At 41.1% G+C, this 69,655-nt stretch overlaps 3 protein-coding genes across 7 annotated transcripts; 1 reads left to right on the top strand and 2 right to left on the bottom strand.

The window, feature by feature from the left end:
• Positions 1 to 26,435: 26,435 nt before the first annotated feature.
• On the bottom strand, positions 26,436 to 30,443 carry LOC128531713 (cytochrome P450 2F2-like). Its single transcript, XM_053505814.1, has 9 exons — positions 30,247 to 30,443; positions 29,988 to 30,150; positions 29,670 to 29,822; positions 29,411 to 29,571; positions 29,105 to 29,278; positions 28,136 to 28,271; positions 27,838 to 28,025; positions 27,281 to 27,422; positions 26,436 to 27,181 (listed from the first exon to the last, which is right to left on the bottom strand). Exons 1-9 carry the CDS (start codon positions 30,406 to 30,408, stop codon positions 26,979 to 26,981), a joined length of 1,482 nt encoding a protein of 493 aa, XP_053361789.1. The 5' UTR covers positions 30,409 to 30,443; the 3' UTR covers positions 26,436 to 26,978.
• A 2,370-nt stretch (positions 30,444 to 32,813) lies between these two features.
• Positions 32,814 to 38,103, top strand: setd6 (SET domain containing 6, protein lysine methyltransferase). Its single transcript, XM_053506140.1, has 9 exons — positions 32,814 to 32,979; positions 33,084 to 33,176; positions 33,775 to 33,919; positions 34,000 to 34,141; positions 34,359 to 34,553; positions 34,666 to 34,780; positions 34,873 to 35,053; positions 37,185 to 37,327; positions 37,417 to 38,103. The coding sequence occupies exons 1-9, from the start codon at positions 32,953 to 32,955 to the stop codon at positions 37,750 to 37,752; spliced, it is 1,377 nt and encodes a 458-aa protein (XP_053362115.1). The 5' UTR covers positions 32,814 to 32,952; the 3' UTR covers positions 37,753 to 38,103.
• Positions 38,104 to 39,437: 1,334 nt separating this feature from the next.
• On the bottom strand, positions 39,438 to 68,609 carry cnot1 (CCR4-NOT transcription complex, subunit 1). Of its 5 annotated transcripts, none has more exons than XM_053505401.1 (49): positions 68,407 to 68,609; positions 63,743 to 64,040; positions 62,264 to 62,371; positions 60,924 to 61,022; positions 60,740 to 60,808; positions 60,590 to 60,644; positions 60,278 to 60,481; positions 60,006 to 60,174; positions 59,776 to 59,902; positions 59,551 to 59,661; positions 59,267 to 59,440; positions 58,064 to 58,191; positions 57,633 to 57,873; positions 57,186 to 57,305; positions 56,973 to 57,095; positions 56,724 to 56,875; positions 56,338 to 56,482; positions 56,041 to 56,242; positions 54,214 to 54,339; positions 53,713 to 53,837; positions 53,292 to 53,578; positions 51,877 to 51,955; positions 51,443 to 51,673; positions 50,618 to 50,758; positions 50,322 to 50,501; positions 50,113 to 50,229; positions 49,895 to 50,005; positions 48,960 to 49,037; positions 48,684 to 48,861; positions 47,916 to 48,046; positions 47,416 to 47,712; positions 47,131 to 47,271; positions 46,928 to 47,032; positions 46,710 to 46,829; positions 46,416 to 46,613; positions 46,159 to 46,301; positions 45,709 to 45,817; positions 45,435 to 45,604; positions 44,381 to 44,612; positions 44,039 to 44,287; positions 43,541 to 43,704; positions 42,982 to 43,099; positions 42,779 to 42,880; positions 42,499 to 42,672; positions 41,888 to 42,037; positions 41,077 to 41,257; positions 40,801 to 40,933; positions 40,524 to 40,658; positions 39,438 to 40,440 (listed from the first exon to the last, which is right to left on the bottom strand). In XM_053505401.1, the coding sequence occupies exons 2-49, from the start codon at positions 63,842 to 63,844 to the stop codon at positions 40,362 to 40,364; spliced, it is 7,113 nt and encodes a 2,370-aa protein (XP_053361376.1). In that variant the 5' UTR covers positions 63,845 to 64,040; positions 68,407 to 68,609; the 3' UTR covers positions 39,438 to 40,361. The 5 variants fall into 5 exon arrangements, with proteins under 5 accessions (XP_053361376.1, XP_053361378.1, XP_053361374.1 ...); XM_053505403.1 differs by having other exon boundaries at positions 46,416 to 46,610; XM_053505399.1 differs by having other exon boundaries at positions 51,443 to 51,683; positions 51,878 to 51,955.
• Positions 68,610 to 69,655: the final 1,046 nt, after the last annotated feature.

The following is a 69,655-nucleotide window of genomic DNA, read 5'->3' as shown; positions in this document are numbered from 1 at the left end:
CTCCGGATCTCACTCGGCCAGCTCGGAGTTAAAAACGTCGAATTGTAAGTACATTGTACACCAATAGAAACAAGGGTGTCTCTATCATAACTAATGTACTCAATGGTGGTAATTTTGCTGATTTTAATACACTGAAAACTAACTTAAAAAACAAAAACAAAGAAAAGGTGGTTGGAGCAGTCGTGACAGCAGCCGACCTCACCAGTGCCATCTTGATCTAATTTTTAACTGTTTATTCTCCACCATTCACCAAAACTGAACTTAAAACTCGCGAAGTGGCAAAAAATCTTCAAAAGAAAATGATCCACAACTATCTCTGGGTCTCCAGAGTAGTAATGGTGGAACAGTGCTGCCGTTATTTGTTTGGACGAGAGAAGGAGAAATTGTTGTGGATCATTTTCTTTCGAAGATTTTTCAACCGGATTATCTTTGACTGGACATATTCACCGCCATCAGCCTCTCGGACTTCATTAACCCTGGAAAGACCGAACTATACTCCTCTAACACACATACAATAAACACGGACTTTGGACATTCTCCACTTACTCGCACACATGCACATACTGTTTATTATATATAGTTTGTAAATATTTTTTACAAACTATATATAATACTCACAAACATCACAGCCTTTATTTTTACTGGGGCACCAGACTGGGTTTTTGCTTATGGATCTTTAATCTTGCACTTGATCCCCTTGCCATTGTTTTTGTAATAAATATGAATTCATAATATAGACGGTGTCATTGTTTTTTGCACATAATTAAAGTTATCTTTATATGTTGTTGTTAGTGTTTCGTCTGTGCCCGTCGAGAGGTCGCCACAGCGGACCATTGGGTTTGCACAACAACTTGGCATGGGTATTACAGCGAATGAACTTGTCGCAACCCTCCCATTTTATCCGGACTTTGGATTGGCAACAATATGTAGATGATTTATTACTGCATCTTTCAGACTACCCATCTACCCATTTTTTCTGGTTATACAATTAACTATGATAATTGCGCATTTTTCCCCTGTGAACAATTTTACTAAGCATGACCTATCTCACTCCCATTTAAAATAACTGATGAACATTTTACTTATCTTGGGATAGTTATTCCTAAAGATCCCATTTTTATACTCGTGCTAAATTTTACTGAAGTTTTGAATAATTTTGAGACCTCTATTGAAAAATGGAGAAACTTGCACTTTTTTTTAATACCCTTTTTTTAATTGTAGGTCACGTAAATAGACCATTAACCATTAAGGTTCATTGACAATCTCAATTTCAGAAAACAATGACAAAAATTTTTTAAGGGTTTCATCACCAAATTCTGATGAAAGTCTGAGGACTTAAGATGCTTTCTGCAAATTCAGAAAATCAGTGTTCATTAACATATTTCTTTGTAAAGTCAAAGAAAAAAAAATCCCTTAATTTACGCTATCAAAAACTAAAACCTGCTATCATAACATACTATTACCTGCATGCTTCTCCAGTTTTGAAATACGTACAGAGCTTGATACTGTATGTAAAATAGACCTCTGAATATAATTTTCATTAAAATCGCAAAAGAAATTATTTATGGTGATTGTGGGGTATTTTTTTTCTATTCATATGTCTAAGTAGCAAATTTTGTGTGCATCCTGAGAAATCTGCAGAGCTTCTTTCACTGGCTTCAAACCATTAAGTGCAACTTAATTTAATTTTAAGATGGATTTCTTCCAAAATAGGAGCTGAAAACATTCCCATAATGCTAAGCCAACTACAAATAGACAAGTGTTTATTTTTTATATTTAAAGGGTCATTTGATTTCTGTTCAACTATTTTAAAACAGTATTTAGATCCAGCTTGGGAGGTGTGATGATGATGATGATGATGCTTGGAGCCCAAGCACTATGACATCAACACGATGACGACATGACAATGATTGCAACATTAGAAAAGCGCGTGGTCAGTAAGCAGAAATGGGGAGAACCAATCAGCGAATTATCTCAGCAAAATCGAAAAAAAAAAGACATGGTCAAAAGTGGAAGCATTAGATTGGTAACCGGGAAACCAAAGAGCAAAGCAGCAGTCCAATAGACAGTGAACCCATCTTAATGGACATGTGGCGCGACAGCGTAACTGGGACACGTGGAACGTTTCACGTGGAACACTGCGAGTAAGCAGGTTGGGGGGATGATGGTCTCGTTGGCAGTGAAGTCATGAGTGGGCAAGAATTGTCTGGAGAGAGCGTATGGCTTGGAGTTTTTTGACCCTGGGCGATAGGAGGGGGTGAAGTTGAACCTGGCAAGAAAAGTGACCACCGAGCCTCGTGAGAGTATAGCCTCTTGGCGCTCTGTAGGTATTCCTGGTTCTTGTGGTCGGTCCAGACCAGGAATGGGATCTCTGTTTCCTCTAACCAGTGTCTCCATTACTTCAGCTTGATGGGCAGAAGCTCTTAATCGCCGATGCCATAGTCCGCCTTAGCAGGGGTTAAGCAGTGTGAAAAGAAAGAGCAGAGGTGCAGCTTGTTGTCGTGCACAGTTCTCTGGGAAACTACACCTCCTACCCCTGTGCTGGAGGCAGCGACTTCAACAACAAACTAATGTGACGGATTCAGAATGGTGATGATTGGGGCAGTTTCAATTAGTTTCAGTTATTTTGTGTCCTCTTTCTAAGGAATTAATACAATCGCAACCAAATCAGGCCTATGGGATCTAAAGACATGAGGATGCAAAATTGCAGAAAGATTTTTGATATCTTAAACCAGATGCCTTAATCTTGTGCTGAAAAGTGGTTAATAACTTTCTGTGGGACATCATATTGACTGACATCACATTCAAAGACCACATTAAGTGACATCATAGCGTGATGCTATTTTTCCAGCATCTTGGGCTTTTTGGAGGTCTAAACATAAAATTTTAGAAAATGGAGAATTTTGTCATAATGGTATTGGGATATCCCCTTTAAATTCATGTGCCCACAAGTGCACACTGTATTTATGGTGCGCCTGGGTGGCGATGGTTCAGGGTGCTTGGGCCCACTCATTGTTGCTTGCACTACTGTGTGTATATATATATCACCATTTGGGGCTTTTGGTCCATCTTAACATGCTTAAAAGGCACACAGGTTGTTTGTTGCGCATAGCTATCATCACCTGGATGCGCTGGAGAGACACGTCCAGCCGTGATGATGCCTTAAACTTAAACTGATGTCACTGAATATGGCATAAGTGTCCAGGGAGGCCTTAGCGTGCTCAAAAGGCACACAGGTTGTGTGGTGCATCTGGGCGGGTGTTGTCTTTTTGGAGGTCTTAACATGGTCAATGTTGTGGTTGTGAAACATTAAATATTGAAGAACTAAGTTTAAAGTACAATAAACCTCACTAATGACCTGTACAAAGGTCTACACTGCTTGCAGTCACATTAAAAGATCACTGACGTACTATTGCTAAGTGTTTTATATTGTAGAAGCTCTGGTCAGATTTCTTTGGAAATTATTGTACAATTACAATACATTTTTGTACAAACCGTTTTGCACAAATTAAACCTATTCTTTATCTGCATAATGCACCAATGAACCAAATAGACATTTTTATTAGAACATTTTCTATTCTTATCTTTATTAATTTTTTTAATTAAAGGCATTGTCAGTTATTAAATATATTATTTTGCATTATATTAATATAATTACATACCATTTTAACATATTTTAAATAATTTTTGATGTTCAAATTAAGAAGGTTGCCAAATATGGGTAATGTCTGTGGCCCTGGGGTCGGGCGGGGGGTGAAGGGGGGATTGGCGGTGGTTCTTTGGTCTCTGGATCCTGATTAAAAAGAAAAAGAGTCAAATGCAAAACTTAACAAAAATGAAGGAGCCCAGCAGAATGCAGTTAGTACTGCTGCTTTACACACTACATTAATTTGGTTGCTACACCAAGATCTTTGGTGCACAGTCAAATGTGTAGGTTAATGGTGCATACCAATGTTTATTATTATTATTATTATTATTATTATTATTATTATTAAGTTATTTAATAAATTACACTTTACTGGAAAGTAGGCTTTGTGTTGGATAATTTTTCCCAACTGTGGGCTAATAAAAGTATTCTAAATCTATTTAAAGTTGTCACGGATGTGTTGGGGTTGCAGGCGAGGCATAAGCGCGGAGGTTAAGACTTACAGTACAAACAAAGGAAGGAAACACAAACAAACACAAGCACTAAACTAAAACAACAAAAAACATGAAGCATAACAAAAGGCAAAAAGGCACAATGCAGTAACATAGTTTAAACACAACAGAAAAGAACCAGCACAGGAGAAAAGAACAGATGCAAGACCAAGTCAACTCAAAATCCTGGCTTCTTATAGCCATACTAATTAGTCACCTCGGTTCAGGTGAGTGTTCCCATGACCTGACTGAGGTAAGGCGCCCTCTTGGGGTTAACCTGACATAACCCCCTCTTAAAAGGCGCTACTTTGGAGCGCCACCGGAGGTCCCGGGCACCCTCTCCAAGGTCCTGTGTCTGGCCTTCTGACATGGAGGCTGCAGATTCTGTCCTTTGGGCAGTGTGGCAGGGCGAGCAGGACAGGAGAGATTCCTCCCCATTTAGGAGGCGTGACAGAGACGAGGTTCTTGTCGAAGCCGGGCGACGGAGCAAGCCTTGGGTCGTCAAGATCTGGTGGCAGCAGAGCGGGCACTGGGTCAAAGAAGTCGGCGGGCGGTGGAGCAACCACTGGGTCCTTAAAGCTGGGCGGAGGAGCGAGCACTGGGTCCTCAAAGCCGGGCGGAGGAGCGGGCACTGGGTCCTCAAAGCTGGGCGGAGGAGCGAGCACTGGGTCCTCAAAGCCGGGCGGAGGAGCTAGCTTTGGTTCCACCATTGCAGAGCTCTCTGTGTAAACTGGGCCCTCAGCAGGGTCCTCTAGCCGATCTGGGTCTCCACCGAGGCTGACCAGCAGGTCTGGGCCTCCACTGAGGCTGACTGGAGGATCAGGGCCTCCACCGAGACTGACCGGCGGATCAGGGCCTCCACTAAAGCTGACCGGTGGATCAGGGCCTCCACCGAGACTGACCGGCGGATCAGGGCCTCCACTAAAGCTGACCGGTGGATCAGGGCCTCCACCAAGGCTGACGAGTCGGGTTCCCCGCTCACCGCTCACCACACCGTCACTGTCACAGCCCGCCCAAAAATATCTAGGAGAGGCCCAACTGCTATGCCATGTTAACAGTCTTGCATTCTGTCAATGATGTGTTGAGGTTGCAGTCGAGGCATAAACGTGAAGGTTAAGACTTACAATACTTTAATAAAGGAAACATAAACAAACACAAGCACTAAACCAAAATAACAAAAAACATGAAGCATGGCAAAAGGCAAAAAGGCATAATGCCGTAACACAGTTTAAACACAATAAAAAAAAAAACAGCACAGTTGAAAACAAAACAGAATAGATGCAAGACTAAGTCAACTTAAAATCCTGGCTTCTTAGAGCCACACTATTTAGTCACCTCGGTTCAGGTGAGTGTTCCCATCACCTAACCGAGGTGCACTCTGGGACATGGAAGTCAAAACAAAAAGACTCTTAGGGCGTAAGGCGCCCTCTAGGGGTTAACCCTGGCAAAAATAGGCTACGCAAACTTATAATTTATTATGTCCAGCATTATAGTATGTGATGGTTTGTCAGTTACTGAGCAGAAGTACTGTATAGAAGTACTGTCTCTCTCTGTGTCTCTCTCTCTCTGTCTCTTTCTAACATTATGTGTGTGTGTGTTTGTGTGTGTGTCAACATATATACATATAAGGCAAGTATCGCAAAAAAACACTTACAGCTGAAAATATAACCAGAATACAGGAGCACAGGCTTTAATTCTCTACTCCAAATTAATGTACATACCTGACAGTAATTAATAAAATTAAAGTATATATCTAATGTATTATAAGTACATTACAGTAACATTTTACTGTGTTACAAATACACAAGTAATATACTATGAATATATTCGTATTGCAGCAGTAGGATGCTGTTATACTTCTGACTAATTCCAAATACTAAAAAAGTACACTTTGAGGTTAATATTTTATTATATTTTATTATATCATACAGTACACACAGTCTTACTACAGTATTGCAAATGTATACCGGTACACCAAAGGTGTTTAGGATAATTTATAAATGCTAATGTAAGGGTTAACCCCTAGAGGGCGCCAAAGCGCCCAAAGACGGTTTCGTTTGAGTTGGACTTCATGTCCCAGACTGCACCTCGGTCAGGTGAGGGGAGCACTCACCTGAGCCGAGAATGAGTAATTAAGTTAATCATTATAAATAGCCTGACTGAACTTCAGTCAGGCGTCTAGCATTGGTTGTTGTTATGTTTATTTTGTGAGGGTTGTTTTTGTAAGTGTTATATTAAAAGATTTCCAAGTGCTCTAAGAAAAGAGCTTTCGGTTCTTGCTTTAATATAACAATAAAATGACGAATCTGACACCCGTGTCTCAGCCTCTGCGATTATGCCACGCACCCACAGACAGCCGAAACATGACAGAATGCTAGACCTCTACAGTGGCATAGCAGACGTATCCCCCCTAGATGTTTTTTGGGGGGGAGCAATAACCAGAGCGAGCGGACTGACTGGGCGACATCGAGGAGCACAGAAAAGACAGAGAGCTAAGTAATCGAAGGGCGCTGCAGAGCTGGGAAGGCTGCAGGCTCGCCATTCGGCGAACACTGTTTAAGAGCGACGCAGCTAGGGGTGACAGACTTTACCGCACCGACCAGGAAGTACGGACCAAGAAGGTCAGGTAGGGCGGTGGCAAGAGGGAAGAAGAACCTCAAACGGTGCAGCAATGGAAAGAGGAAGGAACAAGGGACCTCTTCATGTTTTGTGCCAAGCAGAATCAGGAGCGTATACAAAGCCTGCGGGAGCAGGTGGAACAACTCCGAAATCTGCTCGTCCAAATTCACGAGAGCCACGCTGCGGGCAGTAATCTTGTTCCTCTGATCGGCGATAAGCTTCCTCCGCCGCCTCCGCTCGTCAACACAGAGGAAACAGCGCTTCCTCCGCTGGACAGCAAGGATGACGTGTATCTCTCTCCTCCGCCGCCTCTCCTCGACAGTGAGGAAATCGCGCATCCTCTGCTGGACAGCGAGGACTTTGCGTTTCTTCCCCCTCCGCCGCTCTCCTTGACAGTGAGGCCGTCGCGCAGCCTCCGCTGGGTAGCGAGGACTTCGCGCTTCTGCCTCCTCCTCCCAGCTCAGCGCACGTCACTCCAGCTCCGCCGCCGCCCAGCTCAGCGCACGTCGCTCCAGCTCCGTCGCCGCCTAGCTCAGCGGACGCTGCTCTAGCTTCGCCGCCGCCCAGCTAAGCGCACGTCGCTCCAGCTCCACCGCCGCCCAGCTCAGCGAGCATCGCTTCAGCTCCGCCGCCGCCTAGCTCAGCGGACGCCGCTCTAGCTCCGCCACCGCCCAGCTCAGCGCACGTCGCTCCAGCTCCATCGTCGCCTAGCTCAGCGGACGCCGCTCTAGCTCCGCCGCCGCCCAGCTCAGCGGACATCGCTCTAGCTCTGCCGCCGCCCAGCTCATCGGAAGTTGCTCCCGCTTCGCCGCCGCCCAGCGTCGCTTCAGCTCTCCAGCTGCGAGCGTCGCTTCAGCTCCTCAGCCGCCGCCCAGCTCAGCGGACATCGCTCCAGCTCCGCCGCCGCCCAGCTCAGCGGACGTCGCTCCAGCTCCGCTGCCGCCCAGCGTCGCTTCAGCTCCTCAGCCATCGAGCGTTGCTTCAGCTCCTCAGCCGCCGCACAGCTCAGCGGACGTTGCTCCAGCTCCGCCGCCGCCCAGCTCAGCGCACGTCGCTCCAGCTCCGCCGCCGCCCAGCTCAGCGAGCGTCGCTTCAGCTCCTCAGCCGCCAAGCGTCGCTCCAGCTCCGCCGCCGCCCAGCTCAGGGGACGTCGCTCCAGCTCCGCCGCCGCCCAGCTCAGCGGACGTTGGAGATTGGGTTATGCAGGCATTGTGGCCCGGCTCGCGGGAGGGGATCGACCGCCTCAGTGTTGGGGGTCCAGACTGGGACCGCTGGGGGTGGGGAGTACGGGATAAGTGTTTCCGTTTGTGCACGCAGGCGCTGTTTGTGACACAAACGAGAAAGCAAGCGAGAGAAAAACAGTTGGCTCAGTTGTGATCATGTGATTCTTGGTGTCAAAACAAAAAGCGAATGTGTGATACATGATACTCTGTACTCATAAACCAAAAAATGCTCACTTTTTAAGTCAAAATAAAAAAAAAAATTCATTTAATGCTCGTTTTTTGTTACTCGTAATCTTGTGGACCCACCACCCGGTGGTGGAAATCGATGGCCTTGACAGACCAGACCCTAGGTGGCAGAAGCTGGTTCTGGGGACATGTAACGTCACTTCTCTGTGGGTGATGGAGCCGGAGCTTGTGCGGGAGCCGGAGCTTGCCTCTTTAACATTGCATGGAAGTTCGGGACAGTGCCTAAGGAGCGGTAGACTGTGGTGGGTCCCCTTTTCAAAAAGGGGGACCAAAGGGTGTGTGCCAACTATAAGGGCATTACATGACTCAGCCTCCCTGGGAAAGTGTACTCTAAGGTGCAGGAAAGGCTGATTGTCAAACCACAGATTGGAAAGGAACAATGTGAATTCCGTCCTGGTCGTGGAATAGCGGACCAGCTTTTTACTCTTGCAGGAATCCTGAAGGGGGCTTGGGAATATGCTCACCCAGTCTACATTTATTCTGTAGATTTGGAGAAGGCATATGATTGAGTCCCTTTGGATTTTCTGTGGAAGGTGGTGAAGAGGTCACTTCTCAGGGCCATCCAATCCCTTTACGCCCAAAGTGAGAACTGTGTTTAGATTCTCTGCAGTAAGCCAGACTTGTTTCCAGCAGGTGTTGGCCTCCCTGTGGGCTGTGCCCTGCCACCAGTCCTGTTTGTGATTTTTATGGACCAGATATCAAGGTCCAGTCGTGGAGGAGAAGGTATCCAGTTTGGTGGGCTTAGGATTGCATCGCTGCTTTTTGCAGATGATGTGGTCCTGATGTCATCAGGCTGTAACCTGCAGTGCTTGCTGAAACGGTTTGCAGCTGAGTGAAACGGCAGGGATAAGGATCAGTACCTCAAAATCTGTGGCCATGGTCCTTAGCAGGAAACCGATAGATTGTCTACTCCAGGTATGGAGCGAGTTGTTACCCCAAGTGAAGGAGTTTAATTATCTCGGGGTCTTATAAAGCCTATGTGGTCTTATATAGTTTTTTATATAGGTTTTGCATATTAATCTGGCAAACTTTTTCTAATGCACACCCAGAGTCTGTTTTCGGCCTATATGCTAGTGTTACATATGATATGATCTGAAGGCTAGATATAAAGGTATACATTTACTTTGCTTAAATTTGATGCAAATAAGGAACGCCTATATTTAATTAAAATTCTAAATCTGTACTTTTTTAAATCTGTAAATTTTAGTACTGTGATTGTAAATTTGTTTAATGGTTCACTTGTATTTCATAAGGTTTTGCCAGCAGTGGTACAGTGCAACAGGGGTAATTTTTTATTATTAAAAAAAATGTTAATGATCATAACAGCCTACTTCATTCTTATAATGACACAAAAACACAGGAAGGGCTGAATGACATCGACATCTGCTGACGCAGTAGAACGTCCTGACAATTTTTTTATTTTATGGTCATTTATTTTAGTTAATAAATCTACTACATATTTAAAGGACACAAAGCCCTACACGTGTCGCTTTTTTAATTACACATGATAAAACCTAAAGGCTTACTGATGTTGTTGTTGGTCTTTCTGTGTTTATTTCACTTAAATTAGATCCTAATAAGATTTAAACTACAATGTTTCACTTTTTACATTGTATCCGCTACTACGTGCAGCTCTAAAGGAGCTGAGGCTCATTAATCCTTGAGAAAATGAACTAAGGCCTAAGGCGTGGGTCCTTAGCGCCACTCAGTGGTCAAAGCTATATATATAGGTATATACAATTCTGAAATGAATTATGCTTGCAGTTGTGAGGGCTCACCTCTAGAGGGCACTGTGTGCCCTGAGTCTTGTTTGTGTAGTCTTTTGTTTGTAGACTCAGTTTCCCAGAATGCACCTCGGACACATGATGAGAGCACTCACCTGAACTGAGGTAGCTCATTAAACTTTTATAAATAGCAGTTTGTTCTGGGAAAATGTGTCGGGCAATAATAATAATATTGCCATGTGAACATTTTTTTTTTGTTTGTTTTGTGTTTGGTTAGAGTTCTGTTATGTAACCTATGTTAAGATATAAAGGCTCTAGTTTTGTAATGTTTAAGTTAGTTATGCTTGTATGTTGTGGAGCTGTTTGTGTACCAGTTAGTTTGTCTCGTGGTCTGTGTAAGTACTTTTCTGTGTGTTCCCAGGGTTTGTTCGCCTCATGTTTAGCTCATTGTATGTTTAGCTCATTGCATTTTTAGTAACTTGTATGTTTAGTTATTTGTATGGTTAGCCTCTAGTAGGTTTTAGCCGCTAGTAGGCTTAGCCTCCAGTAGGTTTTAGCCGCGAGCAGGCTTGGTCTCCAGTAGGTTTTAGCCGCGAGCAGGCTTGGCCTCCAGTAGGTTTTAGCCGCGAGCAGGCTTGGCCTCCAGTAGGTTTTAGCCGCGAGCAGGCTTGGCCTCCAGTAGGTTTTAGTCGCTAGCAGGCTTGGCCTCCAGTAGGTTTTAGCCGCGAGCAGGCTTGGCCTCCAGTAGGTTTTAGCCGCGAGCAGGCTTGGCCTCCAGTAGGTTTTAGCCGCGAGCAGGCTTGGCCTCCTGTAGTTTTTAGCCGCGAGCAGGCTTGGCCTCCTGTAGGTTTTAGCCGCGAGCAGGCTTGACCTCCTGTAGGTTTTAGCCGCGAGCAGGCTTGGCCTCCTGTAGGTTTTAGCCGCGAGCAGGCTTGGCCTCCTGTAGGTTTTAGCCGCGAGCAGGCTTGGCCTCCTCTGGTGGCTTGTCTGTGCCAAGCACTCTTTGAATTGAGCAACACACAGTACAGTGGGAAAGTCCAAGAAAGAGGATGGAAGATGTACACAAGTCATGTTTTCTGCTGACAACATAAACAAAGAAAAGGCCTTCTGAAAGAAAGTTTATGTTTGAGTAAGGAAGTGTATGTTTGTATAAGTAAATTCAATTAAATTTTATTTTTATAGCGCTTTTAACAATTGTTATTGTGGCAAAGCAGCTTTACACAATCAAAAGAATTATTTAAGTCTGTATGGAATGTGAATATGCATGAATCTAAATGAGCAGATCGTCCCTGGTGAGCAAGCCGCGGGCGACAGTGGCAAGGAAAAACTCCCTGAGATGGTAATAGGAAGAAACCTTGAGAGGAACCAGACTAAACAGAGAACTCATCCTCATTTGGGTAAAACAGAAAGCAGGAATTGATCTGCATTTATACAGTGTGTTAGGTGGCAGCCAGTTCAGCTATAACAGTTGATGTTAGTTGATGTTAATATGGAGTCCAGGTAGTTATTGGAGACAATTGCAGTCTTGAACTATCGAGCAACCGCAGCCAAGTCAAGTCCTTAGAGTCAACACCAGTCGAGGCCAGAAGCGTCTTTATGGTAGAGTGAAACCATCCCCAGACACGTCCCAAAGAGACACACGGGACATCCATGCCACGAGATCACCAACCAGAAGCGGGGCACCAGGATGGGTCAGACAGGTCCGGAGGGCAGAGGGAGTCTGGATCACTGGCAGCTCAGAAACATGTGTAGCTCAACAGAGAGAAAGAAAAAGAGAGAGAGGGAAGAGAGAGAGGGGAGAGAGAACAGGAGAGGGGAGAGCAGAAGAGGAAAGATAACGGTTAGGTATGGTCGCAGTCACATAATATATAATGTGAATGTATATATATATATATATATATATATATATTTTTTTTTTTTTTTTTTTTTTTTTTTTTTGTTTGTTTGTTTTTTTCTAATTTTCTCCCTAATTTAGTTGTGGCCAATTCCTCCCCGTCACTAGGGGGCTCCCACATTAAGGCTACTACTACCATTCAGCCGGGAGGGCGAAGACTATCACGTGTTTCCTTCGAACCGCGTGACGTCAGCCGACCGCATCTTTTTGAACTGCTCGCTCACGCACCGTTAGTGCTAGCCGCTCCTTCCGCGTGCGCGAGCTCACAGACGCCCCTGATTGGCTGTAGAGCCGTGATTAATGTGGGAGCACAAGTACCTCTCATCCCTTTCCCCTGAGAGAGCTCGGCCAATCAGCTCTCTCTGTGCCTCCGGCTGTAAGAGGAAAACAGCATCACCCGGGGTTCGAACCAGCGATCTCCGGATGATAGGGCGAGCGCTTTACCACTGCGCCACTCGGAGGCCATGTGAATGTATATTAACTGTAGAGTGCAAGCAGAGACTCCGGCAGGACTAACTATGACAGCATAAACAAACCTGACAACAAACTCACCGTCAACAAACCTAAATGATCAATGAGAGTGGGGAAGACAGCATCTAAACATACCAGTTTACCATAATGCTCTACGGCTATGAGTCCCCCAGATCTGCCCATTTACCCAAGACAAATCTATTTATAAAAATGCTTGATTAAATAAATAGGTTTTCAGCCTAGACTTAAACTCTGAAACTGTGTCTGTGTCCCGAACATTATTTGAAGGCTTTGTAAGAAAAAGCTCTGCCCCCAGCTGTAGTTTTTATAATACGCGGTACTGACAAGCAGCCTGCATCCTTTGATCGAAGTAGGCGTGGCGGATCGTAAGACACTAGCAGTTCGCTGAGATACTGCGGTGCGAGACCATTTAATGCTTTATATGTGTCAAGAGTAGTATTTTAAAATCAATGCGAAATTTCACGGGGAGCCAATGAAGTAAAGATAAGGTAGGTGTGATGTGGTCATATCTTCTGGTTCTAATGAGGGCTCTCGCTACTGCATTCTGGACTAGCTGAAGCTTGTTTATGCATCTAGTTGAACAACCAGACAGTAAAGTATTACAATAGTCCAACCTAGAGATGATAAAAGCATGAACTAGTTTTTCTGCATCGTTTAGCGACAGTATTTTTCTTATCTTGGCAATATTTCTGAGGTGAAAGAATGCTATCCTGGTAATATTATCTACATGTACCTTTAAAAACCTTTATAAAAGGATGGAATCTATAATCACGCCAAGGTCTTTTACTGTTGCACTTGATGGAACAGAAAGGCCATCTAAAGTTACGGTGTGATCTAAAATTTTACTTCTAGCTAAATGCAGACCTATGACTAGAACTTCTGTCTTATTAGGATTAAGCAGAAGGAAGTTAATTAGCATCAAATCTCTTATGTCCTGCACACATTGATCAACTTTAGTAAGCTGTTTTTTTCTCATCTGGTTTTGCTTAGACATATAACTGTGTTTCGTCAGCATAACAATGAAAACTAATACCATGTTTATGGGTTATGTTGCCTAGAGGAAGCATGTATATGGAAAAGCAGTGGATCTAAAACTGAACCCTGTGAAACACCAAACTCCACTAGAGAGCATGCAGAATAATCACCATTTAAGTCTACATACTGATAACGATCGGTCAAATAAGATCTGAGCCAGGAGAGGGCTGTACCCATAATCCCTACTCCATTTTTTTAATCTGTGAAGAAGAATACCATGATCAATGGTGTCAAAAGCTGCCATAAGGTCGAGTATTACAAGTTTGATATTGGCCTGTAATTGGACAGCTGACAGGGGTCGAGGTCAGGTTTCTTAATAATCGGTTGGAACATACCCAGTGCTGAGTGAGGAATTAATTATTCTCAACAGGGGTTCTGTTATTGCTGGAACCATCTGTTTAAGAAAATGTGTCCGTATAGAATCTAATATACAGGTTGATGAATTTGCAGAAGAGATGAGTGAAATTAGTCCATTCTCTTCAAGGGGAATAAAGTATTCTACGTTCCGATCTGACATAGTTTAACATCTTTACAATTGCACTGTCCGTTTTTAAAGCCTCAATTTTATGCCTGATATTTACAATTTTATTATTATTAATACAATTATTTAAAAAGTTCATAAAGTCCTCACTATTGCACGATGTTGTTGTGGAGATTTCTGAAGTGGTTTTATTTCTAGTTAATTTGGCTATGGTATTAAATAAAAATCTGGGATTATTTTTGTTATTTTCTATAAATAACAAAGAGTGGAGAGATACGTTAATCTAGCTACACTAAGAGCTTTTCTATAATTCAGGATGCTCTGCCTCCATGCTATTTGAAGTACAATTTAGTTTGAAGCTATTTACGTTCTAATTTCCAAGCTGTCTGTTTTATAGTACGTGTGTGGTCGTTATACCAGGGAGCGAGTTTCTTATCTCTAATAATTTTTTTTTTAACTGGAGCTACAATATCTAAGGTATAACAGAACGTCGACTCTAAATATTCCGTCTCCTGATCGAGTTATGTGGGGTCAGACGGTGATCCAATCGAAGTTGATAACTCTGGGAGATTACTGTTAAAGCTCTGTGTGGTATTTGATGTGAATGGACGTTTAGTACGGTAGCGTAGTGCTGCACATACATTATCACTTTAAAAAATTTTAATTAAGACATAATAGTGATATGATATAAATCAGACAGTGGAATTGTGAATAAATTTCTTATGCTTAATGCGAAAGATATTATAAAAATTTAAAGTGTGACCTGCTTTATGAGTGGGTCCTACTACACACTGATTTACTCCTACTAAGTCCAGTATGGACATAAATGCTCTACCCAGCGGGTCTTCTGTATTCTCAAAATGACTATTAAAATCTCTAGCAATTAACGCTTTGTCTACAGAAATGAGAGGAAATCTGCAAATTCACAAAGAAATTCAGAATACGGCCCTGAAGGTCTGTAAATGACAATTAGTGGAATCGACTGAGCTGACTTAATATTTGTAGCTACGCTTCTTATGTTACTATAGAGAACTTTAAATGCATTAAATTTGTGTCCGTGTTTTTGTACGATAGATATTGTAAATAACTGTGATGCCTCCTCCTCTACCAGTTAACCGAGGCTTGTGTATGTAGCTGTATCCAGAAGGACTAGCTTCATTTAGAGCTACATACTCGTCCTGTTTAATCCAGGTTTCTGTTAAACAGAGTATATCAAATTCCTGATCTGTGATAATTTCATTAATAATAACTGCTTTTGATGCGAGAGATCTAATATTTAACAGTCCTAGCTTCAGATCAGAGGTGCCGGCTGTGCATTCAGTGTGATCCGAGTTTGTGGTATCTATGTTAATTAAATTACTAAAACAGACTTTCTGAGTCTTTCTACATTTTTGTTTACATCGGGGGACAGACACAGTTTCAATATAGTGAACCCTGAGTGGCGACTCTATGCAGCTAGCAGACAGTTGGTTTAGCCTGTCTGCTCCCTGGCCTGGGCTCTGGATTGTCACCAATTAACTAGGCCTCTTCTGAGACTATGAGCTATATTACAAGAAATGAGAGCAGCACCTTCCCGAGTGGGATGGACACCGTCCCGCCCTAACAGGTCAGCTTTGCCCTCAAAGGTCTTCCAATTGTCTATAAAGCCCACGTTGTTTTCGGAGCACCATTTGGACATCCAGCAGTTCAGCGACCATAACCTGCTGTAAGCTATGTCGCTACGTCTCATTGGGATGGGATCAGAGTATATTACTTCGTCCGACATCGCTAAACACCTCTGTAAAGTTACCCTTGCTAATCTCAAGACTGATGAAGGCGTATATCATTAGCTCCAGCATGTACCACTATCTTAGAGAACCTGCGCTCTCCTAGAGCCCTATGATTACCTGCTATATCCATTGCTCTGGCTCCCAGGATACACCTAACCACTGCCGCTGGCGCCCCTAAAGGTCTAGCTAATTTTACATGTTTCAGTATAGAGTCTCCTTTAACCAGAGCTCTTTCTGGTTTCTCAGTGGGTGCATCACTGAGGAGAGCAAACCTGTTGGACACGTAAAGCTCAGAGGAGGTGTGCTCCGGTGGGCTAGCCTTAGCGTTAGCTTTGGCTGATCGAGTATGCCGCAGAGTCGTCACCCTTTCGCCCCGCTGTAAGGGCTCTAATGCCAGTGTCGGGAGCTGGTTATCACCGCCTGCGGCACCCAGACTTTCTGCTACAGAAATAACATTGCTCTCACGCTCTCTAACCCTCTCTAAAGTCTGGATGCGGTCCTCTAACGCTAATAACTTCTCCGCCAGAGTGCTCACTAACACACACCTATTACAAGTAAAATTACCACTAACGACGGAGGAAGAATGTCTAAACATCCTGCACACACTGAACAAGCTGAATGGTGGACATTATATCGTACCTGAGTTGGAGTTTAGTTGTTCTGAGCTGAATTCCGTTTGTTGTTCTTAGATAAAGAAACTCGCACATTCTCCAAAAAGCGTAAAAATGGAAAAAAGGCAAAGTCCAATAGTATGAAAAACGTAAAATTTTTTTGTTGCTATTAATATTATTATTGTAAAAACAGAAAAGCTATGTAATTTAAATGCTGATACAAACGTGAAACTTTCACGGCAACGATACACAAACAGGAAGTGCCTGCTTTACTCCTAAATGTAAGGTAGTCAACCTAAATAACAATATGCCAACTATTAAGCATAGTGGTAATACCATTTATTTATTTACTTATTTGGTAAGGATCCATGTATAATATTAAACATTAAAGTTGTCATTTGATGTTTTACAACCAGAGCAGTGTTGGGTGTAACGCGTCAGAGTACTTGGATTCCTTTTTTGATGTAACGAGTAATCTAAAGCATTAGGTCTGCCATTTAAAATGTAATCCATTATTTAGACAATTTATGTAATCCATGAGCCAGACAGCAGTCATTCCCAATCCCATTCCCATTCAATTGGTGTGTGTCTGTGAAAGTCTGATTACCCCGATTACCTCCCCCCCTCTGTTATTCCTGCTGTTATAACACTGTATCACCTATGCGGTTTGACTGTGCGAGGACCGACACGCGGAAAGTTGGAAACCTTATCAAGGTTTGTTTCAAGGTTTTTCCTATTACCATCTCAGGGAGTTTTTCAACTCAAACTGAAAAAATAAGCTGTAGCAGCATTAGCTCGCGCTAGTAAACAATTTAATCATTTTAATTGTTAGTCAATATTAATTCAACATTAATGTGATAAACATTATTTTGAATTAATATTGACTACCATAATAATTACTAGCACGAGCTAATGAAGCTACTGATTTTATTCTAGCTTACCTGTTAAGTTTGATTGGCATCCTTTTCACTCTGCTCAGTTAGAGAAGGCAACAGGTGTTGGTCATCATCGGCATGCACTGGTACATCATCACTGACCCTGCTGCACTTGCAGCTTACACTGATGAGTGGTATCTTACACTGCTTCAAGATGATCCCCTGACTAGCTAAAATATTGTCTTTGTAAGTTTATATGTTGTTTGTTTTAATCTTCTTTCCCCTTGTTTCTTTGTTTTACTAATATGACCTAATATATGTTCAGTGATATGTTCAATACTTTAAATAATATTTAAATAGCATTTATTTCTGTATTTCATTATTTATTTATTTCTACTAGTAAGTGGTAAAAATGAATCTCCACAATAATGAGCCAATGTATCATGATGTGGGATGTGGTGGGCTGCTGTGGGTCAGGAAGTCCAGGGCTACTTTATAATCTCAGTCCACCCCTGGAGATAATTTTTCGTGAGCAGTCCCTTGGCAGGTCACATTAAAAGACGCAATGACAGAACAATACAAATTTAAAGACATAAACATCATTAAAAGCCAGAGCAGTTAACAGCTTATAATCTATAAAAATAAAAAGCAGTTTAAGGTTACAAAGTTGAGACTTTTAGAAGTTTTTTCAGTTTGTCTTTAAAACTTTTAAAAGTACTGCAACTCTTAGTGTTATTGCGTTCACAGAGAAAGCTGATTTCCCAAGTGCAGTATGACAAAAGTGTACAGTACAATCTCTTACAGAAGATAATCACAGCTAATTTATAAAGCACTCTGAGCAAAGGTTAACAAAGTCAAGTAATAGGGATGAGCCAGAATGTTTAGAATTTTATACACAAAACAAACAAACAAACAAACAGTTTTAGGAGAGATGTGAGAACATTTATAACATTTATTCACTTAAAAAATATATGTATACATGAAAATGTTAACCCTTATGTATACATGAAAATGTTAACCCGGAACGCATCTGCAAGCGGAGCAAGCGAAAGCAGAAAGAGCGAGCCAGCTTCTTCAAGGACCCCTTCAGACATGCCAGGCAATTGCTGAAGAGAAACAAGTCCGGGAAGCTCGAAATCACCAGGGAGCAAATGGAACAGCATGTCAAAAGGCAGTGCAGTGACCGGCTAAGAAACCGGCTAGAGAATGGCTATATTGACACCAGCTGCCAGAAAGCAGGGGTTCCAGGTTTCCCAGGGTGCGTAGAGCACTCTACAATGATCTGGGACCAGATCCAGAAGGCCAAGCGGGAGAAGACCGACCTGCATGTAGTTTGGCTCTATCTCGCTAATGCATATGGTTCAGTCCCACATCAGCTGATCAACTACGAGTTCTTCCACATGCCTCCTTGCATTAAGAATCTGGTAGCGCTATACTTCGATGATCTGCAGATGTGCTTTGCCCTCCAAGACTTCACCACCGGGTGGCAGCAGGAGGTGGGAATTGCAATGGGGTGTGCCATCTCTCTAATCTTGTTTGTGGCAGCCTTCGAGATAATCCTCATCGGAGCAAGACAAGTGGTTGGAGGAATCAAATTACCATCTGGTCAGAGGTTACCCCCAGTGAGGAGCTACAAGGATGAAGTAACCAGCCTCCTTCAGACAGCAGCATGTACATCCCGGCTACTGGGAAGGGTGGATGAGTTGATGTCATGGGCCAGAATGAAGATCAAACCTTCCAAATCTCGTAGCCTGTCACTCAGAGAGGGAATCAGAAACGACAACATCATCTTCACCATCGGGGGAGAGAAAATCCCTCTTCTGGCTGAACAACCCATCAGAAGCCTGGGAAGGCAGTATACCGCAGATCTGTCAGACAAGCACATGGGGAGGTCCGTCATGAAACAGCTCATAGATGGCCTGCGAAAGATCGATCGGAGCTAACTCCCCGGGAAGTACAAGGTTTGGTGCTATTAGTTTACACTCTTCAGGAGGGTGATGTGGCCTCTAAAAACATACTACAGCTCCCACAGCTGTCCATCAGTCTGGGTTACAAGCAAAAAAAGCCCAGGCTGGTGCTTGAGCTAGGGGAATCCACCGACCAGTCAGTGAGGAATGCCAACGCCATGGTTTTCACTGGCCGGAAGTGGAATGCCCAAGTCTGTTGGTTTGACCAAGCTGTCAGCAGGCTGCAACACCAGGAGATCATGAGCAGAGTCCAGGTCAGCTAGGATGGGTAGAAGCGCCACGGTTCTGGTCCAAGGCTAACTGCAAGGAGAGGAAGGAGATGGTGGCGGCAGAGGTGTCGAGGACAGAGGAAGAGCGCTATAAGATCAAGACCGTGTCACAGGGCCGACAAGGAGGCTGGACGACTAGGGAGGGAGTCGTCAGCCGGAACATCATTTGGTCGGATCTGTGGAGGATCCCACAGGCAAGGGTCAGCTTTCTGATTCGTGCAACTTACGACATGCTTCCCTGTCCTCGCCACCTCAACCAGTGGTTTGGGAATGAGGAAAGCTGCGCACTCTGCAATGCGCCCAATGCAAGTCTCCAACACATCTTGTCAGGCTGCAAGATCACACTTTCCCAGGGGCGCTACAGATGGCACGATGACCAGGTCCTGAGAAAACTGGCTGAGGTGCTGGAGGAGCGTCGACAGGGCAGCACAGGACCACCACTATCAGACGACCGCGCCAGCTTCGTCACGGAAGGGAGGGAGGACAAAGTTACACCAGGCCAAGAGAGAGGTCGAGGCCTTTTTCCCCCGACCAAGAGTGGAACATGAGGGTTTCACCTCAACAAACAGCTGCGGTTCCCCAAGGGGATAGCAACTACATCTCTCCACCCTGATATTGGGGTGTGGTCCACCAAAGCAAGATCGGTGCACCTCATTGCGCTGACCGTCCCATCTGAAGGGGAGATTGAGTCCGCCTTCGAGCGCAAGAAGGCCAAGTACTCCGAGCTGGCTGAGGAGTGCAGGGAGGCCGGCTGAAAGACCACCATCTACTCAGTGGAGGTGGGATGCCGAGGGTATGTGGGGCTGTCAACCACACGCCTCCTGAAAAGATCTGGCAGAAGAGGCAGAGAAAGACAGCTTTTGGGTCTGGTTGAGGAGAAAGGACAGGGAAAGAACAAATAACCCCAATAACAGCTGCAGGGGGTGACAGGTAGACGTCCCTGTCACTGCTCCGCCACCAGGAGACGTTCTAGCGATTAAAGGAGCGAAACGTTGGTGAATGCTGGATCCTAGCTGAAGACCCTGCAGCTGACCCATGGGCACCGGAGGAGATGCGACAGGCAACAATGCCAAGCAGGTTATACCACCTACCTGTACATTGACTGAATGAAGAATGGTTGCCTCACTACTGGTCAGTATAATATGAATGATGCATTTAGGAATTTTTGTTCTAGATGGTATACCTCTGAATTCCCAGAGGATCAAAGATTAGTTTAAAATTTTCTAAGACAACAAAATATCCAAATACTGTCCCCTGAGTTTAGATTAAAATCGGAAGAGCCCATATAACAGGAGGAAATAAATTTATCTATCTCATGATTGCCAACTGGTCCTTCAAGGTTCCCTGCTGATTTTCTTAATCATTCTCCTCATTCCTTGCACTACAGGTAGTTTTGGTTTTGTCTCTTATGAATGTTGATGTTAAAATCCATACTAAAGTGTTGGCTCACAGATGAGAGAATGTTCTAACTTCAATTATCTCTGAGGACCAAACTGCTTTTAAAAAAAAACGCCATTTTAATTTTATTCGGCACCTTATGAGTAACTTGTATACACCGTTAGATAGGATTCCCGAGTGTGTCCTCTCTTTGGATGCGGAAAAAGCTTTTGACAGTGTAGAATGGGAGCATTTATTAAGGATCTTAGACAATTTCTATTTTGGACCAAATTTTATCACTTCAGATTATTATTTTCAAGCCCTATTGCTTCAATTTTTTTAGTGAATTCTTATAAATCTCAACCATTCAGCCATTAGCAGGGAACTCATTAAGGGTTTCCTCTGAGCCCATTGATCTTTACCCTTCTCCACCCCACTCCTCCGCTCCCTGCACTGGCTTCCTGTAGCTGCCCGCATCAAATTCAAAACACTGATGCTTGCCTACAAAGCTAAAAATGGCCCAGCACCCACTTACCTCTCTGCGCTAATTACACCACGAACTGCACCACGTTCCCTCCGATCCTCCAGCACTGCTCGCCTCATCCCACCATCTCTCAGGGATCGAGGGCGGCATTCATCCAGGCTCTTTTCTGTTCTGGCACCTAGGTGGTGGAATGAACTTCCTCTAGATGTCCGTACATCAGAGACTTTGACTATCTTTAAACGACGACTCAAGACGCATCTGTTTCTCCAGTATTTGGACTAACCCCCCCCCCCCCCAAAAAAAAAAAAAAAAAAAAAAAAAAAAACTCAGATGTGTTGGACTAATGGTACTTAGTTATTAACCTAGTTAACCCAGTGTAAGTATGTATCCAATGTTGTAAACATTAAAGCACTTTTTGTAAGTCGCTCTGGATAAGAGCGTCTGCCAAATGCCTAAATGTAAATGTAAATGTAAATGTTATAGCAATCGCATTCAGAAGTTGCAAAGATATCAGATCCAATTACCTCCCTGCCACGTTTGCTCTCATTACTTATTTGCACAGAAGTAAATTTCTTCTGCTAAACAATGAAGCACTAACAACAGAAATGTCTAACCTCCTTTTCAAGATAGTAAAAAATCAGTTTACCTATCTTGGTATCTGTAACATCGGTACCACCTCAGTTCGGGGGAAAGAGATCTGGGTCTCCGGATTACTAGAGTAGCTTTGTCACCCCCTAGTGTGTCTACGTGTGTACTTGTCCCCCTGTATCTGTATTAGCACAAGACCAAGTTCACCTGTGTCTACCCCTGTGTGTCTCTATATATACCAGCCGAGCCCGTAGCCCTTTGTCTGTTCACCGTTGTGCACCTGTGTCTTTCATGTTTGTGACTGTATGAATGCTGATGACTCTGTCCCCTTCCCCCAGGAGTAACAGTGTCTGCAGGACGGGGTCCGGAGCAGCCGGAATAGTTAAAGACTGTGGAGAGTCACGGCCCGCCTGCAGACCCAGTGAGGGAAGCTGCGACAGAACGGGCTAAACCTTAGTTTGTTTCTTGCTTTTGTTAAGTTTTTTTTAAAGAGATAAATAAATATATTTCTCTTGGAACCCTGCATCTGCGTCTGTCCTATCTCCGCCATGACAGTATCACAGTAACAAGTAAACATAATTACCTTTTTAAAGAAAATTTTGTTGGGTTGCTGAATCAAACAAAAAGGGACTTGGAACAATGTGCACTATTGGCAATGTCCCTGGTGGTATAAAGTAATTAATTTCATTAAAATGTCATTATTCTAAGTTTTTATATCGCTTCAATCTGCAACTGTTTTTATTTTCAAATCCTTTGATGCATTAGATTCAATCATTTCAAAAATTTAACTTATGGATTTTTAAGCATCCTCGATTGAACAAGTCCCTCCTTCAAAGATCTACAAGAGATGGTGCCCAATTTCTGTTTATATTACAGGGCTAACATTTGTTGTCTGACCTTTTGCCCGCATTTTTTTTATAACCAAACTAATCTGCAGATAAACTCATGAGGCATAATGAGAGTATGGACTCGTAGAATGTTTTTTTAAAGGCTTTTCTCTTGTCACGTTTGGGTTTTTTGTGCATTTGTGGTATAAATGCAGAGGTGGAGATAATGTTTACAGGCTTGATCCTTTTATTGAAAATACAAACAAAATTTAAACAAAACACTTTCTATCATGAGCACAACCAAAATCCTATGAAGTCACAACTGACCACTTTAATTTCACCATAACAAATGCTAGACGCTAGACATAACTTAAGCAGGGTTTTTATACTCTCACTAATCTAACTAATGAGTCACCTCGGTTCAGGTGAGTGCTCTCATCGCCTGCCCAAGTTGCCTTATGGAAAATGGAGTCCCCTTCAAACGAAACAAAAAACATAAACATAGTCATTGGGCGTTTGGCGCCCTCTAGGGGTTAACCCTTACACATCTCTCCAGCCCTATTGTCTCTTACCATCTCTTTTACCTGTCTTTATATTTTAAGAATGTTACAGTAAGGGTTTGCAAAAGTTCTTCTTATTGATCATTAGTTTGCATTAATTAAACAGCTGTCTGAAAGGTTTAACCTAACCTCCAAATCTGACATTTTCAGATATTTGGAAGTTAGACACCTCATTAGCTCTTAAATACCAAATTACCACGAGGCTCTTAATGCAAATATTATAGATACTTTTCTATGGCTGTACCCACTGCGTAAAGGCCTAATATCTGATATTTATGGTGAATCAGTGAGTCTGACTTATACCAAATGAGTCAATAATGAATGAGTAATGTGTAATAAGTAAAATTAAACTTCTTGGGAAAAAGCTCTAAATCTAACATTATCAGGTGATACATGCTTTCTCCATACTCAAGCTGGTCAATTCAACCATCTTATGTACTTGCCATTCTTTATTACAGTTTAGGGCTGTACGTAGGGCGAATTTTTTAACAGTTGAGCTCTCTCACTTCTGCCTAGTTTTAGATTCCTGCTGTGATCAATGTAAAAGTGAAGAGGCTTCCTTCATAAATATGTATTGGAGCATAATGACATTATTAAAAACAAATTGCAGGGTGAGATAAGCATTTAACCCCAGTTTAACCCCAGGTTGATTCTTGTCCTTCGCATCCCTCCTGGCCAGGTGTTCTCTTTTATTTAAGTGGAAGTATGCCATCTCGCCCAACCATGAGGTTTCAGCTGGTAAAGATGCCACCACATATAAAATGCACATGCCTTCTGTTGTGTCTTTTGGTCTGCTGTTGAAAAGCCGATATTTTCGCTCAGCAAACCAGGGGCCTCATGTATAAAACTTTGCGTAGATTTCATCCTTAAAATGTGCGTACGCACATAAGGCAGAATTTGCGTACGCACAAAAGTTTTCAGATTTATAAAACCGTACGTACGCCAGAACCTGCGCAAGGTTCGCTTTATAAATCACAATTATCTGAATATTGTGCGTAGGTGCACGTGCTTATAGCTTACCCCAATCTCCTCCTGAAATAACCATATTTGGAGGTTAAGACCGCCTATTTTGAATATGTATGATCTCCCTGCATATTAATACGACCGATAATTGTCATTGATCTGTTGGCTAAAAATGGAAAAACAGAAACGAAAAGCAAAAAAAAAGAAACTTCACCGACTGTGAGATGGAGGTACTGCTGTCTGAGGTGGAGGGCCGAAAAAAAGTTTTATTTGGTGGGCTCTCAGCGGGCATTTCAAATAAAAAAAAGATGGTAGAATGGGAGCGAGTAACAGAAGCAGTCAATGCTGTTACATCGGTGCCTCGCACAGTCCAAGAGATCAAAAAAAAAAAATGGTCAGACTTAAAAGTAGTCGTTAAAAAAAAGAATATGTGCACACAGGCGCAGTGTTGTAACAACTGGTGGTGGTCAAGGAATCACTGACCTCTCAGCCTTTGATGTAAGGGTGGGCGCGATTATAGGGGAAACAGGATTAAGTGGAGTTCTTCCAGAATTCCAAAGTGATACGGATGTGATTTGCGGTGACGATGGTAAGTAATTGATTTATCTACACATTATATAAGTTTTTGTCTGTTTAAAATTCTGCTTTTTTATTATGGATAATTTAAATCAACCAATTTAAATTCCGCGGAAGTGGAAAGTCCTAAAATATCCAAGTGACAAATCTAGCAATAGATGCAGCTGTATTTAAGATACGTTTATTAAAACAGTCGATTTTCCTGTTTATTCATATGCAAATAAAAAATAACTTAAAAAGACAACACCACTTGTACTTGAACACACAGTGCGGTTTCTCCGCGAGGGTCTTTCCAATACTGGCCGTAATTCAGAACACAATTCCAAGAGAATGGCTCTTGGGAATCGAAATCGGCTCATGAGCCAATCATCATCATGAGCAAGGAAATCTTCACGGTCTCTGAAAACACGCTCCCTCCGTAGAGCGTCATTAGCAAGGTCTTCTAACAGCGCAAGAGCATCTATTATGATGATATGTTATATACGCACATACCTTTTTATAGCCCATTTATTAAAAAAAAGTAAATTCAAAGTATTTGCACTTGGTTAAGAATGCTGATAATGATAATTCAGGTTGATGCAATTTGATTAATTGGGTGATGACTATTTTAAATAGTTATTGCTATTTGGGCCAGTTGGTGTCGCCAAAACACATACTCTTTTAAAAGAGTGCGTACGCACGGTCAAGAGCATCCTTACGGTGCGCACTTATTTACGCCAAGTTTATTTTTTATAAATCCCGATATGTGCGTGGAAAAATGCGTACGCACATTTCTATGCCCATTTTGGGCGTACGCAACGTTTATACATCAGGCCCCAGGACTTTATACTAGCGGGCCAAAACCAGTGTATCACATTTGTAATGTTACAAAGCAATTTCTAAGACTTTATGACTTTGACAAACCATACGGCCATTATCCACAAATAGAGAAAACTTGGAACAGTGGTGAACCTTTCAGAAGTGACCAGCCTACCAAAATTTCACAAAAGAGTGCACAATGACAATACATGTGTGAACACACCATAGGAAGGAAGGTAAATGTTTATATTTATGAATACTAAATGCAAGGTCAAGAAAGAACACTTCACATGCCATGATTGATTGATTGACTGTGTTTCCCATACATATACCAAGTTGAAGTAACAAAATTAAAAACAAAACAATGTAGATTAGGACAATATCTTATTCTGGTTTAAAAAAATTTACAGAGACCATAATTAACCTAAGATTAGCAAATCTGAGGTATACTGTACATGCAAACATAAAAGAATTAAAAGACTTGATTGCTATTGAGTAAGATGATATAAGTAAGTACTTTGTCTTTACAAAAAAATGCACAACAAAGGGTACAATGCATTTCTCACATCTGGCCTTTGACTCATGCTGTGTTGTAACTGGTCAGTTGAGCTGTCAGTCCCGCTAAAGATTTGTTTACATTTGCCTGACTAATTTGTAACTGTTAACCCTTATCTTAGTGTTGCTTGTACTGTAGGTTTTGCTTTTAGATTTTATTTTAAATCTATCATCAGTGCATACAACTTTCCATTTTTGGTTAGTTGTTGTTGCTATTTATTGTCACACAATTACAGGGATAAAAAAAAAGCAATAACTTTACCATCTACAAAGTATTGAAAAGGTTATCTACATAAATGGCCTCAAAAAAACAAGTTACCATTAATGAAGCGATCAGTGTCCACACAAGCATTATATCATACCACTCCTCCCAAGCACAGGTTCTCAAATTTTACTTTATTAAGCAATTTATTTTAGTTCACTGCTCCAAACATTTTTAATTTATAGTGCATACCCATACAACATTTTTGTTTTTAATTTTACATTTTTAAAGAAATTACAGTTTACAATTTGTTCTAAGACTGTTTAAGGTAGACAAGGCTAAACTGTCATGTTTAGTATTACAGTATGATATACATATGGTATGATATTTTTGACATGCAATGGGTTTGTTGGTTATATCTTGTACATACTCTGTAAAATAATTTATTTACATAATTTTGTATTGTGGTTTCATAATGTTTAAACTTGAGGCAAGTATTGCAAAGAGCCACTTACAACCCACAATACAACCAGAATATAGCCTTAATTCTCTACAGGCTTTAATTCTCTACTCCAAATGTTCAAAACAACATTTACCTAAGCTCATCATTCATCAACATTCTTCTTCTTTTTTTTTCAGTTATTGTGATATAATACTATTTAATTTACCATAACTAATTAGTCAGTATATAGTACAGTATATCTGACTATTTCTGGATCTCTCTAGCTGGTTGTCTCAGTCTAATTCCCATCTTGTATGGTTTGGGGGCAATTGTAACTCCATATACAGGAGTTAAATCTGGTTCTCCTGCATCCTCAGGCCAAATGAACCTAAAGCGACGCAGCAGGGAGACTAAGATGAGGAAGAGCTCCATGCGAGCAAGACCTTCACCTAGACACGCACGAGGCCCTGGACACATAGACATACATTAGCTTGACACGTTTACTCTTGTTGAAAGCAAATTTTGGATGTCTTTGTAATATTCTTTACAAAATACTGAACTCTCACCAACTGAAAAAGGTATAAATGCCTCAGGCTTCTCAAACTGTCCTTGTTTATTGAGGAAGTTTGATGGGTTGAACTCATGAGGAAACTTCCACTGGCCTTTTTCCCTCAGCACTGAGGAGAGGTTTGGGATGATAATAGTTCCCTGTGAAAAGTGAATGAAAAACATCAACATGGGTAGCAGAAGGTAAATTAACCAACAGTTTGAAATCAGGCAGCACGGTAGCTTAGTGGATCTGAATTTGAATCCTGGTTCGATTCTCGCCTCTGTGTGCATGGAGTTTGCAAGTTCTCCCCATGAATGGTGGGTTTCCTCTGGGAACGGTTTTCTCCCACAGTCCAAAGACATGCAGATTGGTTTTCCACAAATTCCCTGTATTGTGTGAATGAGTTTGTGAGTGTGTGTGCCCTGCGATGGATTGGCACCCTGTTCGAGGGTGTACCCTCTGTCATGCCCTAAGTTTCCTGGGATTGGCTCCAGGCCCCCACAATGCTGTTAACAGGATAAAGTGTCAAGTATAGATGATGAGTGAGTGAGAGTGAGTGTTTAAAATCATAACCTTTGGGATGCTGTAGCCCATCAGTTCAGTATCTCTCGTGGTCGAGTGGAACACACTTAGAGGGACAATGTTGGCAATGCGCTGAGACTCATGCATTACAGCCTGTGTGTACGGCATATCATGTCTGTCCTCAAAAGACACCTCAGATTTTCCAAGTAGAACCTCATCAATCTCCTGCTGACATCTCTCTAGAAACAATATGCTTGCTATTATAAATCAAATTAAATCTATTAATTAAACATTTTAAGGCCTATGCAACAAGACTTAAAAATAAAATGCAATGAAGGAAAGGGTAAACCCTGAATATCTGGATAAGCCATGAGGTAGAGGAATGTTGTAAGTAGGGTCTTGGATATGGTATCAATCCCAGCTTCATGCAAATTTAGAATGAACATTTCCAATTGTTCTTCATTAAATGATGATCCTTCTTTTACCTGTTAAGAAAATATAGAGTCCAGTTAGTTCTGTGTTCAGTTTTTTACTATAACAAGAACCTTTGGCCATAATAGATTAGATTAGAATAAATTAGATTAGATTAGATTCAGTTTTATTGTCATTGTGCAGTGTACATGTACAGAGCTAATTACTCCATTTTTATCCACATTACATGGACACTAAATGAGATTTTGCATAAACCACTGAATTTACTCAGCCCACAATACATAAATGAAAGTTTGGTCTATTATTATTTAACTGAAATACTTTAATAAAAACGACAGATGCTTTGTGACAATGTCTACTGTTAAAGCTCTCTACAAATGAAATGTAACTACATTTACAGTACGAGGTGGAAGTAAAAAGTTTAAAGTTATTTTTTTAACATGCCAACAGATGGCAGAATAAGTCTGGATGCACAGTCACAGGGAGCACCTTCATAAGTCAGCGTGCCAAAAGACAGTGGTCTGTATACCTCTGAGGCTGTGCAGATGGTGCTATTCTGACCATGTAAGTTACCACGTCTGAGTTTTCATTACAGACAGCAAGTTAGAACAAAGAGCAAACATGAAATTCTGATTTCATGGATTGATACCACCTAATATTTGAGTTATAACCTTATCCAGAGCAATTTACATTTTATCACATTATACAGGTCAGCATTCTGCTCAGGGGCCCAACAGTTGTAGCTTGGTGATGCTCGGGCTTGAACCTGTAACCTGCCAATTAGTAGCCTAATGCCTTAACCACTGGTCTACCATTAAATTGAATATGAAATAATGGACATTTAATAAATTACCGGAATAACCCTTATACCCACACAAACACATACCATATCAAGCTCATCCAGATAGCAGTCGACAAAGTCTCTCGGCTCTCCACGTATTCTTGTCGTCTTGTGGTTTTTGATCATGGTCGCTGTGATTTCTTTAAGTAAATGGTTGTTCTTAAAGATTTTCATAAAGGGAAGAGGCAGGGATCTCACCAAGGGAAAATTATCATAGATCTACAAGATAGATTATAGAATATTTTCCATAATAATTAGTAACTTTTTTTATTATTTCTTCAAGCATGTACTTAGAATAAGCGGCAGTCATAATGCAGTCAGTAATCAGGTAATGATATTATAATGTCTCACCATTAACCAAGGTCCATTAATAATCTTGGCAGCTTCATTAAATAATGTAATAAATTTTTTAAGGCTTTCACCACCATATTCATAGCGAGTGCCAGATAACACCAGGTTGATGATATTTGATGCTGCATCATGGAACAAAGTCTCAGGATCCATGACGCTTCCTACACATTGATAATTAGATTTCACCAATAAGTTTTTACTTTGTAGACTTAAAGAAAAAATTGCAACTACCATCAACAAATATAAAGTAACATGATACCCGCATGGATCTCCAGTTTTGCAACAAGGTGTTCAATTTCTCCCAGAATCCTGTTCTCCATAGACTGTTTCCCCATGCCAAAGTTCCTTAGGGTCATGAGAGCAAAACGCCGATGCTCCTTCCATGCAGGACCATAATCAACCATTATAACTCCTGTTACATTTTAAGTGTATTAAAACCAGTAACCAGAGTCAGAGTCAGTAATCAGAATGATGTAACATTTATGTCAGAGCATTCATGTCTATGTAAAATAGACCTCTAAATCTAATTCTTTTTTAATTCGGTAGTTGTAAAGGTAGTTATTTTCTTCTTTTTTACCTTTTCCTTCATTTATATGGCTGACTAGCAAATTCTGTGGGCGTCCTGAAAAATCTGCAGATTTACTGACCAGAGCTTTTTTTATAGTCTTCAAACCGTTAAGTACAACAGCTGGACTTCTCCCGAGATAGAGGCTATAAACATTCCCATAACGCTCAGCCAACTAAAAAATGACAAATATTTATTTATTAGACATATTTAAAAAATCATTTGAAATTTCTAATCAACAGTTATCGACCATTACAACAGTATCGCTTACCATTTCAAAGTCTTTCAGTGGATTTTTGATATTAAGTTGAAAAAAGTTGCCAAATATGGGTAAGGGTCGTGGCCCGGGGGGGAAGTTCTTTGGTCTCTGGACCCTGATTAAGAAGTAAAAGAGGCAGATGCAAAACCCAAAAAGAACTAAGGAGCCCAACATGATGACTGTTGTCTGCTGCTCTAAACATTACATTCATGTACCTGCTATATCAAGAATTTTTACTGATTGCAAACTCAAACTGCTAATCAGGTCAATTATTTACCCAGTGGATCCACAGTCCACTTAGTTCAGAATTAGGCAGCTAGAGTATTCACAATGGTTTCTTTCTATTCGCATTGAATAGACTACCAGAAATATGTCATATTATTGACTTGTATAAAAGACTATATTGCTTGATTCCCGTTTCATTTTTTCAATAACATGTACATGTCACAAATTATATAATTCTATTTAAAATTGTTATGGTTGGGTAGGTACAGTCATGGTCAGAAGTTGACGTACCCTCATCATGAGCGTGTATATTATCACAACATTGGGCTTTTAATGACCTTGTATCTTTTCTAGGCCATAGACAACTGTTTAAAGTGGATGGTCACAAACTTGGTATAAGGGTGTTAAAGGAAAATATCAATTTCTCCATCATCCTTCAGCAGAATGTGCCAATCCTCTCAACCTAAATGGCACATGCACACCTGGACAAAGTTTGAGCGACCACAGACAGCTTTTGAGTCATCACGTGGTTAAAGAATCCCACAAGGACATTGATAACACTACGCAGGCAAAACAACCACTGCTCATGGACATCTCAGCTCAGTCCTACCCACAGAGCTTACAGACAGCCTGTGACATACTACAACAGGTCCAAGATAACGTTCTGGAAAACAGCCAGGGAATTCAGGACAATTTACTACAAGCCACCGGAAACACCAGAGCCAGAATCCATCTCACCAGACACACTATCCCTCTCTCCAGCATCTCCACTTCTAAGCTTCTCACAGAAAATGGAGGAACTGGTGTATACTAGGACCAAACTCTTTCACTCTTCTGCTGCAAGCCCACAGATGCCAACTAAAAAACAGTGGGCTCCACCACCACCAAGGCCTGTGGCCCCAGCTCGCCCGTCCCCCTCCTGTGAGAGCTCTCCGACCTCTGCCACAGCGCCAGGGCTCAAACTCCATCTGGACCTGGTGAAACAAAACAAACAGATAGCAGCTCTCAGTGATGTGTGTCGGGTCCCCGCTACGATAGCAGTAACATTCACAAATGTTTACAGAACAAGCGGGAACTCAGTGTGCCTGTAGCTTTCTCTATCTCTGTTTTAACACGTGATAGAAAGTCTAAGGCCTTCTCAAGGCATATAGCTAACCCATCTAATCTGCGACCTATTATGCAACAAACTAAGATTACTATACAATAAATAATTTTTAATCAAATACAGTAGAGGGTAAGATCTGCCTTGTTCAACATCCTGAAATCTGTGAAAATCATACAGTGGAACCTCAGCATATAAATGCCCTGCCTTAAGAATTTTTACCTTAAGAACTGAAATTTTGCAGGAAATTTGCCTTGGCATGTAAAGAATTTTCAGCATACGAGCGAGCGAACCGAGCCAAAGTGAATGACGTCTAAGTTGCTTGCACGTCTGGGATCCAAGAATGTTATCAAGGACGGTTGCAGGAAGAAAAGGGAGTCACTTTCAGTTTTATTTTTTTAAGGAAAAGGAATCCAAATTAAGGTTAAGTGAAGTTTCAAGTCTATTTATTTTATATTTTACTTAATTTACATGTCTTTTTCAAATGTTTTGATTGTATATATGAAAAATATGATTATAGTTTTGGAAATCAGTGATATTGGTAATATTTTTGGTTGGCTGTAACAGATTATCTGCCTTAAGAACTCGCTTCCAGAGAACTTTTCTGTCTTTATATTTTAGGCCAAGCTGAAAGTAAAACTCAGCTACTCAGGAAGTACTTCTCTTCATCCGAGTACTGGCCTGGTGACTTCTTCTTTAAGTTTTTTAGCGGTGGACAGACAGCTTTTAGGTGCATTACTGACACTCAGTGGACTGGATCGGTAACGCATCCCTTCCCGGCATGAATCAAGTTTGGCAATACTGCCACCTGTTGAACTAAATTGGTAATGCTGAAGTCCGGTTTTGTGAGATCTCGCAAAATTTACACACATGTCCATTTTTTTTTTCTTTTAGTTTTTTTGTTCTCAGATTTTTTTTCACCCATATCTCTTTTTTCCCCTCAGATTTTTTTTCCTATTCATGTCCCTATAGGGGCTCCGTACCAAAAAAGGAGCCCTGAAGTTATTAGAGGAAACCACATATCAGTGTTAATAATATTTTGGAAGTCATGTAGAAGTGTAATAAGAAAGAATGTATATGTTAAAAGAACACAGGATTGGTGCTAAATAGGATTTAAGGACATTATTATGCTTTATACTCGCCTCTGGGAGGCACGTGGCCATAAATATATACTTGGCCTGAAGATGGCGCTAAAACAACAGTAATCCATATGAACACAAAGCTGTAGAAGAAAACGGCGTGACGTCATTAACACGCGACTGCTCAAACTCACATGGAGTGGATTATTGATTCGAATTAAGCATCAATTTCAATCTTTTCAGTGCAATTAAAATATGTTTTCATGTTAGTAATGTTTTAGATTTATTTGTTCCTAATTTTCCTCTAACAACATGGCGACAGATGCAAAAAGACCAAAGGTAAAACACACACACCAGGTTTGGGTTAAAGTGGCCTGGAATGTTGCTTATGATGTGTTTAATGACAGGAAGCTCTGATCTAAGTGTCACTGTGTGTGTTTTAGAGGGAGGATGGAAGCTCAGACTGCAGTGTGGATGTGTCACTCAACAGCTTCTTACTGTGGTGTGATGAAGTCAGTCTGAACCTCAGCAACAAGGCAAGCTGGACATGTTTTAGGCTTAAACCAAGTGTGAGCTGCATGTAATCTATTGACAAATTAATACAAAATATGTGTAATATCAGATTATTGGATTCCTGTGTGAAGCATCAGTTTCACCTTGTGTTCCAACGAATATCAGAATTTGCTGAGAATGAAGCACGCGTGCCATTACCATCCAAAATTCAAAATTTGGTCAGATTACATTTTACACCCTAATAAATGCGGAAATTAGTAGAGCATACTTGTATCAGAAGGAATATGATGCCGGTCCTAAGCTCTTAGTACAAAGGGGTATCAAAAAGTTTCAAGATTAGCTCTGTTTTTTCTTCCTCGGACGCTTTAAAATCTGTCAGTAGAATTCTCTATTGATAGACTGGGCCTAAGTTTCGTCACAGGTAATGATCCTTAACATGAAGGATGATTTAAATTCATACAAATTCATATGAACATGCCTTGTGCTTCTGTGTTACAAAACTAATCTTGAGGTTTTTTTAATACCCCCACGTATGCTTATAGACATTAGAATATGGTAACAAGAATGCATGTGGGATGTGAATTTTTCTTGATACTAACTACAAATATTATATCTCTGCAGGTGTACCTCAGTAAAGAAGGCACAGTAGCAGCCTATGGCATGCTTGCTAAAGAAGACATAGAGGAAGGCCATGTCCTCTTCTCCATCCCCAGATGTGCACTTTTACATCCTGGCACTTCCAAAACTAAAAAAGTCCTTGAAGAAGGTAAAGCACTTTACTGAGATTCTGCAGATTCGTCTTAATGGTGATGTTTTACCCGAGTTCTTAATTGGTTTTATTTTCAGAAGAGAACCGTTTGGAGAGCCCGTCCGGCTGGGTTCCACTCCTCCTGGCGTTGATGTACGAGTACACCTCGGCCGGGTCGCACTGGAAGCCCTATCTAACCCTCTGGCCCGATTTCAGGAAGCTGGATCACCCCATGTTTTGGTAAAGAGCTTTAAATAGTTTGTGCATATTATCTAAATGTTGTGCAACACTGTGTGAGATAAAGAAGCGACTAATTGTCTTGAAGTGTTTAAGTTAGTTCATCAATTTACAAAGCGTCATGTGACTGCGTCCCTCACTTGAGAAATCTGAGATTAATGTATGAAAATATCAAAGAATTGATATTGGACGCCATTACCATGTTCGTACCGTCTGTAAGGTTGAAGGAGGAGAGGGAGAAGCTGTTGAAGGGGACGGGCATTCCTGAGGCAGTAGACACGGACCTGTCCAACATCCAGCTGGAGTATGAGGACACGGTTTTGCCCTTCATGCTCTCGCACCCGGAGCTATGGGACCCCGAGCGCCACACTCTAAAGCTCTATCAGAGTCTCGTAGCTTTCGTCATGGCCTACAGGTGAGCCTTTGATGATCATGATAATAATAATAATAATAATAATGATTATTAAACCCCCCCTGTGTTGAACGGTTGCGTGTTATGTCTTCCAAACCTCGTCTTTCCGCTTCAGCTTCCAGGAGCCGAATGAAGATGAGGATGAAGATCCCAATCCTCCGATGATGGTGCCAATGGCAGACATGCTCAACCATGTGTCTAATCACAACGCCAACTTAGAGTACACACCAGTAAGCCCGATGTACACTTCATGTGTTCAGAGATCAGTGAAAATAACATTTGATCACAAAAAAAAAAATCACAACTTTCTTCTCCCCTGTAGGAGTGTTTAAAGATGGTGGCGGTGCGGCCCATTAAAAAAGCTGAGGAGATCTTCAACACCTATGGTCAGATGGCCAACTGGCAGCTCCTGCACATGTACGGCTTCACCGAGCCTTTTCCCACCAACACCAACGACACGGCCGACGTCCAGATGACCGCCGTGTATAAAGCGGCTCAGCAAGGTGCCTCTCCACCCCAACACCATCAGATCACTCAATAACTCGATTCAATATATACATACAGTATCTCACCAAAGTAAGTACACCCCTCACCTTTTAACAACCACTTTATTATATGATCCTAAGGGACAGTACTGTAGAAATGGGACTTGGATCTACTTTAGAAACGTCAATAACAATAATTCAACCTTATTGCCTAAATAACTGGCAACGAAAATAAGTACATGCTAAGTGAACAAGTCAAAACGGTGTCCAAAGTATGTTAGACACATGGTGCTCCGCCACCCTCCGCTTGAGGACTATGTCCCACAGGTGCTCAGTAGGGTTCAGGTCTGGAGACATACTCGGCCACTGACGAACACATGAACATGATGAACCGGTCTTGTGACTTTGCATGGTTAAAGATGTACAGCTGTTATCACACTGGGTGTACTCACTTTAGTTGCCAGCTATTATTTTGACAATAATGGCTGTATGTTGAGGTTTTTTCAGAAGACAGTGAATCTATACTGTTATACAAGCTGCACATCGACGACTCTAAAGTATATCTATTTCTATAGTAACGTCCATTGAGAAGATGATGTACTGCTGAAATTAGAGGGGTGTACTTACTTTCGTAAGTGGGCGTGTATGTATGATAGAAGCTCCGAAGCTTGTAGCGAGCACTAGGGGGCGTGTCCAAATAAGCCACACTTCAAAGCGTGTCGGTTCTTTGAGAGTCACATGACCAACAACAAACGAAGCCTCGCGCTTGCAGGAATCACATGACCGAGTCATTATACTGGAGACGTTCGTTCTTAAATTCAGAAGTTAAGATTCAGTAAAACTTGTTTCTGTATTTTACAATCAACTTGACATTTACTTTTTATATAATATATGAAGAAAAAAAATAAATGCACACAAGGTGCGTTCCAAATGGCCTGAAGTACACTCTGCGAAGTGCACTTGAGAGGGTGTTCAGCCATGTTAAGTGTGATTCCAAACCTCGGGGAGCGAAAATGTTCACTTCAAAGGGAACAGCGAACGGTTTGGGGAACGACTTCACCGGAAAAGGGAATGAGAAATGTCCCATCAGTCATTGCGTCTCGCTGGAGCATGAAAAAAAAAAAAAAATAGAGTTTGAAAAAGTGTTTATATATTTATTATCGAGGACGACATATTAAAAGGACACACAAAATTTAATTTAGTATTATGCAGGCTAGTAATCAATAAAATAAAAGTAAATCCCCGTACATCCTTAATCAATTATAATCAATAATTTATCTACGTTTAAATAGTACATGTTTTATAATGTCAGATTTCGTTTCAATAAATATTCAATATGTAATGTCCGTAGAGAAATTTTGCCGGTAACAGTGACGGGTATCCGAGAGGTTTGTTACCATGGTAACGCACTGTTGACTTTGCAGGGTGTTGCGAATCCAAACGGAGCAGGGAGCACCCTGTGAAGTACACTTGGGATTGGAGCGATGTTACAACCTTGTTGCTACATGAAAATTGTTCACTAAATGGGAGTTTAATGAGTCCTTGAATGACGCTTTTGGTGAAACTGTTGGGTGGGGGAGCATCGACACCTAAATGAGGCCTCATAGCAATAAAAACATTTACAGACTCATTTAAAATGTTTGCACCATTTAAATGACGTTCACGTGAACATTCAGCGAATGGAACGCCTGATCCTTAAAAATCGACAGATAACTCCTCACCAACCTGCAGAAGAGACACATCTGTGTGTGTGAACTGTACACTTGCATGTTACAGGAACTCGGCTGGGAGTTATTGCCCCGTCCCCCGTACAGTCCTGACCTCGATTCGAGATATTCCCAAAGTTTGGGCCATTAAAGGAGTTCCTGGGAGGCCGGCGTTTCAGACATAAATGAAGCAGGCAGTCATGACTCTAGTGTACTGAGAAATCTTTCTACCTTGATGGTGTCCAAGCACTAGTGAAACACTGGGATAAGTGCATTAGTGTAGCAGGAGATTATATAGAGAAAGAGTTTTACTCTGTCAACAGTTATCTTGTACAATCAAAAGTCCTGTTTTGACTTGAACATGCCTCGTAGATCATTTCCCTAAGATATTCTAAAGTTGTTTCGACTCCTATTACTTAGACCCTTTTTGATCCTTTTCAAAGCGACACAAAATGAGGCTGAGCAGCGCCTCCTGGTGGACAAATGGAAAATGCTGCACGATATGGACATAGTCGGGGAAAAGGGCGTGTTTGTCTTTGGAAAGAACGATTCGCTAACAGACACAGAGCTCTACATGACGCTGAAGGTAAAGTGCCTAATGTAACTCGATGCACAAGTGATGTAGAGACCACAAGTCTTGAGTCTCGTCATTAATGTCTGCACATCTCTCTCCAGGTGATCTGCATGAGCAGAGAGGAATTTCAAGTCTTCCAGGAGAACGAAGGCTGGGAAGATGACGAGGATGAAGACGAGGATTCCAGAGCGGCCCAGGCTCTGAGTTTTGACGGGATTCCCACGTTGGCTCCCGAATGGAAACGGCTGCTGCACACGGCTGCCGGCTTTACGCTGAACGTGTACGCCGAGGACGTGGAGTCGGATCTCAGGGTGATGGAGGAACCAAAAGCTCTGGCTAAACTCAGCCACAGAGAGAGGAGAGCGCTGGACGTCCGACTCGGCCAGAAGAGCATCCTCAGGAAGCTTCAGCAGCTCACACACACCAGTACAACTTAGTAATATAGTAACAGGTTGTGTAATAATTCTGTTAGGATCTTCTCAGGGCTTAAACATGTACAGCTTAATCAATTACATATTCTGTTAAGTAAGATACCTGTATTTACTATCTAAACATTTTAAAGCAAACTTAAGGATAAAATATATAAAAGCCCAAACTATGATGGTGTCATTGTTGAGTTGTTAAACAAGATGGAACCATTTTACTCCTTGTGGATTTGTAAAATTATAAAGATAAACATGTATGAGATTTGCACGTCTTTACAACTCAAGAAGTGAAGAACATGATTCCTCTGCATCCCTTATCTACCCTTAGCTGGATACACAATAAATTAGTTTTGAAGTTTTCAATATGCTTTTTTTTTCTCCCTCTCTAAAAGGATAAAAGTTTCATTTAAATATACACTTTAATTTTAAAGATTGAAAAAAAAATAAGACCATGAAATAAAGTTTAGATCTATTCATAAAAAGCAATCAGTTCATCTGTTGATTATACAATACTACTACATTACACTCGTGGTCCACTTCATTAGGAGCAACTAATTCAATTATGTCCCGTTAGTATCACGCACATCAGCCTCAGAAATCACCAATTAACAAACAGCACCTCAGACTAGAGCCAATGATTTACAGAGAAGTAGCAGAAACATCAATATCACCTGTTCAGAGATTATTGTATATTTTAGATAAACGCCTTTAGTATTGTTTTACAGTGTGGAAAGAAAGAAAAATCAGGAACGACCATAGAGTTAGAAAGTGATCCCAAACTTAAGAAGTAAAAAAATATATATATATATTCATGCAGATACTACAGCCTGAGAGCTTCAGGTAACGTTCACATCAAACTTCAGAATGAACAAAGTGTGATCTCTAATACTCTGGGAGTATGCTGGTTGAGGGTTTCTCACAAGAGTTTCTATTCTTTACACAGATTGGTGTGGGGGTGAGTGGGAAATGAGATTGGTTCAACCTATCAGGAAGGATACAGTAACTTAAGTCACAGTGAGCAGAGAAGCATCTCAGAGTGCACAAACCATCAAACCTTGAAATGGATGAGCTACAACAGCAGAAGACCAGTCCCATGATTCCCATTCAACCTCAAGGTTTTGATGTATTGCTCATTCTAAGAAGCTTTTCCTGTTAGTTTGAACCACTCAACACTCTGATTTCTTCCTAAAGACATGCAAATAAGGCTAACTGGTGATTACCCAGGGTGTTCCCTGCCTAGTGTTTCAGCCAACCAAGGTGCTGTGGTGCATCCACACCAATTTACCTAAATCTGCATGTCTTTGGGAGGAACCGGGAGTGTCCAGAGGAAACCCACAAAAGCATGGGGCATACATGCCAACCTTACGCACACAGATTCTGGTGGTGAGGCCAGTGTTCTCCACACATTGAACCAGTTCACTGCAATAAAGGACAAGTGAATTAGAGCAACATCATCCTTGTATCTACAGAACTATTCTGGTTGCAAACAGTTTTATAAATGTTTGTGACAATAGCATCCTCTCAAAGGAAATATATAGTATAGATCTGTAGCTTAAATCCCATCAAAGGGCTGGTTTCATCAAAGGGCTGGATAAAAAAAAAAATCATCATATACTGAAAAGTCGAGTAAACACGTTCGCTTCAGCCTTCATTAGCTTGAAAAACCAAAACCAGATCAAGATACACACTCGGCAGTCTGCAGATCAAGTGTTTAATGCAGCCAACTACAGAATGCATACATACAGGAAATAAGTAGCAAGAACTAAAGGCAACTAGAAATAACTACAAAATACAACACGCGGACCAATACATTTACAAAACATTCAAAATCCTTACAAAATGGGCTGTATTGGTCCTCCTTTGTGTTCTGCAATTTGGATCTTTGTACAAACTGTAAAGATTCAAATTACCATCAAATTTCTGAATATTTCCACAATTTTACAAGTGCCAGGGAGAACCTCCTACCCACGGTCTTAACCGGTGCAAAAACCAGTGACTCCAAAAAGTGCGGCTGCACTCTAGGACAGCAACGTGTGCCGAGCCCCATCGGCTCTCCACGCTGATAGATCTCCCTTCAAAACAAAAAAAATATATATATCTGAAAAAAATTAAAAAGACAGCCTTCTGTGTACACTGTTAGAATTAGGCTTCCAAACAAAATCAGTCTTAAACAAGAGGAAAAAAAAAATATGAAAGCAAGGAAGCTTGGGGAGGACAAAGAAATATCTGAGTGCACCAGAAAAAAAAAAAAAAAATTAAAGCATGTGTTCATGCTTGTTGTCAGAGCTCAGCTTTGGATTGCAAGAGGGAAAGGCTACACAAAATCTGCTCGTCCCCTTATCTAAATATTTACAATGAAGTTCGTTTACAGACTGTTTAACAGTCCCCTCCCCCTCCCTCTGTTTGCTAATAATCCCTAAATAGTTTGAGCGTGTGGGCGAGCAGCAGCAGTCCCTGTTTTTTTTTTTGTTGTTGTTTTTAAAAGGTGATCGTAGTCCAGTGCTGGCTGAGATGAAATGAGATGAACGGATTAAGGAGCAGGGAGTCGGTGGAGGGCTGAAGGGAAGACTGGAGAGGGCCGTATCTCTCGCTGGAGTGCAGGAAGGGTGGTTCCCTGCAGCCTAAGTGGCACCGGTACCCTCCATCACCTGCTGGGCCTGTTTCTGTCCCATGCAGCACTGAGCCACAGACTGGAACAGCCTGCACAGAGAGACACAGTTGTGTTAAAACAAATAAATAAATAAAATCACATACATTATTTAAAAAAAAACACATCAACTCACTTCTCGATCTCCGGTGCGCAGTGCACAAAGTCGTGGCTCCAGAATTTAAAGGCAGGATTCTTGATCAGCTCGATGAAGGTAATGAGGAGTCCCCAGGGGTGCGGCCTGTTCACGATCAGTCTCTCCAGTAGTACACTATGCCACAAAACATGCATGAGCAATGGTAACATTTGAGTCAGAGATCATAAAATGGAACAGTCTGATTTTTCTGATGCTGGCAGAAGCCCATGAAACTTAGATTGTGTGTTTAAAATAAATTAAAATAAAAAAGTCCTACCGAGTGATCTGCTCCTGAATGGCCTCTGCGTTGGCTTCGGCGAACAGGTAGAGCATGGTGCAGCTGAAGTAGTGCGTGTGGCTGTTCGGGTAACGCAGCTGATTGGCTATCGCGTTCAGGAACAGGTAGCGGCCTGAATGAAGGACAGGGAAAAAGGAAAAAAATTAATAAAAATGAGACGGACAAAAACAAGCATTAAAATTCATATGTACATGCACAGTTTGGCTTCATCTAATTTAAAATTTGGATCTCGGCTACATTTTTTAAAGGGCTCACCCTCGGTGTCCAGGTCCACGGCGAGGTTTTGGAAGATGTCCATGTGTGCCGAGTGGGTGATGGTGCTCATGGAGGGTGTGCTGCCCTTGTTGTGGATGTGGGCGATGGCCTGCGTGCCTACGTACAGCACCAGAGCGTTGATCAGCTGGATGTTGTAACGGTTTCCCGGCTCGTTGGACACCTGAGGCAAAAACAATATCATATTAAAAACACAAGAGTCGGCGTATGTTATATAAGGAGCTGAGGTGAATCCCTTACACTCCCTCTCCCATGTTACAAAACACATTTGACCACTGCTACACTGATTGTATAACGGCACATTTGAAGTCTCGTTTCAACAAAGGTAAATTTTTCTCAAACCCTTGTGAGGTGACGCTAACTGGAGTTCAATAAAATTTTATTCATATAGCGCTGTTAATGAACATTGTTTTAAAAGAACTTCACAGAAAATAAACAAAAATAGTGCAAAAAGGCCGACATGTTAGACAAAATCATCCATAGTAAGCAAGCCGGAGGTGACTGTGGGAAGGAAACACTCCCTTAGATGTTATGAGGAAGAAGCCAGATTTAAAAGGGATCCATGCTCGTTTGGGTAACACTGGAGTTTGATTATACATTATTCTAATGACCAGGGTGTGTGATGTATATAAACAGTGTCCTTTCTCCAGTTATGTCCTAGAAGTTTCCCTCCACTCACACCACACTTGTTTCCATGTCACCTTATAATTAAACCCAGCTTTAAACAAAGGCAAAACTCGATAAAGTGACCCCTTCATGTGATGCACAAAAGTCAGACATAATTTAGACCTACCTGCAAGTTGCTGCGTAGCTCGGAGAGAAAAGTGACTGGCGAGCGAGTCTTCAGGTACGAGTCCAGATCCTTCTTAAACTGAGAGGGCATCACACCGGTGAAGTTGGTGAGAATGCGTGGAGCGATGTTAATCTCACTCAGCATGTCCACCTGGGTAAAGAAGACCCACACAACATTAACAGCAAGACCTGAACTAAATTAATAAATGAATAAGTGCTGCATCCACATTATCAACATATTTGTATCCTTCATTAGATCGCTTGTACAAGACTGAACCTCTTGTGCATTTACGTCCACAGGGCTGCTGTATATTATAGTACATTAGTTGTGGTGAGCCGTTACATGCTTGGCGATTACTGTGATGTAGGTCACGCACAATCACGTTTGAAATAAAATGCATGTTGGATTGAGAGTCATGCAAGCCTGTGTCAGATTTATTTTTACTTTACAGTAATAACTTTATTAAAATGTTCCATTTTACTCAGCAAAAAAAAAAAAAAAAAAGCAGTTTCTCTACCTAAATTGCATAAAGCTTGGCAGGTGGCCTCAAAGGAAAAAGCATCACTCTGATTCTGATCTCTTTTTTGCATTGAATGACATGGACGTGATACCTTGAGGTTGGGAGTGAAGGGGTCCGGAAGCCTCATGTTTCGGGGGAAGGCACTCAGGATCAGGTTTCTCAGCTGGATGCAGTTGGGTGGAATCACGTCACAGAAGCCGTAGTGATAATCACACAGGAACTCTGGGAAGTCGTGCAGCAGGACCAGAAGTACCCGCAAGGTGCCCTGAAAAGATTTACAACATCCAGATTGTCTCAAAATACAGCAACGACCTTGCATCTGCTAAGGACTGTTTCAAGAATTATTACAACAGTATTAAAAACTTTTATACCTTATAGAGGATTTGCATAGGTTTGTTAAGCTCGACATTCCTCAGGAAGGGGGCCAGGAACTTGAACAAGTCGATCAGCAGTTGAGCGTACATGGGCCATCCCTGCAGCCAGACATGATATAATTCAAACGGATATAATTAAAGACTTGGATACTAATACTATACGACAGACTGCATGTTTTGTACATTCAGCAACTGCCTACCTTCTGCTGTGGTGTGTGTGCCAGCATCCTGGCTATAAAGATTCGATGAGAGATGAGCTCCAGCCAGGCGTAGACAAAGCCAGGGGCTTTAGTTGGCCTCAGGATGTGAAATGTGTTGCTTGAATAAAAACAAAATAAATGTAACAATTAAACTATGAAAAAAAAGTTTATAAATATAGCAGACAGCACAGACAGGTGGAATAGTAATTAGGAATCCGTTTATTTTACAGTGTGTATACAGATCTTTATGCTCTAGTATATTGTAGGTCAGTTTTAATACATGATGGAGCCTATGAATATGGATGAAAATAATTCACAATTTGATCCCAAACAATCGCCATTTCATGAAATTGTCAATTTTCTGCAGGACAGAGACTCCCTTTTGGACATTGAGCAAATATTTTCTAGATATACCCAAGGTACGCATGTAAGCGTATAAACAAGTCAGCAGTTGAAAGCAAGGTACAAAATGAACCAGAAGGTTGCACAGATTCAAAACGGTACTACACCACCACCACCACAACGTGACGATTTTAAGAACATTGCACTAAGAAATTACCAGAAGGCAGTGAGGGTCTGGAAGTTGATGGTCTCCAGCACATGTTCAGGGGCGTTAAGCTCCAGCAGCAGCATGATGAAAATGCGGTGGTATGGCAGCTGCTGGAAATCTGCCTGCCTCACGTCATGGTCCTGAATGAGCACGCCCACGACGATGCCCAACACCTGTGCACGCGCACACAAAAAGAAAGTCAGTCAAAATCAGAAAAACAATCAAATTTATTTGCTTTTAATCATTCTTAAGGTGCATTTCAATAAATTAGAATATCAAAAAGTTAATTTCTTATTTAATTAAATGCATTATATAGATTTATTATACAGACTGATATTTCAAGTGTTTATTTCTTTTATTATTGATGATTTTGGATAACAGCAAAAAATAAATAAAAAATTCAATATTACTAATTTTTAAATAGAATACTGTATTCTAATTCATTGATCTTATTAGAATAAACAGTTGCTGGAGACGAGTCATGTTCTTTAATCTTTCCTCTCGCACCTTGTTTAACAGGTTGATCTTGGTGACCGTATTTGTGGCCTCTCCGGAGTGTTTGACGAGCAGGGCGATGAGGCGGACGAAGGCGTCCAGGTTGTGGTAGCATTTGGCGCGGATGATGGCGGCGTTGGCGGCCGGGTTGTGCTGCTGCTCAGCCTGAGCGCGGTAGCTTATTTCAACGCACATCTCCGTGCACAGCCGGAAGAAACGAGTGATGAGGTCGTCTGTCTTTAGAATGCCCTGCTGATGCATCTGGGAATGGAAACGTAAAAAGAATGAGTTTCAAAAACTCAAATGTTTAAATAACTGCTTGACAAAACATCACAAAAAATAAACGACTTGAACCTGGCCCACAAATGCTGAGAAGGCTTTGGTGCTGTCCCTGCCAGCAGCAGCTGAGTGGTACAAATTAACCCACTCTCTCAGCAGATACTCCGCTTTCTCACGCAGGCCTGGAGGATCATCGTACTCTGACGCTTGAGAGATCCCAGAGTGCATCATGAAGTTGGGTCCTCCGTGGTGACGGTCGATCATGGCCTCATAATTGGAGCGAACAACATCCATCAGCTGGGGCAGTCTAGAAAAGGGAGAGGGGTTAAACCTTCATGAGTTTAACAGTTTAAACAGCAAACGCTGGATCCTATCTGCAAGTGTCCACTTCTGACACCAAACAACCCTTTTCCGAGACAAATACTGCTGGTGGCAAAATTTCAAGCGAATGCAAGCTTTCTCACAGTCTCTAAGGCCATGTCCACACGTAGTCGAGTATTTTTAAAAACGGATATTTCTGTGTTTTTTTTTTGTTTTTTTTTCTGTCTTTCGTCCACACGCAAACTTAGTTCTGGTCGTTGAAAACGGAGCTTTTGAAAAACTTAATCCAAAGTGAAGATTTTCCAAAACTCTGTTTTCAGTGGTGATGTGTGTACACGGGGAAACGGAGATTTTGGCTTATTGTAACATCACCTTGTGCCGATGATGTAATATTTTATTACTATTACTGTGTTAACAGTGCATACTGAACTTTTTACATGTGTGTACATACACGTGCAGTTACTTACACATGTTAATAAACAGAGGGGCCTGAATGTACAACTAAGCTCACTGCTGCTACATACTGTACAAAACTCTGCGGGGTCTGTGTATCGTCAGACAGCCATGGCGTTTTCGGACGAGACCCGTCAAACTTCTACAAAGCGCAACAGGTCATTTTTGTCTAGGCTTCTGATTGACCCCCTGTTAATTTGGGACGCTCCTAACAGCACGTTTTGCATTTTCATGTAAATAAAGATATTTTTAAAACGTATGTAGTGTGGACTGAATCATTTTTAAAAACAAAAGAAAATCTCAGATTTTATATGATCCCTTAATTATAATTAGATCTAGAAGTGAGAGTTCTAACCCTTCAGGTGCGCTGGCTCTGGAGTGTGCACAGGTCCTCATCAGAGTCTCGATGGTGTGGAACAGGTCAGCTTCAGTGATGTGGCTCACGCTGCGCTCATCCACAAGCAACAGTTTCACCAGCTGCATAGCGAACGCCACTGCCATGTAGTGCAGGCCATTCTCCATTGACTGGAAAAAAAAAAAGAAATTAAAAACATAAGAGACAGCTATTTAGATACACCAACAATACCAGTTTAATTTCACAGAAGAGGAGATGCATAAATGAACCATACCTGTGCAAGGTGCAGGTCATACTGCTGCATGTTGACCAGGTGATTTCTGATCAAAAGCTCCACTGCCTCCACATTGTACTTGTACTCATCACGGCACTCGATCAGGCACCTGTAACATTAAACAGCGTGTTTAATGAGACATTTTTAGAATCTTTACGAGCTCATGCAATTTCATCTCCTAATCACTTTTTTAGGGCCAGCTGAAGCTTAATCACGTCTGATCTATATTTCTAAACATGGTCTAGCAGCATATCCAAGTAAACAGATAGTAAGATAGTAGATTTGTTTAGCTGCCAATTAATTTTAAAAACATAGAGAAAATATAGGGAATAAATTAAATTTTTAAAAAAGTGTTTGTATATGTTTTGTTAAAGTCACTAATACTTTACAACTACACTTGTATAGTCAGAATTATGATATTATACAAAGGTTCACGTGTTTACAACAAACCTGGTGATTTGCTTGTTGCACCACTGGGACCCGTAAGCACGGCTGTCCTGCAGCGCTTTCAGCACCAGCAGGTGGCACTCTCTGTAGCTTAACAGCAGTTCAGCATCTGCACCGCTTGTGGCATCCAACAGACCTTCAACAGCCTGGAGAGACGAAATTAAAAAAAAAAAAAAAAAAAAGATTAAAATGAGAACACACAAGATTTGTGGGGGAAAACTCTTCCCCCCCTTAAAGCCTCAACTTTTGACTCAGCTTACCTTCTGTAGCAGGCCCAGTGCAGTGATGCCATCGCGGGAATTCCGTGCCATCACTACAGCCTCTAGCAGGCTGCGTAGGGCCTGGGCTTGTGGGTTCATGGCCAAAGCTGGAGGGATGGCATGAAGGTGCTGTTCCAGGTCAGAGATGCATTTATCGTAGATATGAGCCATGTCATCCGTAGGCCACGCCTGCTGCTGCTAATGCGCAGAAGGAACATGAGGATTTAAAAGCTGTAACATATTGGTCATATTTACCTCCACAAAAAAAAAAAAAAAAAAGGCTGACATTCACACCTTCATAGGCTGAGCCAGGAATCCAGTTGGCTGAGAAAGATCATTGCTGGGCAGGAAGCCTGGCACGTTGCGGGCAAACTCCTCATAAACGGCCAGCTGCTTGGGATCCACGCCGCCCACCTGCAGAAACAAAGGAAGGTTTAGATAAATATGATCTTTACTGGTCACCGAGCAAATAGTGACATACAAGTTTTGACTCGGTACACTTGTTACACCACCTTAAGGCGGATCTGCTCCGGCATGCGCTCTGCTTGGTAGGTGAGCACCATGGGGTCGCAGTAGCGTCGGCCCTCCTGACGAGCGTGTTTCCTCAGTTCAAACTCCTACAGAGAACACACAAACAGGTTAAAATGTTTGGAGCCACAGCAAACACAAAAATACACATTTGAAGCTAACTGAGGGCGAAAAAAAAAAAGTTTACAGTGGCCAATCTTTTGTCCATTTCTGGTCCAGCTTTCTCCACAGCAGTCTTCTGAATAAAGCAGCAGGCCAGCTCGCAGTTATCCTGAGCGATGCGGTTAGCCGCCTCATCCATCATTTCCCTCTGCTGGGGCGTCGGAGCCTGTACAACAGTGTCAGAGTTACACACAGCCTCAAGAAAAGAAACAGTATGTTGTATAACTGCAACTGTTGTATAACTAATTATGTAAAAGTTAAAACAGAAGGAGAAAAAAAAAATATATATATTTTTTTTTTAAAAGTGTACCCTTAGGGCAGCAGTGAATGTGTTTTTCAGATTGGCGGTGATGTTATTAATGAGTGGCTCTCTGCAGGTGATCATGGCCATTCCGGCAGTCAGATTGCGCATCATGTGATGAGCAGCCACGCGCATGTGCGATTCTTCAGAGTCGAGAGCAAAGTCCTTCCTGACGATCTGTTCGCACGTGGTCATGGCGATCTTGATCGAGCGATCCACCACGGGGTGAACGAGCTCCTGCACGGCGCGTTCAATCGCTTGCCTCACGCACTGCTTCAACTGCGGGTGTGCCTGCAGCAACGGGATCTGCTCGAGGATACAGAAGAAAAACAGCAACAGGTTAAAGATGAGAGGGATTCTTATTTAATAAGTTATGAAATCATATTTCATGGATGCACAAGAGTTGCCCTGAACCCGCAATGTTGAAACAAACCGTAAACGTTCCTCTGGGTCATCTCAAAACTCCCAGATAAATTGCGCCCTTTGATCAATAAATATAATGTACTTACATTGCTGTTGATGTTAATGTGCGGGGCCAGGCCTGCTAGTGCATACACATTGATGTCATGGTAGCTGAACTGTGGTGTAGGCGGCCCTGTGGTGGCTGTGGTCGCTGTGGCAGCAGGAACTGAAGGAGCAGCTATGAAGGGAGAGGGCAAAATTTTTTAATCTTGAATCAAGCATGCAGAGGGCAAGTTTAGCCCATAACCAAATTAAACCAATAAAAAATAAACAAAAACCTATTAAGACTATTAGTAATCTACACACACAAATATATATATAAAATAAAACTGTAAAGTTGCCGTGTGAACATTGATAATCTGGCAAGAGAAGCAATGGAACACATCAAGATGGTTTTAGGAGCCATTGTCAGTCTGTGCACGCACTGCGTAAAATCTTCTGAACGAACTTTAATGGAGGTTTTACAGGTGTATTTGGCAGAGCTTGAGGCAACACATGGGGTTTGTTTCATCGCAATCGGCAAAATGAGATATGCTAATTTTAAATGGAAAACGCCCTTATTTTGAAAAGAATTAATAAAAAAAAAAATTATTAGTTCATCTTAAAGTTGTCCTTGTTGTGCATTAACCCTCAACTGCTCAAACGTATAAAAGAGATTAAAATGCAAGTCGCTCTGGATAAGGGCGTCAACCAAATGCCTAAAAATTCAACAGATGGCGCTGTACATTTTTTTTTAACACTTATGACTGTTTAAACTCAAGTTTAGTTCTGCTTGAACAGGCACAAGTGCTAATAAGGTGTGGCACCCTTTGTACCTGAAGTGACTACGGGCAGCATTTCTTCAGGCGGCTTTGTTTCCTTCTTTGGTGCAGACAGCTGCTCCTCAAGATTTTTCAGCTTCTCCTTGTCTTTCAGCAGGTTCCCAGGTTTCAGGTCATTAATGTCCAGAGACAGGTTCTTACATAGCACCTCAATCTCAAACTTCAGGTTCAGCTGTGGTGTAAGAGCAGGAAATTATTAGCATTAGAGTTTTGAATCTGCAAATGAAACGATAATGCTCTTGATGTACATCTGCCTCATGATTTACAGACCTTCAGATCATGCTCCTGATGCAGCTCGGCCAAAACGTTCATGATGGCCATGGTCCAAGGGTTCTGGGGTCTGAAAACCTTAACACAAAGTTTTTTTTAGATTAAGCAAGCTGTCTGAAGGGAAGGAGGAAAAAAAATTAGCTCCTGCTACTGTATAGAAAGGTCTATTTAATATTTATGGAAGGAGAGTCTCTAGTTTAATGTTTGGTAACAGTTAAAGAAGTTCTTTATCATGGGAAAGTCTTAAGGAGAAAAGACATGGTGTTTTCCAGTTGACTAGCCGTTTTATTTTTGGCTATTTAACTGCATATCATTAATAAAACAATTAAGGTTGTGAAATGTCTAGAAGACATGTACATTTTTTAAAAAGGACAAAGTTTCATTCCTGCGAGCACGTTCGTAAGTCGGATTTGTTTAAGTCCAAAACAGCGAGACTTATACGACGTCGACATGAATATACAATGTAAAGCAAACCAATCCACTTGACTAAATATAAGCATCCGTCCCCCTTCCCCACACTGCCATCACGTGGCCAAAAACTGTAACTGCATGTAAGCCTTTTTAAAACATGTGACAGTAAAATGAAAGTTGTTTTAAATTGTCTTTCTACTTTTGTTGATTTTCACACTGAAATATTATTGTATACCAAAATACAATTGTAAGTATTGGTATCTGGTGCACTGCAGTGTCTTTTTTTTTTTTTTTGTGCGATAGATGTGAGCTACTTCCATGATTTGTACGAATGTGACACGAGTTTTTGGTAGTCAGGACTTGGTGTATGCCATTTCTTTTTCTCCTCAAACAAAATTAAACTTGGATAGCGTAATTTATTTAATTTATGTAACACCATGCCCTTGATTTTTGAATTCCTTAAACAGCCTTATCATCCACCACACAAAGCTAATGAACATACAGAAATATCAAAAGATAAATACCACACTACGCAGACTGGACTCCAGGACCTTTGCCACAAAAGGGACCACATATAGCAGCTCTTGCTGGCCTTTCACATAAGCCTCCAGTAAAAGAGATTTCAACTCCAAATCCTACAACGCCACATAGCATCATCAAGGTTAACAAAGTTTGTCAAATGATAAAAACTAAAAAAAAAATATACCCTATAGACACACAGACACTGATGTAAAGCACTCACAGTGTAAAGAATGGGTTTGTTTTTAGCCAGGGTGATCATGCCGAGCCAGTGGCCCAAGTTCTTCAGCAGGGATCGATCAGAGAAATTAGCAGCTGCCTTGTCGGAGGTCAGGAGTACCTAAACAATAAGTTCACACAAATAAGGCGATTACTGCATGGACTACTTTCCGTCCAAACATGTTTGAGCGCTTTATTAGCGCGTCACGATACCTTAATGTTTCTGTAGGTTTCGTTGAGAACCATCTTGACGAACTCTGGATTCTTCAGTGTGTCGAGGAAGTTTGAGTACAGGCTGTGAAAGTTTGGCTCGATGCTGACGCGCTTCATCACAAGGTACTGAGACACCCAGGGCATGAACTCTTCCTTCACAGTTTCCTTCAGCTCTTCAACCTACAAACATCAAAAACAAATTGGGGGGATAATTAAAAAAATAAATAAATAAATAAATCACCCATTTGTCTCACACAGAGAAAGCAACATGACACCAAAATCAATCACGGTTGTACCTTTTGAGTCATGTTGGACTGGGACAGGTTGTTGAAAATGAAAGCTATCTTCTCCTGAATGTTCTCCGGAGGCTCCACGATGCGTTCCGTTTGGTCTGTAGCCACCAGCAGTGTGTCGATGTTTGTGGTGTTTATCGAAGGCTGTGGAACAAAAGCAAACATTTATGACTTTCCAACATGCCTTCCGTCACCACTGTTTTAGGTGAGACTTTGGATCTTTCACTGTTCCTCCACCTCTGATTCTCAGAACCACAAAAGAAATTTATGAATGAAGAAAAATTTTCATTCGGGCCTCGTCCACGCATATGGAGAAATTTTTGAAAACATAGCTATTTTCCCCTCCTCTTTCAGGCTACTGAAAGTGGAGCTTTATGAAAAACTCAAATGAAATATTTTACCTTTTTAGTTATGACTATCCCAACACTTAATTTATTATGGTCGTTCATTACATTATTTGATGGAGTTTGTATCCTTATCGCACCATTAGAATAAAAACAGGAGCAATTTGTTCCTGCATCCACAGACAAGGTGCACCACGAGGGAAAATTTGGGATTGTAACCTTAAACATAATCAGTCTATAAATAAGACTTGATCGATTTATTTATTTTATGAACTGCAACAGGGGCCAATAAACATTATTTTGGCATGACACGACGGCTTATAAGACAAAACAGTCAACAAACTCGCACTCGTGCTTTACAATCCTGCAAAACTCGAATTTTTATATATATATACACGTAAAAACTATGTTTTCAGAAATGTCCTTCATGCGTATAGACGCGGCAGTAATCTTGATTTTACGTTTCCCAATAATTTCTACTCACTGGCATATCCTTCTTAAAACCTACTGCAGTGGGTCTGGTGATGGTGGTGGTTTTGGCGACGGTGGTGGTGGTGGTTGTAGTGGTCACCAGGGTGCTGGTTTGACCAGGCTGAGGGGGTTTAGGAGGCTGGGACTGGGCCTGAGCCTGAGCCAAAGCCAGGCTGCCTGGTGTGGTAATGGAGCCCTGCATCTTCACTGGAGGGTCACGGGATTGCTGTCCATACTCGACATACTGTACACACAACACGCACAAAGACGAATTAACAAGTACATTTATGTTGCAAGTAAATGGTGGAATTCAAATGTATAAAAAAATAAATAAATACCACAGAAATTCATATCAAATGTGACACTCAAAACAGTACCAGAGAGACATTACAAAGAGGAGGAAATGAATGTAAATGTTAAGCCAAAAGAGAGAGGAAACCCAATTACCTCCTGTAGATGGTGAGGAAACTGCATAAAATGTCCGATGGAAGCCAAGTGTTGACAATACTGTGGGTAGTCCTTCAATCTACAAAAGAAAGCTCAGCAATCAAGCACTTAAGTAACATAATTAATAGTTTGCCCCAATTCTACAGCTGCAAAAGTACGATGTAATGACATGCCACTATACACAACATGCAAGAGGAAGTCAGACCTACCTTCTTGTTCCATTTTTGAGTCTGTACATAACACAAATCCAAGTTTGTTTGGCTTCTGAAACTCTGTTTATATTTCTTTATAATGTCTCTCTAACCTTTACTCGTTGTCCCTCGAATCCCCTTACTCTTTTATTTCATCCTCGAGAAAGTGTCCTAAATCACATGCACCTCAACTTTTGCACTGTGGATCGAAAACCAGTTATGTACATGCATATGTTCTGCATGTTATGACGCATGCACAGAACATCTTTGTGGCACATTTCAATACAAGTCGCCTTTTGGCATGGTTTCTAAGTCAGTCAGCCATGTTGGTTTGAATGCTGAATTGGTTGTTTATTCGTAAGTCCGACAAAGTGAGCCTTGTACGACTCTGACGTACAATAATGTAGAGCGTGAAAAAGGCAAACCGGTTTGGTGTTTTGGTTCCACATTATACTCTCGCGAGACTACGCCTTCAAAATGGCGAGGAGAATCCTGGTGACGCAGCGGGGTCAGCTGACCTCGTTTCAAGGCAGCCCCGGCGAGACGTTGAGGGGAAGATAACTATGGTGTTTACTGCGCGCTTGAACAGACTGAAATCTATCGTTGAGTATTTTCCAAAAAATTTTAATTATCAGGACAACTTTACAGGAGAGACTTCATTATCGTGCTCCTGGACTGATTCGCTGAAACTGGTAAGGCCGACTCAATTCTCCTGCAAACCCCACACATTCACTTGAAAAGATTGTAGATAATTTTAAAATATTGGTATCTGGTGCACAGTGTCTTTTTGTACAGTACACATGAGCTACTTGCACGATTTGTTCGGAGTTAAGAATGTTCGTAGAACCGGGGTCGGCCCGTTCGTATCTGCGAAATTCTTAAAGTCAGAAACTTACTGTACACATTGATGAGTGGGAAGTACAAAATTATACACCTGGGAGGCATGCTTTTAAAGTATAAAAATTAAAGATGGATTGGTGCAACAACCCATCATAAAATGCTACCGTCACCACTGATGTTAATTTGACAAAAATGTGTTTCTTCGCTCTTATAACAAAATTTTACCACACTTGCACATCTATAAAAAAAAAAAAATCCATTTGCATAGGGAGCATATGAATTAACATTTTAAAACTTGTCCTAGAAAAAATTTAAAATCAATCAAAGTTAAGAACTTAAAATCAGAGCTGTGGTTAATTACCTACATAAAATCTTAATACGTACCTGTTCTTAAACCGATCCAGAGCAGCGATGCCAAAGTAATACATTTTAGAGCCGTAAGGTTTGCGCAAAGCTTCCAGGACGTATCTTAGGGCGAGGCCGAGGGCCATGTAGGTAACCAGGCCCTTTTCGATGATGCCCCCAAACAGGCAGGCGGTGATGTGCAGCTCTTTGTCTGGATACTGAGGGAAGAAACGGTACTCTTCAAACAGGTTGCGAAGCATGCAGTTAAACACCTCCCGCTCCCGCTTAATGTTCGAGTCCTTGAACCTCTGCAGCATCTCCAGCACCTGAGAGTGAGAGAGGCAGGTATGAGAAGCATCTCGTTATATTTTCTGTCACACTTGAGGGAAAAAAAAGTAAATATGATTAAGCAGCGTGTGTAGTTTTCAATGCTAAAAAAATAAAACGTCTACTGCCTCACCTCATCCACAGACATGGTGGGGTGAGGGGGGTGGTTATAAATTCGCTGGAAGTAGCTGTTGGCCTCGTCGTCAATCTCTTTACTAAAGTGCTGGTTTGCCTCGGGCCACACCTGAGAGAGGTCAGCTAGAAACACAAAAAAAAAAAAAAAAAAAAAAAAAAAAAACATTTAAAAATCATTTTATGAGCTAAATAACCTTCAAAAATTTAAACATGCAAATAAGCCACTAATTCTTCAAAACAGCTTTTGTGAAATTAAGGGAAAAAATGTAATCCAGTTTCGAACTTCACACCAAGCTGGTTGCTAAAATAAATAAATACAGCGGTAATGCAGATTGATCCGTGTTTCTCCTTTTAATTGCGTACAGTTTTAAAATTTTAAAACTTTTGGTAAGCGAATGCCCATTAGAAGTTCGATGTGGGATTTTCTAAATTTGGAGGAAACACAGCTGAGCCTCCAGGCTCACTCAATCCCAAAACCACTTAAAGATCTTCAACCTACAATGCTGGAAGGTGGGTGGGTTCAGCCCTGGTGTGCTCATCTTCCGTGTGCCAAACGGGTCGCTGCTCACTGCTGGCATCCCCAAGCCTGAACCAATCCCACTTAAGCTGCCTGAACTCAACGGACCTGTCCAAACAGATAATCACATGTTAAGAGACGAGAGCAAAGGAGCGGCAACCCTAAGAGACATTTTCATGACTGATCAGTTGAATGAAAATTACCACAATGACATGCAAGGTGATTGCCAGAGATTAGGTTTTCTGCTTAGCTGAGGGCTTCATAAATACATTTAAAGTAAGCTTCTTCATAAAAAAAATTTATGTTTTTACTGGGTATTTTAATTTGTTTATCTAAGTAGTGTCTCACCGTCAGGACCAACTCGCCATGTCAGTAAAATTGACACTGATGATACTAATCGCATGTTAGAAACAGTTGAAAAGTAAAAAGTTAATGGTGGTTTCTGATAGAAATATGTCAGAACGTACGTATGCATGTATGTACATATACGAGACTTACTAAAAAAAATAAATGAATATTCTTTTTATGTAATGACTTGCTTTCTACAATAAACAATATCATGCATTGTAGAAAGGCCTTTCAGAACCATAATGTGTGTTATACTGCCCCGCCTAACTTAACAGGAACAGTATGATAGAGTTTTATGTTCTGCGTTATGGGCTGTAACCATTGAACTGGTTTTACTGAAAACTTTATCTGCTGCTAAATCCGCAGTAACAAAAACCCTCCACAACTTTCCGGATTGCAGACTTCAGGTTTGGAGAAGACTAAACTCCAAGTTTTTCTATGCACACAGGAAATTCAGTATCTCGTTTGGCAACTTTTCTATTATCATAGATTAAGCCCATGGTATTATACCTGCATGTTTATGCAACGTTCTTTCTCCTAGAAAGAAAAAAAAAATGCTTAGCCGAAGTACGTCTTCTAAGCGATGAATTTATAGTTTGGCCTTTTGGCAACTGTATTATCTGGCGGGTGCACTGATGCACATGTCATGCAACAAAATACAGCAAACTGTAACAAGTAAAATCATGGGCAATGTGAAGTCAGACAAAAATGACCACAGTTTAACCCTTTATAAAAAAAATTATAAAAAGTAACTTGATCTGTATATACTTTGCTCAGATCGGAGAAAATGCACTGACGTGGCCAACCTGTACAGACCTTAAACAGCAACAGCACAACAAAAAATTACCCCTGGACCTCATTTAACTTCAATCCCATCTAAATAGGGCTTTCTAATTCCACCCTGATAAAGCACTGAAATTTACCACAATTTTTTTTTCTTTTTTCTTCCCCACCCATACATGAGCCAAAATGTCTCACTACACAGTTATTCTCTTTAGAAACCATTAACATTGAATACAATTCATATCGGACTTGTACATACTTATTCTATTATTTTTATCTTGTACATACTTTTAATTCTTATTAGTTTTTTATTATTTCTTAATCTGCATAGTTTGGAGATTGGCACAATTGCATTTCACTATTGTATTTGTACAACCATGTACGTGACAAAATTTTTGAATCTCTAACAACGAACAAATACCTGCACAACTCCCTTTCTTAGAAGATCAACCCCCATATCTAAACACCACCACCTGGATGGCTTGCATAACACTACAGGACCTGAGAAGCTCTTCTGTTTAACCTGACCTGGTGTGCACTTCTGACAAAACAAACATGACACTTTAAATGGTTGTGAAACCAGTTTCCTATTCCTGCGAAATACTGATACAGCTAAGCATATAATTTACTACAGTTCAAAGTATAAATATCAGACACTGTGATGTTCTGAAGCTGCACCTGGGAGCTGCGAGGAGAGGCTGCTGATACCCCCGAAGGCCGTACTGGGGTTAGGGTTGGTCAGAGGGGGGAAGGCCTTGGCAGGGGACTGAGGGTTGCTGAAGGCCGAGCTCAGAGGTGTGGGGAAGCCTTGCATGTTCTGCGTGTGGGAAGTGGCTGAACCACCCAGATTGAGAGAGCCCATCGCAGTGAGAGGGTCCACCTGAATTAAAAATCACACAGTAGAATGGTCACTCTGTCGTTATCGTACCAATGATGAAATAATGCAAAACTGAAACTCTGACAGCAAGACCTTACCGGGGAAATAGCGTCCAGACTGCTGGTGCTTGGCGCCCGGCCCTTTGGCATGACTCCTGGTGGAGGCTGGCGAGCTTTGTTCATCACATTGCTACAGTTGGCCACCATGGTCAGGATTGTCTCGGACAGCTCTTGCGACACACTCCTGGAAAAATTTAAGTAAGCAGAGACAAGTCAAAACACATTTCATTCCCTCACATTTGTGAGTGTTGTATTTTGCACACTACATGACCTTTAACATGCCTAACCAAGCATTTTAATTAATAAAAAAATAAAGCCCACGCTGGCTGTTTTGGGTCACATATTTATCGTCAAGAGATTCAAAACAGTGTATTGCGTTCAGGGTGAAATATTGAATCCTCTTTAATCTGCCATATATTTCTCACCCTGCACAAGACTGCAGACAGGCCAGCATGGTGGCCAAAGTTTCTGGGGGCAGTTGTGCACTTTTTGGCTGGTCTTTTTCCGGAGCTAGTCCTCCCATGATGGTGGGACAACGTCTCTTCAGGAAAGTCACGCATGCCTGAATGAACGGCTCCTAGAAAGAAAGAAAAAAAAAAATCAAGTACTTTTACATTCGCATCGAATTGATCCTGCTTACAGAACTGACGTGCGTGTACGTGCACTATACTTACCCCATGCTCTCGGATTTTATCGGTCAGCCATTTGTCTAATTTGAGGTATTCGCGGCGAGAGGCAAGTGCAGCAAGATCAATAACGAAGGCAAACGGAGTACTATTTAGCAGCATTGATAGAGACTGAAATGCAAAAAATAAAAAAAGTTATAAGTAAAGATGGCAAGTTGAAACTAATTTATGCTTAAAGAATGTATGGGAATGTGGCTGCACCTTCAAGTCCTGAGCCACGTCCAGAATGCGCGAGAGCTTAGCCTGGTCATACTGCTCCCCCCTCATGTACCACTCTGCCATCGAGCGCATGATGAGCTGCCGGATGGATGGCGACTGGCCCTAAACCACAGAGCAAAGACTCACTATAAGTACAACTGGAACTTTAAGCACATCTGCATTAATCAATCTTGATTTCAGGCTTAAAACAGCAACCAAATTAATATTTTGAAGACACATAATTTAGAAGATGATTATGCAAGACACGCATACATCGTAAAAGTGGAAAGAGGCTGGTTTACAAGTTGGCTTAAGTTTCTAGGCGTTTTATTTTAAACTCACTCATGATGTTTTGTCTTTCAGTCTTTAAAGATGTTCTCAGATTTTTAAAGTAATAATCTGAGGTAATTTGGAAGCAAGAAGACTGAACTCGACAGCGCTCGAACGTACCTGCCCGTGCCAGGCGTAATGTAGGATGATTGCAGAGTTGGGGTGGTTGCCCAGGAAGATGGGCATGAGCGTGGAGATGAGCTCGTTGCGCAGGTTGTGCCAGGACGTGCTGATCTGCAGCAGCGCTAGCACGAGCATGTCCGGACAGTGCTTGATGGGGAAGCTAAACAGTTGCTTTACCTGCTCGTAGTGGCCCACCTCGGACAGTCGCAGCAGACACTCCACCAGGTCCAGGCTTTTCCTGTGGGGCAACAGGGGTCACGGTTTAAAAAAATATATATTTATACATACATCATAACTAACAAAGTCCCACCACCATCTTGGCAGGAGAACGATGGGGGGAGGGGTGTAACAGGGAAAAAAAATTGAATTTCCTAAACCTCTAAAATACATTTCCTTGAACATGTTTATTCTGAGCTGCTGATACAGACCATGTTGCTATCTCTTTGTTGTCATCCTCAGGTGGAGCTTTGAGGATGTCAATGACGACGGTGTGACAGGGGTACAGACCGAAGCAGAACACGTCCGGACTTATCAAGGATTGCTGGATGAAGGAAAGCTGAAAAAAACAAGCATAATGTAACTGAATTAAAAACACTTACTGTGAGTGAGGTAAAATGAGCTGAACTGTTGTATCATTCTTTAAGAAAACATTTAAAATACAATTTCAGATTAAAATTTAATGTTGTGCTTAAGAGTTTCCGACATCATCCAGGATGCCACTCAAACACCTGATAGCGGCTCTGTGGCCACTGGCACCTGCTTCAGCTCTACCTAAAGACTGAGGCACACCGCTTAAACAAAAGACCTTTCAAGTATCAACTTTTACATCAACACCAGCAATCAGCACTGGTCTTAAAAGATACATGACTAAAAAAAATATAATAAAAATTCTAAATGGAGATTCTTCTAAAATCAGCAACCTGCCGTTCAGGCATCGTTTTCCTCATGAATATTCACATCAGGCCAAAGTAAAGTCAAGCTGCACTATGACAGAATACCAAAGAAGCAGCACAGATATGAAAGAAAAGCATTAAACGCAACACCTTGGGATCTCCGATTAAAAAACAAATACAGAAGTCCTGCCGGGGGTTGGAGGGTGTTTACAGGGAGGCGTCAGACCTCACACACTGGTGTATTTGGGATTTCTGATGCATCATGTAGAACTAAAGTTCTAATTACTTTTAAGAATATGTAAACTGTACTGCTTCCAGAATATGGGAACGACAACACAAAAAAGTAATTAAAAACGTCTTATTGTTATTATTGTTTACAGAAACATCCAAAAACCACCATTCAAAAAATTCTGTATAGTTGCTGAATTAAATAAAATTCAGTTTGTCATATTGCCTAGATGCTTTTTTTTATTTAAAAAAAAAAAAGGATGCGTCACTCTAAAATGCACAATCTTGACTCAAATAGTTTTTATAAATAAAATGTCAGCCGGTTCTAAGAGCTACCCCCTCAAGTACTTTTCAGTCCTGTGGGAAAAACTGGCTCATCCTAACCTGTTGAATCAAGGAGCAAAGTGAACCAGGTGGTCCTCACGGACAGACTTGTCTAAAACACAAAACGTGTCCTTTACCTACACCCGACACTCATGAGGAACAAAATGTGTTAGAAAACTGACAAACCTGTCCCTCTGCATGCTTCCATGGTCGGTAGATGAGATCGACAGGGAAGACCTCCATCTGACCCAGACCTTTCTGAATACCATGCACTACGATGTGCAGCCCTTTACTGTCCCGGATCATGAAGCCTGCATGGTCCAGCTCATAGGTGACCTCTTTGAAATTCAGATTTGGGTTCTTTAAAAAATAAATAAATAAATACAAATAATGATAATGGTGAAGTGGATTTTATCACAACCGTACATTTTTAAGTCGTCTTTCATAAAATACTAATAAATTGGACTTACAAACTCTTTCACTACATCAATCAGAACGTCTACATTCCAGGTGTGTGGTTGAGAGCTGTCGCTTTTGTCTTTCCCGTCACTCCAGATGCCGCTTCCTGGAGCCGAGACGGTCTGCAGAGAGAAAACCCCGATTAGTAAGGCGACCAAAATGTGATTGGTTGTGTTGTGCACTTCAGAGAGAGGCTACGAGTTCATAAAAATATATATAAATAAATAAAAATGTACCTGTAGTGCAATTCCATCAGTAAGGCCTGAGTGAGTGCGAGCCATCATGCCCAGCACTCTGGCCACCTGGCTGGCGGTCACCTCACATGGTGCACATTGCATGATCAAGTTCCTGCAATCTTCAACACTGAACACACACACAAGCAAACAACATTATACCTTCACGTAGAGCAGACCGATACATGAACTTGTTGAAAGTGGTGGAAAAAAAAAAGTGGGGTAAAACGTACCTTGCACAAAAGCCATAGCCGAGTTCTTGCATAAGATCCGCAAGGGAACTCCCCATCATGGTCTTTGCTAACTCCCCAGAGTCTGGTAAGATCCTGTCCATGAGAATGTCCCGTTTCTCAGGGTACAGCAGTGGTGCAAGCACCACAGGGCACCGCTCCTGCGGGAAATCTGAAACACAACAGGAGCATGTGTTAAGTAACACAAACACACACGATACTGTACGCTTAAGGTTTAGGAATTAAACCTCTCTAAAACCAGTAAGGCTGCTCACCTCTGCACAGTGTCTTGAGAAATGCGTCGATCTGTTCTTGCCCGACTCCGCTGGAGCCTTTCTGCCCAAACAGGAGGTGAGAGAGCAGCAGGTGCAGAGCCTCTATGGCAATGTCCTGGAAGCCACCTTCCTGGCTCCCTCCGAGGTCGGCGTCCACGTATGAGCGCAGGAGGTCCGGCAGCTTCTGCTTCACGAACTGAGCCGCTAAGGTGCACAAAAAGAAAGTACTTTTACACTTGTGCAGTGTGTAAATTATTTAAGCATTGCATGTTCTTCAACTACTATGACGATAAGAAATGGCAAGACACGTACCAAACCCACGAAGGTCTGCGTTACTGGAGTTCAGAAGAGCGAGGGCAAAGATCACCTGGTCCGACACAGAACATATTATCAAAACGTGCTAGAGATCAGAAAACGGCTATGAAACGAGACTGGATGTCTGTCTATAAATGCTTGTCTTACCTCCTGAACTTTGCTTAGTTTAAGAACTTTACTCAGTTGAGGAAACAAATGAGGCGATGGCTTCAAACTCTGAGAATATCACACAAAAAATAAATAAATAAATATCCATGAACAGTGCATATTAACATGTTTGGAAACACCGAGCTGTGTCTTAGAAACAAAAAATAAATAAAAAAAGACATACCTTCTGATAGTGCAGAGGATTGTCAATGGCGTAGCAGAGAGTTGAAATAAAATTTGGCTTTGTGATAAGGGACACACACTCTTGGATCAAAAATTGTGTCTGGGGACAAAAAAATAAAGTGCATGAGATTAAAGAGAAAAGAGGCGTGGTTGACAAATTTTACTAAGACTTAAAAGTTATTGAGCTATCGCAAGCTCTCTTTTGACATTTAAGAAAATTTAACTGTAAGGACTTTTGGACTTTTACTCAAGTAAAAATGTAAGAGAAGGACTTTTTATATTTTTTTGTTGTTTTTACACACGGTACCTCAAGTTCAGGATGTGTGCGTTTCCCATCGCTGCGCAATACCCTCAATAACTAAAACTACCCTCAGGAAACTTTTAGGGGGGGGGTCATGGTCCACACATTTTGTGCCATAGCATGTTTGCTCCTCAAGTAGTTATTTTAACTGCCCCCATTTTCTCACATAACAGGCAAAACCACCCAGGACAAAAGACTAGTTGCATAATGCACAATATTTGGTGTGTGTATGTGCGCATGTGTGTGAAGAAGTCTTCCTCAAGATATCCAAGGCAAGAGTGCTCATAAGCCACATCATTATGAGAAGGCATTTGGAAAGAAGTTCCTCAGCTCATCTAATCTATTACATGAGTGACTCACACATTAGATGAAAAAAAAAAAAAAAAAAAAAAAAAGACAGTGCTACAACAGTCACATGATTCTGCCAGATCAAAGCTTACTATGCAGAACAAAATGACCCAAATGCGGGAAGCAGAAAATGCCCCGGGGTTCTTGTTTGCCCTATTCTTGTTTTAATGTGGAAAGCTGAAGAACGTCTACTTTTTAAGCCTCCTGAAGTCAAACGTTTTTTGTTGCAGTTTAGTCATCATTATTGCTTTTGGTTGTATTTAAAACACTTAGGAGGCTTGTTTGTTCGTTCAATCCCAGATCAGGGTTCTTTAGCAACCTGTTGAGGATTTTACCCTACATTGTGAAACACATGGGGCAAAACGACCTCGAATGTTTAAAATAAAGTTACACAAATCGATCAGCCAGTGGCCGGGCTTCAGCAGAATATTTTTTCCCTAGTTTGCAATAAAGTGTTCCTCAAACTGAACAAACTGAAACGTTACCTAATGGAAAATTGACCTTATAAAACCCAAAAGAAACATGAAAAATTATACCACCCCCCCCCACCCACAACCAATGTTCTGCTATGAATAAAAAGTTTTATAGAAAATAACCACAAACAGGCTAGAACATTGAAAACATAAGGAGCATGTAAAAAATGAATTAAATTAGATTAAACATAATTCACAATAATAAAAATAAAAAGTTACCTGGTGGAAATCTTTGCCACTGCTTTTACCATCGCCACTGAAATCCACGTGGGAAAAGAGACAGCGTAACAGATGTCTGTCTGCCTCAGGGCCGTGACGATTCACGATCTAAAGAAGAGTGAGAACATACCTCATCCTGCGTTCATCACAGCATTAACATTAACAAAGAAAAGTTCACAGATAAACATTTACGGCCTTATCGGGAGTGACCTACATTTTTATCTTGTTATACATCTAAGCAGTTAGGGTTGAAGGGACTTCAACAGAGGCTCAACAGCGGCAACTTGGTGGTGGGGTTTGAACCTGGGACCTTCCGATCAGCAGTAAAGTGTCTCAACCACTGAGCTACTCCTCACCCTTTTAGCATGTGATTTTAATCATTTCGCTCACATGGAAATGTGCGTCATTTCTACAGTAACTAGCACTGTTAATATTAACTCTAATACATGTGATTAATCTAGAAGTGAACGCATTAAAAAAAAAAATTTATTAAATCATATGACCAAATTGGACCCTAATGGCTTCCCATAATCGCAGCGCAGTTAGCCAGCGTGTAAGATAGCAGTACGTTATAACTGTACGGAAAATAAAGATGACAGAAAATTTCACCAGGTGCGCTGAACAGCAAGTTTAATTATAAACAGCTTCCTGATGGAAGTTTGGATAAAACCAAAGTTGGGGACCTAAGCTACTGTCACCCTACTGTTTTTACACAAGAACACAAACCCAGGACTTTAGAGTGATCGCTCAGGCAGCCTGAGACGAGACTCTAGGTTGTTGATTTTTCGGATCTGAGGATCGGGGTTCAAACCCCACTCTCGGTGGGCTGCCACAATCCATAATATCCAGCCGCTGCATGCAGCGCTGGTCCCATTTGAAGGATTTTAGTTGAACATTAGCTAAAATGTTAATGTTTGAGGTATTATAAAACTGCACAATGTTTCCTCTGACCAGTTCGTCAAGCATTTCTTTATTCTAACATTGCACGTTTATAATACGATAAATATAATTTATAAGTAAATCTAAAGCATTTAAAAATAAAGTTTTTAATCCTGGACTAGGACTTTGATTAACTCGATTAAATTTTGAATCAATTTACAGCACTAATGTTAAACACTTCTCTCAATGCATCAACATAACCTTATAAAACTACATACAGTTTTTGGGTCGCTGAAAACAAAGCTTTGTGAAAAAAAAATTCAGGATGGATTTTTTTTTTCCTCCCTTCAGCAGGCACAGGAGAAAACTTTCTCTGTTGTTCTTAATCGTACTCCATCCACGTGGTACAAAGTGAACCGAAAACGAGCCCCAAGTTCGATATTTTACCTTCTCTGGTACTCAGTGTTTTTGGAAATTACTAGTTTTCAACCAGGATGGGTTAAAACAACACTTACTGTGCACTGTATAGTATTTAACAAATTTTAGGTTCACTTCATATATATGGGGTGAACTCAGGCAAGTTTGCATTATAAAACTCACATGCTGTATCTCTTGCTGGCTGGCTCTGTAGTTTTTCTTGGTTAAATTGTCCACCAGGTAGCTGATTTGAGACAAAGCCAGCGAGAGCGAGTCAAGATTCATTGCTGGTCGGGGCGGAAGCAGGCGGCCGAGCCCGGCGCAAAATCACCATTATTCCCCTTTAGTCACTTCGGTGGTAGGTTACTTCTGCTCCCCTCCCCCCCCACAGGCGCCCAAGTGTCCGTGTGTTCCGGCAAGGTCCGTCTCTGTGGGTCGTGGTCCGTCGTGCTGTGCCTCAGTACAAGTCCGGTTTTGACATCTGAACGCATTTAAAGAGGGGAGAAAGAAGACAAATATGAATACCTTTATAGAAATTAAAAAAAAAAAAGTTACATCAGAATGAAACGCATAAAACGATGTAAACCTACAAAACCTAAAGCCAAGGAAAGAGTCATTGAACGCATCTTTTTATTTCCTGCGAAGTGCTTTTATTTTCTGTTGCAATACACTACAACAATACTGCACTATACAGCCCCAGAATGCACTGCAGTATTTTGTTTGGGTCTCCACGCTGGTAGGAAACATTTTACAGTCAGTGCTGAGAGTCTTACAATGCCCGACACCTATTGGTGGTTAGTCATCATAATGAGCGATGGGGCGATCCTATTAACAAGGAGGAAGAATGCGTGATTAGCAACGTTTTAATTACGTCAGCAACACGTAATTAAAATTTTGCTATAAGCAACAGACGTGGAATCCAAGCAGAAGTCGACTGCACACCTTTGTACATTGCTTCATACTGGGTTAAGACATTAGCGCTTTTCTATGTGCGTTTTTACATACTATAATAACGGCTCAAACAAATGCCAACCAATGGAGACTGTGTTAAACTTCATTCTTGTACACATTTAGTGCTACAGTACGATTTTGACCAAGATGATACTTTCTTCATATGGAGACGCAAGATTAGCATTATATTAAACTTTTTAATTATAGTTAATTTTGCCTGCTGATATGACTTTTGTTCAAATCTAGATCAGTGTAGGTTTAGGGATTGCATAATCTCTATAGAAAATGAAAACTGGAAGTCTGCAGCAGGAAGCAACATTAATAAAATAAAATAAAAAAGAGAAGTGAAGACAAACCACACAAAAGTACATGATCTAAATTTGCTCCTTTTTCTAAAGCAAATTGTTATAAATGCTGCTTTTAAAAAATCTTACAACTAAGCATCTTAAATCTACAGCAAAAATATACATCATTTTATTCTCATAAAACAATCACCATATTTACACATTTAGTCACCATAGTTATGACCAAGATCATAGTTTTCTTTTTCTAAGGAGAATAGCATTATATTAATCTTGTTTAAATAAAAAAAAGAGAGAGAAGCGACAAACTATACAAAAGTACATGATCTAATTTTACTACTTTAATTTTTACAAATTGTAAGATTTTTTTTTTTATCCTACAGCTAAGAATCCGAAATACGCGTTTAAATGCATTTGTTCTTTAAAAAAAGATATGGTCTGTTTAAAAAAAAAATTCCTCAAAATGTCTCAAAAAAAAAAAAAAAAAAAAGCAGCTCTCAAAGTAAAGCTAGACAAACGCGAATGGCAACACAAGAGGCACCACTTACACAAATCTGAAACATCAACCGGCTTAAGAAAAAACAACATTGGCACTGATGTCACTTTGCAGAACTCGAACAAAGCAGCAAAGCTGACTCAGCACAGACTGCTAATCCTGTGATTTCAGTCCACTGTATGTGCATATTCGAGGTATGATCCCAGTAAAATCTCTGCCAAATTCCCTTAATAACTTGTACTCACTGTGTTCGAGTAAACAACAAAAGATTTACCTGTGAATATAGAAACTTGCTACACTCTGCCTCATGTCATCAAATCAGCGCAGGCTGAAAAATAAGCCTACAAGAAACACCAACACTCTTCAAAGTGACCTTGATGTAGTTAGTGTACTTATTCTGCCCTGCCCCACTACCGTATTTTTAGCCTTTCCATGAGATTTGAGTTTTACGCAGTCGTTGTCTGGGACAATTTTAGACTAATTAAATGTTTTTACAGTGAACGCTGTAGTCGGCTCCTCCGATCTCCTGTTCAAGGCAGGACTGTTGTGTGCGGGGAATCTTTGTTGTTTTTGAACTGCAAAGGTGAAATGAGATCTGTGTAAAAAGTAGAGCTGACATTACAGACCGAAAGTGTACAATTTAAGATGCAGCCACTAAAAAAAGTTAACATATGAGACAAAAAATTAATCAGAAAGGGCATCAAATTGGGGAGACGGCAAGGTTTGAAAGCCTAAAAAGGACAAAATTAGCCTGTACATGGTTAAGAAAATTGTGTTTATTATTAAAAGCAATGATATGCGAGGAATGTTCGACACTGATCAAAAAAAGATAATTGCTTTGTACAACATATTACGGGAGTTTTCAAATTTTTTTTTTAAGTTCTTAAACCTGTAAAAAACAGTTGATTTAGATAAATCATAAATCTTAATGCCAACAACACAAATTCTAAAAGCTTATAATTGGACTGAATCGAACTGACTGTCCATCTTTGATTCACAGCTCTACAGTATGCATGTATGCCAATGTCGTTGCGGTACCCATCACACCACCTGAGCCCAAAACACCAGCATCCTTCTCCAACAAACACACCATGATAGCTTTGTGTCTATTGCAAGGTTCAGTGAAGTATGAAACGCAGGCGACATGTTCAGGTCTTCTTTTTAACAGCTTTATAGCGCTAAAGCGACAAAGGGGAACAAATCGGACATCATAAGTGTGCTAAGCCTGTTAACCTGAGCTCATTGTACTAGAAATCTGTCCAAAACTGTGCTTATGTAATTAAAAATGCAGTGCCATATTAAGTGAGTAGCGGTCAGGTTCGTGTACACCACAATTACAGGTGGCAATTGAAGCAATTGGCGACTCATGTTCGAATTGAAAACAATTCATAACCACAAATGACGTTAAAAGCATGCACTTTTCTGTGGCAATTCTGGGACGCGTTTATTATCAACAGTTGTTGATTTCACACCGGAGATACAAATTTAAATACACCAAGTGGAAGCAGTTAACCCCGCCCATCCCTTATCGCAAGGTGACATAGGCTACACTCACATTAATGGTTTGAATCAGATTTTTTTTTTTTGATCCCGAGTCACTTTCATATACGGTTCTAGATCGGATATGTATCGATACATGGTCCCACGACTTGAACAAGAAGGGCAGATCGAAATACATGCAACTTTTGCCACTGCGCATGCTGACATCAATCAATCAGTGCCGGTAGTCCAGGGATTTCATAGCAGTGCATCAACAGCTGTTAAAAACAGCTAAAGAAAAAAAAAAAAAGAAGAAAAAAAAATATCTACACCAGACTAACTGCTCGCCATCCTCAAGAGCAAAATCACAAGCGTTTTTTTTTTTTTTACTTTAACTATTAAAAAAATAAAATAAAATAAGTGGTAACACAAATGATGCTTTTTCACAAGAAAAGACGCATCAATGTGCAAAGTTAGAAAAAAAAAAGTTATTTTTAGTTGTCGTCATTATGAACATGAACCATCATGACGTGAGAATCCAATCTGCCCAAAAAACAAAAAGGAATTGAGCAACATGCATTTTAAAATGTAAATGCAAACATTCTTCATATTTATGTTTTGCTACATTTTCAAATTGTTACATCACTGTGTGCTGTCTGGATTGAAGTTTTATGACTACAAAGGCAAAAGAAGAAAAAAGTATCAGAGTAAATTAATGCAATATAAATAGGGCTTGTATTTTACATCTGGAAGGCCAAAAATACCAGAAAAAGGATCATAACGCTTACCTAGTATTGATGAACAAATTACTGGATATTGCTTTAAATTTATGGCAAATAGAACAAACTAAACATGTGTTAATCAGTAAGTTTTAAAGAAGTAATAGATAGTAGTAGTTGTATCTGAAACAGTAAAAACACAGACCTGGAACAGCACACACTGACAAACACTTTATACTTGTATGCTGAAAGTGTTTACAAATAGATGATTACACATGCACCAAAATGTCATCAAGACTACGGTCAGTGTAGTACGTATACAAATTAAGAAAAACAAACGATCAAGCTAGCATTAGTGATGTCTATTGTTCAGACCTAGCTTGCTAGCTAACTCGGCTTACATGGCTAACAAGCAGCTTTAGCCAAGTTAGCGAGCAGGCTAGGCCAGGTGGCTGAGCTGAATATTATCAGAATATTAGACTAGTTAGATGTAGCTGTGTCTAATATTAAAAATGAAATATGGGGCATATAGTGCGATATGACATTTAGCTGTGCAGCTAAAAAAAGAAACGTTTAAGCTATTTTTTAAAAACATATATACAAGTAGAGAGCTAGCTAGTCAAGCTAGCGTTCGGGCCTAATGTTACCTCACTGACTAGCAAGAGAAACTAAACACCAACAAAACCAAAAAAAATTGATTTTGTTGCAATAAACGGCTTTGTTTTTTAGTAAGTTTTAAAAGTTTTTTTGTTTTGTTTTTTGTAGTTTCGCTACGAGATACAGGAAGCTAGGCTACACGCTCACTACCTAGTTAGCATTAGCAAAGTGCTGCTGCCATGAGCTAACATTAACGCAAGGCACTGGAAATGTTTGACAAGACAGCTCAAAAGAACAAATTACCTCGAAATCATACAAATTTACGGGTTGGTGATCATTTTCTCCGATATTTCTCGTCTCCAACAAAGGAAAAAATAGATCTCAAAAGGATTTCCTTTTTTTAATAAAAATAAAGATGTTGGTTTTTTTTTTTTAGCCTCCCCCAGTTTCTATTTGATTTTTCAAAAATAAAATGGCGTCTGTGTCACAGACTTGCGCGTGCCCGAGTGCGGCAGTCCTCTTATGCACGCGCCCGAGCGCCGTGACACAGCAACCTATCAAATGTTGCGCTCGCGCGGTTCACCCCCCCCCCCCACCCACCCACCCTCCTCGTCCTCGCGCCGCTTCTGTCGCGCGCACGCGCTCCGAAAAATAACACGAGCTAGCTAAGAGTTTGTAGATATACAGTAGTTGAAAGGTTCAAGCTAAAATCATCTGATCTTCAATGTAATCAGTGATATTATTATCATTGTTGTTTCTGGTTGAATCCCACGTACATGTCTGCCTTGTTCTTCTATACAGCAGAACTCTCTGTCTAACTTATTAATACAAAAAAATAAAATTTTGTAAGGTTGTACTTCTTTCATCGTCAGCCAAATACAGTCGCTGTTGTAAATCACAGATATGAGAAATCATAAGATTAGATCTGATAACACGACTCAAACGCGACCACTTCAGCACTGTTATTTTAGCTGTAAAAATATTCACTTTATCTTTTCTAATTAATATCTATTGGTGCAGGTGTTTGTTTACATTGAGACATTAGAAGCTTATTTTAAAGTAGATTATTAAATCCGATAACTGTTCATAACTGTTCATAACATCGCTTTTACTCAAATTTTTTATTTCACTTGTGGTGCAGGTTAAACTTCAGGCAGATATCTAAGTACTGCAAATGTTTCATTAAATTCTGTCCCATGGTTTATTTAAGATGCACCTGCCGGTCTTAAGGCCGTTTAAGATGGGAGGGTTGAGTAAACCTGTGCCAAGATTGTGCGGATCAGATGGTCAGATGTAGCGAACCCTCGACGGGAGCAGCTGTAAGTCCAACAACAACCACATTATGACACGTGCAGTCATCTGTCAAAACTTGCTTTGTTTTGTTTAATTAAATTCTGTCCAGCCAGTTTTGCGTGATGCTGTGACAGACAGACATACAGATAGACAGACATACTGGTTTTAGATCCTCCAATGTACAGTATGAAACATAATGATATCATTAAAAGAGCGAGTTCTGACCAATGTATAGATCATTTTAACAACAGCAAAAATG

This window comes from Clarias gariepinus, chromosome 10 (genome assembly GCF_024256425.1).
Source record: "Clarias gariepinus isolate MV-2021 ecotype Netherlands chromosome 10, CGAR_prim_01v2, whole genome shotgun sequence".
Taxonomy (NCBI): Eukaryota; Metazoa; Chordata; class Actinopteri; order Siluriformes; family Clariidae; genus Clarias; species Clarias gariepinus.
The sequence above is the reverse complement of the archived record's forward strand: the minus strand, read 5'-3'. Positions and strand labels throughout refer to the sequence as shown.

Excerpts from the sequence above, each read along its gene's own strand:
- LOC128531713 (XM_053505814.1), bottom strand. The coding sequence starts at position 30,408 with ATGTTGGGCTCCTTAGTTCTTTTTGGGTTTTGCATCTGCCTCTTTTAC. Across the intron at positions 29,279-29,410 it reads TTAATGGACCTTGGTTAATG|ATCTATGATAATTTTCCCTT; the intron begins GTGAGACATTAT and ends TCTATCTTGTAG. Across the intron at positions 27,423-27,837 it reads TGGGCTACAGCATCCCAAAG|GGAACTATTATCATCCCAAA; the intron begins GTTATGATTTTA and ends CACTTTTCACAG.
- setd6 (XM_053506140.1), top strand. The coding sequence starts at position 32,953 with ATGGCGACAGATGCAAAAAGACCAAAG. Across the intron at positions 33,177-33,774 it reads GTCTGAACCTCAGCAACAAG|GTGTACCTCAGTAAAGAAGG; the intron begins GCAAGCTGGACA and ends ATATCTCTGCAG. Across the intron at positions 34,781-34,872 it reads CCAACTTAGAGTACACACCA|GAGTGTTTAAAGATGGTGGC; the intron begins GTAAGCCCGATG and ends TCTCCCCTGTAG.
- cnot1 (XM_053505399.1), bottom strand. The coding sequence starts at position 63,844 with ATGAATCTTGACTCGCTCTCGCTGGCTTTGTCTCAAATCAGCTACCTG. Across the intron at positions 60,482-60,589 it reads CGCAGACCTTCGTGGGTTTG|CGGCTCAGTTCGTGAAGCAG; the intron begins GTACGTGTCTTG and ends TGTGCACCTTAG. Across the intron at positions 50,230-50,321 it reads AAACCTACAGAAACATTAAG|GTACTCCTGACCTCCGACAA; the intron begins GTATCGTGACGC and ends CTTATTGTTTAG.